Here is a 72089-nt window from a genome sequence, read left to right on the forward strand (position 1 = left end):
GTGTTCTGTGAAATCATCTCTCGGAGTTACAGCTTTCCCCTCAAGAAGCCTTTCGCTAAGTCAGTTCTTGTGGAATTGGCAAAGTGATATTTCGAAGCCCATAGAGGGCTATGGTGAAAAAGGAAATATCCTCAGATGAAATCTGGAAAGAAGCTTTCTGAGAAACTGCTTAGTGTTCTGTTAATTCATCTCACAGAGTTACATTTGTATATCGTGGATCTCTTTGCTAGCCTTATTTCTGTGGAATCTGAGAAGAGATATTTCGGATCCTTTGCAAGACTATAGGGACAATGGAAATATCCTCCGATACCAAAGAGAAGGAAGCTTTCTGAGAAACTTCTTTGTGTTCTGTGAAATCATCTCACAGAGTTACAGCTTTCCCCTCAAGAAGTCTTTCGCTAAGACAGTTCTTGTGGAATAGGCAAAGTGATATTTGGAAGGCCTTAGAGGGCTATGGTGAAAAAGGAAATATCCTCAGAAGAAATCTGGAAAGAAGCTTACGGAGAAACTGCTTCGTGTTCTGTTAATTCATCTCACAGTGTTACATCTGTATTTCGTGGATCTCTTTGCTAGCCTATTTCTGTGGAATCTGAGAACAGATATTTCTTATCCCTTTGAAGACTATAGGGCCAAAGGAAATATCCTCCGATAACAAAGAGAAAGAAACTTTCTGAGAAACTTCTTTGTGTTCTGTGAAATCATCTCACAGAGTTACAGCTTTCGCCTCAAGAAGCCTTTCGCTAACACAGTTCTTGTGGAATTGGCAAAGTGATATTTGGAAGCCCATAGAGGGCTATGGTTTAAAAGGAAATATCCTCAGATGAAATCTGGAAGGAAGTTTTCTGAGAAACTGCTTAGTGTTCTGTTAATTCATCTCACAGAGTTACATCTGTATTTCGTGGATCTCTTTGCTAGCCTTATTTCTGTGGAATCTGAGAAGAGATATTTCGGATCCCTTTGAAGACTATAGGGCCAAAGGAAATATAATCCGATAACAAAGAGAAAGAAGCATTCTGAGAAACCTCTTAGTGTTCTGTGAAATCATGTCACAGAGTTACAGCTTTCCCCTCAAGAAGCCTTTCGTTAAGACAGTTCTTGTGGAATGGGCAAAGTAATATTTGGAAACCCATAGAGGGATATTGTGAAAATGGAAATATCCTCAGATGAAATCTGGAAAGAGGCTTTTTGAGAAACTGCTTAGTGTTCCGTTAATTCATCTCACAGAGTTACATCTGTATTTCGTGGATCTCTTTGCTAGCCTTATTTCTGTGGAATCTGAGAAGAGATATTTCGGATCCCTTGGAAGACTATAGGGCCAAAGGATATATCCTCCGATAACAAAGAGAAAGAAGCTTTCTGAGAAACTTCTTTGTGTTCTGTGAAATCATCTCTCGGAGTTACAGCTTTCCCCTCAAGAAGCCGTTCGCTAAGACAGTTCTTGTGGAATTGGAAAAGTGATATTTGGAAGCCCATAGAGGACTATGGTGAAAAAGGAAATATCCTCAGATGAAATCTGGAAAGAAGCTTTCTGTGAAACTGCTTAGTGTTCTGTTAATTCATCTCACAGCGTTATATCTGTATTTTGTGGATCTCTTTGCTAGCTTTATTTCTGTGGAATCTGAGAACAGATATTTCGGATCCCTTTGAAGACTATAGGGCCAAAGGAAATATCCTCCGATAACAAAGAGAAAGAAGCTTTCTGAGAAACTTCTTTGTGTTCTGTGAAATCATCTCACAGAGTTACAGCTTTCCCTTCAAGAAGCCTTTCGCTAAGACAGTTCTTGTGGAATTGGCAAAGTGATATTTGGAAGCCGATAGAGGGCTATGGTGAAAAAGGAAATATCCTCAGATGAAATCTGGAAAGCAGTTTTCTGAGAAACTCCTTGGTGTTCTGTTAATTCATCTCACAGAGTTACATCTGTATTTCGTGGATCTCGTTGCTAGCCTTATTTCTGTGGATTCTGAGAACAGATATTTCGGATGCCTTTGAAGACTATAGGGCCAAAGGAAATATAATCCGATAACAAAGAGAAAGAAGCTTTCTGAGAAACTTCTTTGTGTTCTGTGAAATCATCTCTCGGAGTTACAGCTTTCCCTTCAAGAAGCCTTTCGCTAAGACAGTTCTTGTGGAATTGGCAAAGTGATATTTGGAAGCCCATAGAGGGATATTGTGAAAATGGAAATATCCTCAGATGAAATCTGGAAAGAAGATTACGGAGAAACTGCTTAGTGTTCTGTTAATTCATCTCACAGAGTTACATCTGTATTTCGTGGATCTCTTTGCTAGCCTTATTTCTGTGGAATCTGAGAACAGATGTTTCGGATACCTTGGAAGACTATAGGGCCAAAGGAAATATCCTCCGATATCAAAGAGAAAGAAGCTTTCTGAGAAACTTCTTTGTGTTCTGTGAAATCATCTCACAATGTTACAGCTTTCGCCTCAAGAAGCCTTTCGCTAAGACAGTTCTTGTGGAATTGGCAAAGTGATATTTGGAAGCCCATAGAGGGCTATGGTGAAAAAGGAAATATCCTCAGATGAAATCTGGAAAGAAGTTTTCTGAGAAACTGCTAAGTGTTCTGTTAATTCATCTCACAGAGTTATATCTGTATTTCGTGGATCTCTTTGCTAGCCTTATTTCTGTGGATTCTGAGAACAGATATTTCGGATCCCTTGGAAGACAATAGGGCCCAAGGAAATATAATCCGATAACAAAGAGAAAGAAGCTTTCTGAGAATCTTCTTTGTGTTCTGTGAAATCATCTCACAGATTTACAGCTTTCCCCTCAAGAAGCCTTTCGCTAAGACAGTTGTTGTGGAATTTGCAAAGTGATATTTGGAAGCCCGAAGAGGTCTATGGTGACAAAGGAAATATCCTCAAATGAAATCTGGAAAAAAGCTTTCTGAGATACTGCTTAGTGTTCTGTTAATTCATCTCACGGAGTTATATCTGTATTTCGTGGATCTCTTTGCTAGCCTTATTTCTGTGGAATCTGAGAACAGATATTTCGGATCCCTTAGAAGACTATAGGGCCAAAGGAAATATCCTCCGATAACAAAGAGAAAGAAGCTTTCTGAGAAACTTCTTTGAGTTCTGTGAAATCATCTCACAGAGTTACATTTTTCGTCTGAAGAATCCTTTCGCTAAGACAGTTCTTGTGGAATTGGCAAAGTGATATTTGGAAGCCCAGAGAGGGCTATGCTGAAAAAGGATATCCTCAGATGAAATCTGGAAAGAAGCATTAGGAGAAACTGCTCTGTGATATGTGACTTCCCCTCACAGAGTTACATCTGTATTTCGTGGGTCACTTTGCTAGCCTTATTTCTGTGGAATCTGAGAACAGATATTTCGGATCCCTTTGAAGACTATAGGGCCAAAGGAAATATCCTCCGATAACAAAGAGAAAGAAGCTTTCTGAGAAACTTCTTTGTGTTCTGTGAAATCATCTCACAGAGTTACAGTTTTCGCCTCAAGAAGCCTTTCGCTAAGACAGTTCTTGTGAAATTGGCAAAGTAATATTTGGAAGCCCATAAAGGGATATTGTGAAAATGGAAATATCCTCAGATGAAATCTGGGAAGAGGCTTTCTGAGAAACTGCTTAGTGTTCCGTTAGTTCATCTCACAGAGTTACATCTGTATTTCGTGGATCTCTTTGCTAGCCTTATTTCTGGGGAATCTGAGAAGAGATATTTCGGATCCCTTGGAAGACTATAGGGCCAAAGGAAATATCCTCCGATATCAAAGAGCAAGAAGCTTTTTGAGAAACTTCTTTGTGTTCTGTGAAATCATCTCACAGAGTTACAGCTTTCCACTCAAGAAGCCTTTCACTAACACAGTTGTTGTGGAATTGGGAAAGTGATATTTGGAAGCCCATAGAGGGCTATGGTGAAAATGGAAATATCCTCAGATGAAATCTGGAAAGAAGCTTTCTGAGAAACTGCTTCGTGTTCTGTTAATTCATCTCAGAGCGTTACATCTGTATTTTCTGGAACTCTTTGCTAGCCTTATTTCTGTGGAATCTGAGAACAGATATTTCGGATCCCTTTGAAGACTATAGGGCCAAAGGAAATATCCTCCGATAACAAAGAGAAAGAAGCTTTCTGAGAAACTTCTTTGTGTTCTGTGAAATCATCTCTCGGAGTTACAGCTTTCCCCTCAAGAAGCCTTTCGCTAACACAGTTCTTGTGGAATTGGCAAAGTGATATTTCGAAGCCCATAGAGGGCTATGGTGAAAAAGGAAATATCCTCAGATGAAATCTGGAAAGAAGCTTTCTGAGAAACTGCTTAGTGTTCTGTTAATTCATCTCACAGAGTTACATTTGTATATCGTGGATCTCTTTGCTAGCCTTATTTCTGTGGAATCTGAGAAGAGATATTTCGGATCCTTTGCAAGACTATAGGGACAATGGAAATATCCTCCGATACCAAAGAGAAGGAAGCTTTCTGAGAAACTTCTTTGTGTTCTGTGAAATCATCTCACAGAGTTACAGCTTTCCCCTCAAGAAGTCTTTCGCTAAGACAGTTCTTGTGGAATAGGCAAAGTGATATTTGGAAGGCCATAGAGGGCTATGGTGAAAAAGGAAATATCCTCAGAAGAAATCTGGAAAGAAGCTTACGGAGAAACTGCTTCGTGTTCTGTTAATTCATCTCACAGAGTTACATCTGTATTTCGTGGATCTCTTTGCTAGCCTATTTCTGTGGAATCTGAGAACAGATATTTCTTATCCCTTTGAAGACTATAGGGCCAAAGGAAATATCCTCCGATAACAAAGAGAAAGAAACTTTCTGAGAAACTTCTTTGTGTTCTGTGAAATCATCTCACAGAGTTACAGCTTTCGCCTCAAGAAGCCTTTCGCTAACACAGTTCTTGGGGAATTGGCAAAGTGATATTTGGAAGCCCATAGAGGGCTATGGTTTAAAAGGAAATATCCTCAGATGAAATCTGGAAGGAAGTTTTCTGAGAAACTGCTTAGTGTTCTGTTAATTCATCTCACAGAGTTACATCTGTATTTCGTGGATCTCTTTGCTAGCCTTATTTCTGTGGAATCTGAGAAGAGATATTTCGGATCCCTTTGAAGACTATAGGGCCAAAGGAAATATAATCCGATAACAAAGAGAAAGAAGCATTCTGAGAAACCTCTTAGTGTTCTGTGAAATCATGTCACAGAGTTACAGCTTTCCCCTCAAGAAGCCTTTCGTTAAGACAGTTCTTGTGGAATGGGCAAAGTAATATTTGGAAACCCATAGAGGGATATTGTGAAAATGGAAATATCCTCAGATGAAATCTGGAAAGAGGCTTTTTGAGAAACTGCTTAGTGTTCCGTTAATTCATCTCACAGAGTTACATCTGTATTTCGTGGATCTCTTTGCTAGCCTTATTTCTGTGGAATCTGAGAAGAGATATTTCGGATCCCTTGGAAGACTATAGGGCCAAAGGATATATCCTCCGATAACAAAGAGAAAGAAGCTTTCTGAGAAACTTCTTTGTGTTCTGTGAAATCATCTCTCGGAGTTACAGCTTTCCCCTCAAGAAGCCGTTCGCTAAGACAGTTCTTGTGGAATTGGAAAAGTGATATTTGGAAGCCCATAGAGGACTATGGTGAAAAAGGAAATATCCTCAGATGAAATCTGGAAAGAAGCTTTCTGTGAAACTGCTTAGTGTTCTGTTAATTCATCTCACAGCGTTATATCTGTATTTTGTGGATCTCTTTGCTAGCTTTATTTCTGTGGAATCTGAGAACAGATATTTCGGATCCCTTTGAAGACTATAGGGCCAAAGGAAATATCCTCCGATAACAAAGAGAAAGAAGCTTTCTGAGAAACTTCTTTGTGTTCTGTGAAATCATCTCACAGAGTTACAGCTTTCCCTTCAAGAAGCCTTTCGCTAAGACAGTTCTTGTGGAATTGGCAAAGTGATATTTGGAAGCCGATAGAGGGCTATGGTGAAAAAGGAAATATCCTCAGATGAAATCTGGAAAGCAGTTTTCTGAGAAACTCCTTGGTGTTCTGTTAATTCATCTCACAGAGTTACATCTGTATTTCGTGGATCTCGTTGCTAGCCTTATTTCTGTGGATTCTGAGAACAGATATTTCGGATGCCTTTGAAGACTATAGGGCCAAAGGAAATATAATCCGATAACAAAGAGAAAGAAGCTTTCTGAGAAACTTCTTTGTGTTCTGTGAAATCATCTCTCGGAGTTACAGCTTTCCCTTCAAGAAGCCTTTCGCTAAGACAGTTCTTGTGGAATTGGCAAAGTGATATTTGGAAGCCCATAGAGGGATATTGTGAAAATGGAAATATCCTCAGATGAAATCTGGAAAGAAGATTACGGAGAAACTGCTTAGTGTTCTGTTAATTCATCTCACAGAGTTACATCTGTATTTCGTGGATCTCTTTGCTAGCCTTATTTCTGTGGAATCTGAGAACAGATGTTTCGGATCCCTTGGAAGACTATAGGGCCAAAGGAAATATCCTCCGATATCAAAGAGAAAGAAGCTTTCTGAGAAACTTCTTTGTGTTCTGTGAAATCATCTCACAATGTTACAGCTTTCGCCTCAAGAAGCCTTTCGCTAAGACAGTTCTTGTGGAATTGGCAAAGTGATATTTGGAAGCCCATAGAGGGCTATGGTGAAAAAGGAAATATCCTCAGATGAAATCTGGAAAGAAGTTTTCTGAGAAACTGCTAAGTGTTCTGTTAATTCATCTCACAGAGTTATATCTGTATTTCGTGGATCTCTTTGCTAGCCTTATTTCTGTGGATTCTGAGAACAGATATTTCGGATCCCTTGGAAGACAATAGGGCCCAAGGAAATATAATCCGATAACAAAGAGAAAGAAGCTTTCTGAGAAACTCCTTTGTGTTCTGTGAAATCATCTCACAGAGTTACAGCTTTCCCCTCAAGAAGCCTTTCGCTAAGACAGTTCTTGTGGAAGTGGTAAAGTGATATTTGGAACCCCTAGAGGGATATTGTGAAAATGGAAATATCCTCAGATGAAATCTGGAAAGAAGCTTTCTGAGAAACTGCTTAGTGTTCTGTTAATTCATCTCACAGAGTTACATCTGTATTTCTTGGATCTTTTTGCTAGCCTTATTTCTGTGGAATCTGAGAAGAGATATTTCGGATCCCTTGGAAGACTATAGGGCCAAAGGAAATATCCTCCGATAACAAAGAGAAAGAAGCTTTCTGAGAAACTTCTTTGTGTTCTGTGAAATCATCTCACAAAGTTACAGCTTTCCCCTCAAGAAGCCTTTCGCTAAGACAGTTCTTGTGGAATTGGCAAAGTGATATTTGGAATCCCCTAGAGGGATATTGTTAAAATGGAAATATCCTCAGATGAAATCTGGAAAGAAGGTTTCTGAGAAACTGCTTAGTGTTCTGTTAATTCATCTCACAGAGTTACATCTGTATTTCGTGGATCTCTTTGCTAGCCTTATTTCTGTGGAATCTGAGAACAGATGTTTCGGATCCCTTGGAAGACTATAGGGCCAAAGGAAATATCCTCCAATAACAAAGAGAAAGAAGCTTTCTGAGAAACTTCTTTGTGTTCTGTGAAATCATCTCCAGAGTTACAGCTTTCCCCACAAGAAGCCTTTCACTAAGACAGTTTTTGTGGAATTGGGAAAGTGATATTTGGAAGCACTTACAGGGCTATGGTGAAAAAGGAAATATCCTCAGATGAATTCTGGAAAGAAGCTTCCTGAGAAACTGCTTAGTGTTCTGTTAATTCATCTCACAGAGTTACATCTGTTTCGTGGATCTCTTTGCTAGCCTTATTTCTGTGGAATCTGAGAACAGATATTTCGGATCCCTTGGAAGAGTATAGGGCCAAAGGAAATATCCTCCGATAACAAAGAGAAAGAAGCTTTCTGAGAAACTTCCTTGTGTTCTGTGAAATCATCTCACAGAGTTACACCATTCGCCTCAAGAAGCCTTTCGCTAAGACAGTTCTTGTGGAATTGGCAAAGTGATATTTGGAAACCCATAGAGGGCTATGGTGAAAAAGGAAATATCCTGAGATGAAATCTGGACAGAAGTTTTCTGAGAAACTGCTTAGTGTTCTGTTAATTCATCTCAGAGAGTTACATCTGTATTTCGTGGATCTCGTTGCTAGCCTTATTTCTGTGGAATCTGAGAGCAGATATTTCGGATCCCTTGGAAGACTATAGGGCCAAAGGAAATATCCTCCGATAAAAAAGAGAAAGAAGCTTTCTGAGAAACTTCTTTGTGTTCTGTGAAATCATCTCACAGAGTTACAGCTTTCCCCTCAAGAAGCCTTTCGCTAAGACAGTTCTTGTGGAATTGGCAAAGTGATATTTTGAAGCCCATAGAGGGATATTGTGAAAATGGAAATATCCTCAGATGAAATCTGGAAAGAAGCTTTCTGAGAAACTGCTTAGTGTTCTGTTAATTCATCTCACAGAGTTACATTTGTATTTCGTGGATCTCTTTGCTAGCCTTATTTCTGTGGAATCTGAGAAGAGATATTTCGGATCCCTTGGAAGACTATAGGGCCAATGGAAATATCCTCCGATACCAAAGAGAAAGAAGCTTTCTGAGAAACTTCTTTGTGTTCTGTGAAATCATCTCACAGAGTTACAGCTTTCCCCTCAAGAAGCCTTTCGCTAAGATACTTCTTGTGTAATTGGCAAAGTGATATTTGGAAGCCCATAGAGGGATATTGTGAAAATGGAAATATCCTCAGATGAAATCTGGAAAGAAGATTACGGAGAAACTGCTTAGTGTTCTGTTAATTCATCTCACAGAGTTACATCTGTATTTCGTGGATCTCTTTGCTAGCCTTATTTCTGTGGAATCTGAGAACAGATATTTCGGATCCCTTTGAAGACTATAGGGCCAAAGGAAATATCCTCCGATAACAAAGAGAAAGAAGCTTTCTGAGAAACTTCTTTGTGTTCTGTGAAATCATCTCACAATGTTACAGCTCTCGCCTCAAGAAGCCTTTCGCTAAGACAGTTCTTGTGGAATTGGCAAAGTGATATTTGGAAGCCCCTAGAGGGCTATGGTGAAAAAGGAAATATCCTCAGATGAAATCTGGAAAGAAGTTTTCTGAGAAATTGCTAAGTGTTCTGTTAATTCATCTCACAGAGTTATATCTGTATTTCGTGGATCTCTTTGCTAGCCTTATTTCTGTGGATTCTGAGAACAGATATTTCGGATCCCTTGGAAGACTATAGGGCCCAAGGAAATATAATCCGATAACAAAGAGAAAGAAGCTTTCTGAGAAACTTCTTTGTGTTCTGTGAAATCATCTCACAGAGTTACAGCTTTCCCCTCAAGAAGCCTTTTGCTAAGACAGTTCTTGTGGAAGTGGTAAAGTGATATTTGGAAGCCCATAGAGGGATATTGTGAAAATGGAAATATCCTCAGATGAAATCTGGAAAGAAGCTTTCTGAGAAACTGCTTAGTGTTCTGTTAATTCATCTCACAGAGTTACATCTGCATTTCGTGGATATTTTGCTAGCCTTATTTCTGTGGAATCTGAGAAGAGATATTTCGGATCCCTGGGAAGACTATAGGGCCAAAGGAAATATCCTCCGATACCAAAGAGAAAGAAGCTTTCTGAGAAACTTCTTTGTGTTCTGTGAAATCATCTCACAAAGTTACAGCTTTCCCCTCAAGAAGCCTTTCGCTAAGACAGTTCTTGTGGAATTGGCAAAGTGATATTTGGAATCCCCTAGAGGGATATTGTTAAAATGGAAATATCCTCAGATGAAATCTGGAAAGAAGGTTTCTGAGAAACTGCTTAGTGTTCTGTTAATTCATCTCACAGAGTTACATCTGTATTTCGTGGATCTCTTTGCTAGCCTTATTTCTGTGGAATCTGAGAACAGATGTTTCGGATCCCTTGGAAGACTATAGGGCCAAAGGAAATATCCTCCAATAACAAACAGAAAGAAGCTTTCTCAGAAACTTCTTTGTGTTCTGTGAAATCATCTCCAGAGTTACAGCTTTCCCCACAAGAAGCCTTTCACTAAGACAGTTCTTGTGGAATTGGGAAATTGATATTTGGAAGCACTTACAGGGCTATGGTGAAAAAGGAAATATCCTCAGATGAAATCTGGAAAGAAGCTTCCTGAGAAACTGCTTAGTGTTCTGTTAATTCATCTCACAGAGTTACATCTGTTTCGTGGATCTCTTTGCAAGCCTTATTTCTGTGGAATCTGAGAACAGATATTTCGGATCCCTTGGAAGACTATAGGGCCAAAGGAAATATCCTCCGATAACAAAGAGAAAGAAGCTTTCTGGGAAACTTCCTTGTGTTCTGTGAAATCATCTCACAGAGTTACACCATTCGCCTCAAGAAGCCTTTCGCTAAGACAGTTCTTGTGGTATTGGCAAAGTGATATTTGGAAACCCATAGAGGGCTATGGTGAAAAAGGAAATATCCTGAGATGAAATCTGGACAGAAGTTTTCTGAGAAACTGCTTAGTGTTCTGTTAATTCATCTCAGAGAGTTACATCTGTATTTCGTGGATCTCGATGCTAGCCTTATTTCTGTGGAATCTGAGAGCAGATATTTCAGATCCCTTGGAAGACTATAGGGCCAAAGGAAATATCCTCCGATAACAAAGAGAAAGAAGCTTTCTGAGAAACTTCTTTGTGTTCTGTGAAATCATCTCACAGAGTTACAGCTTTCCCCTCAAGAAGCCTTTCGCTAAGACAGTTCTTGTGGAATTGGCAAAGTGATATTTGGAAGCCCATAGAGGGATATTGTGAAAATGGAAATATCCTCAGATGAAATCTGGAAAGAAGCTTTCTGAGAAACTGCTTAGTGTTCTGTTAATTCATCTCACAGAGTTACATTTGTATTTCGTGGATCTCTTTGCTAGCCTTATTTCTGTGGAATCTGAGAAGAGATATTTCGGATCCCTTGGAAGACTATAGGGCCAATGGAAATATCCTCCGATACCAAAGAGAAAGAAGCTTTCTGAGAAACTTCTTTGTGTTCTGTGAAATCATCTCACAGAGTTACAGCTTTCCCCTCAAGAAGCCTTTCGCTAAGATAGTTCTTGTGTAATTGGCAAAGTGATATTTGGAAGCCCATAGAGGGATATTGTGAAAATGGAAATATCCTCAGATGAAATCTGGAAAGAAGATTACGGAGAAACTGCTTAGTGTTCTGTTAATTCATCTCACAGAGTTACATCTGTATTTCGTGGATCTCTTTGCTAGCCTTATTTCTGTGGAATCTGAGAACAGATATTTCGGATCCCTTTGAAGACTATAGGGCCAAAGGAAATATCCTCCGATAACAAAGAGAAAGAAGCTTTCTGAGAATCTTCTTTGTGTTCTGTGAAATCATCTCACAATGTTACAGCTTTCACCTCAAGAAGCCTTTCTCTAAGACAGTTCTTGTGGAATTCGTAAAGTGATATTTGGAAGCCCATAGAGGGATATTGTGAAAATGGAAATATCCTCAGATGAAATCTGGAAAGAAGCTTTCTGAGAAACTGCTTAGTGTTCTGTTAATTCATCACACAGAGTTACATTTGTATTTCGTGGATATCTTTGCTAGCCTTATTTCTGTGGAATCTGAGAAGAGATATTTCGGATCCCTTTGAAGACTATAGGGCCAATGGAAATATCCTCCGATACCAAAGAGAAAGAAGGTTTCTGAGAAACTTCTTTGTGTTCTGTGAAATCATCTCACAGAGTTACAGCTTTCCCCTCAAGAAGCCTTTCGCTAAGACAGTTCTTGTGGAATAGGCAAAGTGATATTTGGAAGGCCATAGAGTGCTGTGGTGAAAAAGGAAATATCCTCAGATGAAATCTGGAAAGAAGCTTACAGAGAAACTGCTTAGTGTTCTGTTAATTCATCTCACAGAGTTACGTCTGCATTTCATGGATCTCTTTGCTAGCCTTATTTTTGTGGAATCTGAGAACAGATATTTCGGATCCCTTTGAAGACTATAGGGCTAAAGGAAATATCCTCCGATAACAAAGAGAAAGAAGATTTCTGAGAAACTTCTTTGTGTTCTGTGAAATCATCTCACAGAGTTACAGCTTTCGCCTCAAGAAGCCTTTCGCTAAGACAGTTCTTGTGGAATTGGCAAAGTGATATTTGGAAGCCCTTAGAGGGCTATGGTGAAATAGGAAATATCCTCAGATGAAATCTGCAAAGAAGTTTTCTGAGAAACTGCTTAGTGTTCTGTTAATTCATCTCACAGAGTTACATCTGTATTTCGTTGATCTCTTTGCTTGCCTTTTTTCTGTGGAATCTGAGAACAGATATTTCGGATCCCTTGGAAGACTATAGGGCCAAAGGAAATATCCTCCGATAACAAAGAGAAAGAAGCTTTCTGAGAAACTTCTTTGTGTTCTGCGAAATCATCTCACAGAGTTACACCTTTCGCCTGAAGAAGCCCTTCGCTAAGACAGTTCTTGTGGAATTGGCAAAGTGATATTTGGAAGCCCATAGAGGGCAATGGTGAAAAAGGAAGTATCCTCAGATGAAATCTGGAAAGAAGCTTTCTGTGAAAGTGCTTAGTGTTCTGTTAATTCAACTCACAGAGTTGCATCTGTATTTCGTGGATCTCTTTGCTACCCTTATTTCTGTGGAATATGAGAACAGATATTTCGGATCCCTTGGAAGACTATAGGGCCAAAGGAAATATCCTCCGATAACAAAGAGAAAGAAGCTTTCTGAGAAACTTCTTTGTGTTCTGTGAAATCATCTCACACAGTTACAGCTTTCGCCTCAAGAAGCCTTTCGCTAAGACAGTTCTTGTGGAATTGGCAAAGTGATATGTGGAAGGCCATAGAGGGCTATGGTGAAAAAGGAAATATCCTCAGATGAAATCTGGAAAGAAGCTTACGGAGAAACTGCTTAGTGTTCTGTTAATTCATCTCACAGAGTTACATCTGTATTTTGTGGATCTCTTTGCTAGCCTTATTTCTGTGGAATCTGAGAACAGATATTTCGGATCCCTTGGAAGACTATAGGGCCAAAGGAAATATCCTCCGATAACAAAGAGAAAGAAGCTTTCTGAGAAACTTCTTTGTGTTCTGTGAAATCATCTCACAGAGTTACAGCTTTCGCCTCAAGAAGTCTTTCGCTAAGACAGTTCTTGTGGAATTGGCAAAGTGATATTTGGAAGCCCATAGAGGGCTACGGTGAAAATGGAAATATCCTCAGATGAAATCTGGAAAGAAGATTTCTGAGAAACTGCTTAGTGTTCTGTTAATTCATCTCACAGAGTTATCTGTATTTCGTGGATCTCTTTGCTAGCCTTATTTCTGTGGAATCTGAGAACAGATATTTCGGATCCCTTGGAGGACTATAGGGCCTAAGGAAATATCCTCCGAAAACAAAGAGAAAGAAGCTTTCTGAGAAACTTCTTTGTGTTCTGTGAAATCATCTCAGAGAGTTACAGCTTTCCCCTCAAGAAGCCTTTCGCTAAGACAGTTCTTGTGGAATTGGCACAGTAATATTTGGAAGCCCATAGAGGGATATTGTGAAAATGGAAATATCCTCAGATGAAATCTGGAAAGAAGATTACGGAGAAACTGCTTAGTGTTCCGTTAATTCATCTCACAGAGTTACATCTGTATTTCGTGGATCTCTTTGCTAGCCTTATTTCTGTGGAATCTGAGAACAGATATTTCGGATCCCTTTGAAGACTATAGGGCCAAAGGAAATATCCTCCGATAACAAAGAGAAAGAAGCTTTCTGAGAAACTTCTTTGTGTTCTGTGAAATCATCTCACAATGTTACAGCTTTCGCCTCAAGAAGCCTTTCGCTAAGACAGTTCTTGTGGAATTGGCAAAGTGATATTTGGAAGCCCATAGAGGGCTATGGTGAAAAAGGAAATATCCTCAGATGAAATCTGGAAAGAAGTTTTCTGAGAAACTGCTAAGTGTTCTGTTAATTCATCTCACAGAGTTATATCTGTATTTCGTGGATCTCTTTGCTAGCCTTATTTCTGTGGATTCTGAGAACAGATATTTCGGATCCCTTGGAAGACTATAGGGCCCAAGGAAATATAATCCGATAACAAAGAGAAAGAAGCTTTCTGAGAAACTTCTTTGTGTTCTGTGAAATCATCTCACAGAGTTACAGCTTTCCCCTCACGAAGCCTTTCGCTAAGACAGTTCTTGTGGAAGTGGTAAAGTGATATTTGGAAGCCCCTAGAGGGATATTGTGAAAATGGAAATATCCTCAGATGAAATCTGGAAAGAAGCTTTCTGAGAAACTGCTTAGTGTTCTGTTAATTCATCTCACAGAGTTACATCTGCATTTCGTGGATATTTTGCTAGCGTTATTTCTGTGGAATCTGAGAAGAGATATTTCGGATCCCTTGGAAGACTATAGGGCCAAAGGAAATATCCTCCGATAACAAAGAGAAAGAAGATTTCTGAGAAACTTCTTTGTGTTCTGTGAAATCATCTCACAAAGTTACAGCTTTCCCCTCAAGAAGCCTTCCGCTAAGACAGTTCTTGTGGAATTGGCAAAGTGATATTTGGAAGCCCATAGAGGGATATTGTTAAAATGGAAATATCCTCAGATGAAATCTGGAAAGAAGGTTTCTGAGAAACTGCTTAGTGTTCTGTTAATTCATCTCACAGAGTTACATCTGTATTTCGTGGATCTCTTTGCTAGCCTTATTTCTGTGGAATCTGAGAACAGATGTTTCGGATCCCTTGGAAGACTATAGGGCCAAAGGAAATATCCTCCAATAACAAAGAGAAAGAAGCTTTCTGAGAAACCTCTTTGTGTTCTGTGAAATCATCTCCAGAGTTACAGCTTTCCCCACAAGAAGCCTTTCACTAAGACAGTTCTTGTGGAATTGGGAAAGTGATATTTGGAAGCACTTACAGGGCTATGGTGAAAAAGGAAATATCCTCAGATGAAATCTGGAAAGAAGCTTCCTGAGAAACTGCTTAGTGTTCTGTTAACTCATCTCACAGAGTTACATCTGTTTCGCGGATCTCTTTGCTAGCCTTATTTCTGTGGAATCTGAGAACAGATATTTCGGATCCCTTGGAAGACTATAGGGCCAAAGGAAATATCCTCCGATAACAAAGAGAAAGAAGCTTTCTGAGAAACTTCTTTGTGTTCTGTGAAATCATCTCACAGAGTTACACCATTCGCCTCAAGAAGCCTTTCGCTAAGACAGTTCTTGTGGAATTGGCAAAGTGATATTTGGAAGCCCTTAGAGGGCTATGGTGAAAATGGAAATATCCTCAGATGAAATCTGGACAGAAGTTTTCTGAGAAACTGCTTAGTGTTCTGTTAATTCATCTCAGAGAGTTACATCTATATTTCGTGGATCTCGTTGCTAGCCTTATTTCTGTGGAATCTCAGAGCAGATATTTCGGATCCCTTGGAAGACTACAGGGCCAAAGGAAATATCCTCCGATAACAAAGAGAAAGAAGCTTTCTGAGAAACTTCTTTGTGTTCTGTGAAATCATCTCACAGAGTTACAGCTTTCCCCTCTAGAAGCCTTTCGCTAAGACAGTTCTTGTGGAATTGGCAAAGTGATATTTGGAAGCCCATAGAGGGATATTGTGAAAATGGAAATATCCTCAGATGAAATCTGGAAAGAAGCTTTCTGAGAAACTGCTTAGTGTTCTGTTAATTCATCTCACAGAGTTACATTTGTATTTCGTGGATCTCTTTGCTAGCCTTATTTCTGTGGAATCTGAGAAGAGATATTTCGGATCCCTTGGAAGACTATAGGGCCAAAGGAAATATCCTCCAATAACAAAGAGAAAGAAGCTTTCTGAGAAACTTCTTTGTGTTCTGTGAAATCATCTCACAGAGTTACAGCTTTCGCCTCAAGAAGCCTTTCGCTAAGACAGTTCTTGTGGAATTGGCAAAGTGATATTTGGAAGCCCATAGAGGGCTACGGTGAAAATGGAAATATCCTCAGATGAAATCTGGAAAGAAGATTTCTGAGAAACTGCTTAGTGTTCTGTTAATTCATCTCACAGAGTTACATCTGTATTTCGTGGATCTCTTTGCTACCCTTATTTCTGTGGAATCTGAGAACAGATATTTCGGATCCCTTTGAAGACTATAGGGCCAAAGGAAATATAATCCGGTAACAAAGAGAAAGAAGCTTTCTGAGAAACTTCTTTGTGTTCTGTGAAATCATCTCACCGAGTTACAGCTTTCCCCTCAAGAAGCCTTTCGCTAAGACAGTTCTTGTGGAATTGGTAAAGTGATATTTGGAAGCCCAAAGAGGGATATTGTGAAAATGGAAAAATCCTTAGATGAAATCTGGAAAGAAGCTTTCTGAGAAACTGCTTAGTGTTCTGTTAATTCATCTCACAGAGTTACATCTGTATTTCGTGGATCTCTTTGCTAGCCTTATTTCTGTGGAATCTGAGAAGAGATATTTCGGATCCCTTTGAAGACTATAGGGCCAATGGAAATATCCTCCGATACCAAAGAGAAAGAAGCTTTCTGAGAATCTTCTTTGTGTTCTGTGAAATCATCTCACAGAGTTACAGCTTTCCCCTCAAGAAGCCTTTCGCTAAGACAGTTCTTGTGGAATAGGCAAAGTGATATTTGGAAGGCCATAGAGGGCTATGTTGAAAAAGGAAATATCCTCAGATGAAATCTGGAAAGAAGCTTACGGAGAAACTGCTTAGTGTTCTGTTAATTCATCTCACAGAGTTACATCTGTATTTCGTGGATCTCTTTGCTAGCCTTATTTCTGTGGAATCTGAGAACAGATATTTCGGATCCCTTGGAAGACTATAGGGCCAAAGGAAATATCCTCCGATAACAAAGAGAAAGAAGCTTTCTGAGAAACTTCTTTGTGTTCTGTGAAATCATCTCACAGAGTTACAGCTTTCGCCTCAAGAAGCCTTTCGCTAAGACAGTTCTTGCGGAATTGGCAAAGTGATACTTGGAAGCCCATAGAGGGCTATGGTGAAAATGGAAATATCCTCAGATGAAATCTGGAAAGAAGTTTTCTGAGAAACTGCTTAGTGTTCTGTTAATTCATCTCACAGAGTTACATCTGTATTTCGTGGATCTCTTTGCTAACCTTCTTTCTGTGGAATCTGAGAACAGATATTTCGGATCCCTTGGAAGACTATAGGGCCAAAGGAAATATAATCCGATAACAAAGAGAAAGAGGGTTTCTGAGAAACTTCTTTGTGTTCTGTGAAATCATCTCACAGAGTTACAGCTTTCCCCTCAAGAAGCCTTTCGCTAAGACAGTTCTTGTGGAATTGGCAAAGTGATATTTGGAAGCCCATAGAGGGATATTGTGAAAATGGAAATATCCTCAGATGAAATCTGGAAAGAAGCTTTCTAAGAAACTGCTTAGTGTTCCGTTAATTCATCTCACGGAGTTACATCTGTATTTCGTGGATCTCTTTGCTAGCCTTATTTCTGTGGAATCTGAGAAGAGATATTTCGGATCCCTTGGAAGACTATAGGGCCAAAGGAAATATCCTCCGACAACAAAGAGAAAGAAGCTTTCTGAGAAACTTCTTTGTGTTCTGTGAAATCATCTCACAGAGTTACAGCTTTCCACTCAAGAAGCCTTTCACTAACACAGTTCTTGTGGAATTGGGAAAGTGATATTTGGAAGCCCTAAGAGGGCTATGGTGAAAATGGAAATATCCTCAGATGAAATCTGGAAAGAAGCTTTCGGAGAAACTGCTTCGTGTTCTGTTAATTCATCTCACAGCGTTATATCTGTATTTTGTGGATCTCTTTGCTAGCCTTATTTCTGTGGAATCTGAGAACAGATACTTCGGATCCCTTTGAAGACTATAGGGCCAAAGGAAATATAATCCGATAACAAACAGAAAGAAGCTTTCTGAGAAACTTCTTTGTGTTCTGTGAAATCATCTCACAGAGTTACAGCTTTCCCTTCAAGAAGCCTTTCGCTAAGACAGTTCTTGTGGAATTGGTAATGTGATATTTGGAAGCCCATAGAGGGATATTGTGAAAATGGAAATATCCTCTGATGAAACGTGGAAAGAAGCTTTCTGAGAAACTGCTCTGTGATATGTGACTTCCACTCACAGAGTTACATCTTTATTTCGTGGATCTCTTTGCTAGCCTTATTTCTGTGGAATCTGAGAACAGATATATCGGATCCCTTTGAAGACAATAGGGCCATAGGAAATAACTTCCGATAACAAAGAGAAAGAAGCTTTCTGAGAAACTTCTTTACGTTCTGTGAAATCATCTCACAGAGTTACAGCTTTCCCCTCAAGAAGCCTTTCGGTAAGACAGTTCTTGTGGAAATGGCAAAGTGATATTTGGGAGCCCATAGATGGCTATGGTGAAAAAGGAAATATCCTCAGATGAAATCTGGAAAGAAGCTTTCTGAGAAACTGCTTAGTGTTCTGTTAATTCATCTCACAGAGTTACATCTGTATTTCGTGGATCTCTTTGCTAGCCTTATTTCTGTGGAATCTGAGAACAGATATTTCGGATCCCTTGGAAGACTATAGGGCCAAAGGAAATATCCTCCGATAACAAAGAGAAAGACGCTTTCTGAGAAACTTCTTTGTGTTCTGTGAAATCATCTCACAGAGTTACAGCTTTCGCCTCAAGAAGCCTTTCGCTAAGACAGTTCTTGTGGAATTGGCAAAGTGATATTTGGAAGCCCATAGAGGGCTACGGTGAAAATGGAAATATCCTCAGATGAAATCTGGAAAGAAGATTTCTGAGAAACTGCTTAGTGTTCTGTTAATTCATCTCACAGAGTTATCTGTATTTCGTGGATGTCTTTGCTAGCCTTATTTCTGTGGAATCTGAGAACAGATATTTCGGATCCCTTGGAGGACTATAGGGCCAAAGGAAATATCCTCCGAAAACAAAGAGAAAGAAGCTTTCTGAGAAACTTCTTTGTGTTCTGTGAAGTCATCTCAGAGAGTTACAGCTTCCCCTCAAGAAGCCTTTCGCTAAGACAGTTCTTGTGGAATTGGCACAGTAATATTTGGAAGCCCATAGAGGGATATTGTGAAAATGGAAATATCCTCAGATGAAATCTGGAAAGAAGCTTTCTGAGAAACTGCTTAGTGTTCCGTTAATTCATCTCACAGAGTTACATCTGTATTTCGTGGATCTCTTTGCTAGCCTTATTTCTGTGGAATCTGAGAAGAGATATTTTGGATCCCTTGGAAGACTATAGGGCCAAAGGAAATATCCTCCGATACCAAAGAGAAAGAAGCTTTCTGAGAAACTTCTTTGTGTTCTGTGAAATCATCTCACAGAGTTACAGCTTTCGCCTCAAGAAGCCTTTCGCTAAGACAGTTCTTGTGGAAATGGCAAAGAGATACTTGGAAGCCCATAGAGGGCTATGGTGAAAATGGAAATATCCTCAGATGAAATCTGGAAAGAAGTTTTCTGAGAAACTGCTTAGTGTTCTGTTAATTCATCTCACAGAGTTACATCTGCATTTCGTGGACATCTTTGCTAGCCTTATTTCTGTGGAATCTGAGAACAGATATTTCGGATCCCTTTGAAGACTATAGGGCCAAAGGAAATATAATCCGATAACAAAGAGAAAGAAGCTTTCTGAGAAACTTCTTTGTGTTCTGTGAAATCATCTCACAGAGTTACAGCTTTCCCCTCAAGAAGCCTTTCGCTAAGACAGTTCTTGTGGAATTGGCAAAGTAATATTTGGAAGCCCATAGAGGGATATTGTGAAAATGGAAATATCCTCAGATGAAATCTGGAAAGAAGTTTTCTGAGAAACTGCTTAGTGTTCTGTTAATTCATCTCACAGAGTTACATCTGTATTTCGTGGATCTCTTTGCTACCCTTATTTCTGTGGAATCTGAGAACAGATATTTCGGATCCCTTTGAAGACTATAGGGCCAAAGGAAATATAATCCGGTAACAAAGAGAAAGAAGCTTTCTGAGATACTTCTTTGTGTTCTGTGAAATCATCTCACCGAGTTACAGCTTTCCCCTCAAGAAGCCTTTCGCTAAGACAGTTCTTGTGGAATTGGTAAAGTGATATTTGGAAGCCCAAAGAGGGATATTGTGAAAATGGAAAAATCCTTAGATGAAATCCGGAAAGAAGCTTTCTGAGAAACTGCTTAGTGTTCTGTTAATTCATCTCACAGAGTTACATCTGTATTTCGTGGATCTCTTTGCTAGCCTTATTTCTGTGGAATCTGAGAAGAGATATTTCGGATCCCTTGGAAGACTATAGGGCCAATGGAAATATCCTCCGATACCAAAGAGAAAGAAGCTTTCTGAGAATCTTCTTTGTGTTCTGTGAAATCATCTCACAGAGTTACAGCTTTCCCCTCAAGAAGCCTTTCGCTAAGACAGTTCTTGTGGAATTGGGAAAGTGATACTTGGAAGCCCATAGAGGGCTATGGTGAAAATGGAAATATCCTCAGATGAAATCTGGAAAGAAGTTTTCTGAGAAACTGCTTAGTGTTCTGTTAATTCATCTCACAGAGTTACATCTGTATTTCGTGGATCTCTTTGCTAGCCTTATTTCTGTGGAATCTGAGAACAGATATTTCGGATCCCTTTGAAGACTATAGGGCCAAAGGAAATATAATCCGATAACAAAGAGAAAGAAGCTTTCTGAGAAACTTCTTTGTGTTCTGTGAAATCATCTTACAGAGTTACAGCTTTCCCCTCAAGAAGCCTTTCGCTAAGACAGTTCTTGTGGAATTGGCAAAGTAATATTTGGAAGCCCATAGAGGGATATTGTGAAAATGGAAATATCCTCACATGAAATCTGGAAAGAAGCTTTCTAAGAAACTGCTTAGTGTTCCGTTAATTCATCTCACGGAGTTACATCTGTATTTTGTGGATCTCTTTGATAGCCTTATTTCTGTGGAATCTGAGAAGAGATATTTCGGATCCCTTGGAAGACTATAGGGCCAAAGGAAATATCCTCCGATAACAAAGAGAAAGAAGCTTTCTGAGAAACATCTTTGTGTTCTGTGAAATCATCTCACAGAGTTACAGCTTTCCACTCAAGAAGCCTTTCACTAACACAGTTCTTGTGGAATTGGGAAAGTGATATTTGGAAGCCCTTAGAGGGCTATGGTGAAAATGGAAGTATCCTCAGATGAAATCTGGAAAGAAGCTTTCGGAGAAACTGCTTCGTGTTCTGTTAATTCATCTCACAGCGTTATATCTGTATTTTGTGGATCTCTTTGCTAGCCTTATTTCTGTGGAATCTGAGAAGAGATACTTCGGATCCCTTTGAAGACTATAGGGCCAAAGGAAATATAATCCGATAACAAACAGAAAGAAGCTTTCTGAGAAACTTCTTTGTGTTCTGTGAAATCATCTCCAGAGTTACAGCTTTCCCCAGAAGAAGCCTTTCACTAAGACAGTTCTTGTGGAATTGGGAACGTGATATTTGGAAGAACTTAGAGGGCTACGGTGAAAATGGAAATATCCTCGGAAGAAATCTGGAAAGAAGTTTTCTGAGAAACTGCTTCGTGTTCTGTTAATTCATCTCACAGAGTTACATCTGTATTTCGTGGATCTCTTTGCTAGCCTTATTTCTGTGGAATCTGAGAACAGATATTTCGGATCCCTTTGAAGACTATAGGGCCAAAGGAAATATCCTCCGATAACAAAGAGAAAGAAGCTTTCTGAGAAACTTCTTTGTGTTCTGTGAAATCATCTCACAGAGTTACAGCTTTCCCCTCAAGAAGCCTTTCGCTAATACAGTTCTTGTGGAATTGTCAAAGTAATATTTGGAATCCCATAGAGGGATATTGTGAAAATGGAAATATCCTCAGATGAAATTTGGAAAGAAGCTTTCTGAGAAACTGCTTAGTGTTCTGTTAATTCATCTCACAGAGTTACATTTATATTTCGTGGATCTCTTTGTTAGCCCTATTTCTGTGGAATCTGAGAAGAGATATTTCGGATCCCTTGGAAGACTATAGGGCCAATGGAAATATCCTCCGATACCAAAGAGAAAGCAGCTTTCTGAGAAACTTCTTTGTGTTCCGTGAAATCATCTCACAGAGTTACAGCTTTCCCCTCAAGAAGCCTTTCGCTAAGACAGTTCTTGTGGAATAGGCAAAGTGATATTTGGAAGGCCATAGAGGTCTATGGTGAAAAAGGAAATATCCTCAGATGAAATCTGGAAAGAAGCTTACGAAGAAACTGCTTAGTGATCTGTTAATTCATCTCACAGAGTTACATCTGTATTTCGTGGATCTCTTTGCTAGCCTATTTCTGTGGAATCTGAGAACAGATATTTCGGATCCCTTTAAAGACTATAGGGCCAAAGGAAATATCCTCCGATAAAAAAGAGAAAGAAGCTTTCTGAGAAACTTCTTTGTGTTCTGTGAAATCATTTCACAGAGTAACAGCTTTCGCCTCAAGAAGTCTTTCGTTAAGACAGTTCTTGTGGAATTGGCAAAGTGATATTTGGAAGCCCATAGAGGGCTAAGGTGAAAAAGGAAATATCCTCAGATGAAATCTGGAAAGGAAAGAAGTTGTCTGAGAAACTGCTAAGTGTTCTGGTAATTGATCTCACAGAGTTACATCTGTATTTCGTGGATCTCTTTGCTAGCCTTATTTCTGTGGAATCTGAGAACAGATATTTCGGTTCCCTTTGAAGACTATAGGGCCAAAGGAAATATCCTCCAATAACAAAGAGAAAGAAGCTTTCTGAGAAACTTCTTGGTGTTCTGTGAAATCATCTCACAGAGTTACAGCTTTCCCCTCAAGAAGCCTTTCACTAAGAGAGTTCTCGTGGAATTGGCTAAGTAATATTTGGAAGCCCATAGAAGGATATTGTGAAAATGGAAATCCCCTCAGATGAAATCTGGAAAGAAGCTTTCTGAGAAACTGCTTAGTGTTCCGTTAATTCATCTCACAGAGTTACATCTGTATTTCGTGGATCTCTTTGCTAGCCTTTTTTCTGTAGAATCTGAGAAGAGATATTTCGGATCCCTTGGAAGATTATAGGGCCAAAGGAAATATCCTCCGATAACAAAGAGAAAGAAGCTTTCTGAGAAACTTCTTTGTGTTCTGTGAAATCATCTCACAGAGTTACAGCTTTCCACTCAAGAAGCCTTTTACTAACACAGTTCTGGTGGAATTGGGAAAGTGATATTTGGAAGCCCATAGAGGGCTATGGTGAAAATGGAAATATCCTCAGATGAAATCTGGAAGGAAGCTTTCTGAGAAACTGCTTCGTGTTCTGTTAATTCATCTCCCAGCGTTTTATCTGTATTTTGTGGATCGCTTTGCTAGGCTTATTTCTGTGGAATCTGAGAACAGATATTTCGGATCCCTTTGAAGACTATAGGGCCAAATGAAATTTCCTCCGATAACAAAGAGAAAGAAGCTTTCTGAGAAACTTCTTTGAGTTCTGTGAAATCATCTCACACAGTTACAGCTTTCACCTGAAGAAGCCTTTCGCTAAGACAGTCCTTGTGGAATTGGCAAAGTGATATTTTTAAGCCCAGAAAGGGCTTTGCTGAAAAAGGATATCCTCAGATGAAATCTGGAAAGAAGCATTATGAGAAACTGCTCTGTGATATGTGACTTCCACTCACAGAGTTACATCTGTATTTCGTAGATCTGTTTGCTAGACTTATTTCTGTTGAATCTGAGAACAGATATTTCGGATCCCTTGGAAGACTATAGGGCCAAAGGAAATATAATCCAATAACAAAGAGAAAGAAGCTTTCTGAGAAACTTCTTTGTGTTCTGTGAAATCATCTCACAGAGTTACAGCTTTCCCACCAAGAAGCCTTTCGCTAAGACAGTTCTTCTGGAATTGGTAAAGTGATATTTGGAGGCCCGTAGAGGGATATTGTGAAAATGGAAATATCCTCAGATGAAATCGGGAAAGAAGCTTTCTGAGAAACTGCTTAGTGTTCTGTTAATACAACTCACATAGTTACATCTGTATTTCGTGGATCTCTTTGCTAGCCTTATTTCTGTGGAATCTGAGAACAGATATTTCGGATCCCTTGGAAGACGATAGGGCCAAGGAAATATCCTCCGACAACAAAGAGAAAGAAGCTTTCTGAGAAACTTCTTTGAGTTCTGTGAAATCATCTCACAGAGTTACAGCTTTCGCCTGAAGAAGCCTTTCGCTAAGACAGTCCTTGTGGAATTGGAAAAGTGATATTTGGAAGCCCATTGAGGACTATGGTGAAAAAGGAAATATCCTCAGATGAAATCTGGAAAGAAGCTTTCTGTGAAACTGCTTAGTGTTCTGTTAATTCAACTCACAGAGTTGCATCTGTATTTCGTGGATCTCTTTGCTAGCCTTATTTCTGTGGAATCTGAGAACAGATATTTCGGATCCCTTTGAAGACTATATGGCCAAAGGAAATATCCTCCGATAACAAAGAGAAAGATGCTTTCTGAGAAACTTCTTTCTGTTCTTTGAAATCATCTCACAAAGTTACAGCTTTCGCCTCAAGAAGCCTTTCGCTAAGACAGTTCTTGTGGAATTGGCAAAGAGATATTTGGAAGCCCATAGAGGGCTATGGTGAAAAAGGAAATATCCTCAGATGAAATCTGGAAAGAAGTTTTCTGAGAAACTGCTTAGTGTTCTGTTAATTCATCTCACAGAGTTACATCTGTATTTCGTGGATGTCGTTGCTAGCCTTATTTCTGTGAAATCTGAGAACAGATATTTCGGATCCCTTTGAAGACTATAGGGCCAAAGGAAATATAATCCGATAACAAAGAGAAAGAAGCTTTCTGAGAAACTTCTTTGTGTTCTGTGAAATCATCTCACAGAGTTACAGCTTTCCCCTCAAGAAGCCTTTCGCTAAGACAGCTCTTGTGGAATTGGCAAAGTGATATTTGGAAGCCCATAGAGGGATATTGTGAAAATGGAAATATCCTCAGATGAAATCTGGAAAGAAGCTTTCTGAGAAACTGCTTAGTGTTCTGTTAATTCATCTCACGGAGTTACATTTTTATTTCGTGGATCTCTTTGCTAGCCTTATTTCTGTGGAATCTGAGAAGAGATATATGGGATCCCTTGGAAGACTATAGGGAAAATGGAAATATCCTCCGATAACAAAGAGAAAGAAGCTTTCTGAGAAACTTCTTTGTGTTCTGTGAAATCATCTCACAGAGTTACAGCTTTCGCCTCAAGAAGCCTTTCGCTAAGACAGTTCTTGTGGAATAGGCAAAGTGATATTTGGAAGGCCATAGAGGTCTATGGTGAAAAAGGAAATATCCTCAGAAGAAATCTGGAAAGAAGCTTTCTGAGAAACTGCTTCGTGTTCTGTTAATTCATCTCACAGCGTTATATCTGTATTTTGTGGATCTCTTTGCTAGCCTTATTTCTGTGGAATCTGAGAACAGATATTTCGTATACCTTTGAAGACTATAGGGCCAAAGGAAATATCCTCCGATAACAAAGAGAAAGAAGCTTTCTGAGAAACTTCTTTGAGTTCTGTGAAATCATCTCACAGAGTTACAGCTTTCGCCTGAAGAAGCCTTTCGCTAAGACAGTCCTTGTGGAATTGGCAAAGTGATAATTGGAAGCCCAGAGAGGGCTATGCTGAAAAAGGATATCCTCAGATGAAATCTGGAAAGAAGCATTATGAGAAACTGCTCTGTGATATGTGACTTCCACTCACAGAGTTACATCTGTATTTCGTGGATCTCTTTGCTAGCCTTATTTCTGTGGAATCTGAGTACAGATATTTCGGATCCCTTGGAAGACTATATGGCCAAAGGAAATATCCTCCGATAACAAAGAGAAAGAAGCTTTCTGAGAAACTTCTCTGTGTTCTGTGAAATCATCTCACAGAGTTACAGCTTTCCCCTCAAGAAGCCTTTCGCTAAGACAGTTCTTGTGGAATAGGCAAAGTGATATTTGGAAGGCCTAGAGGTCTACGGTGAAAAAGGAAATATCCTCTGATGAAATCTGGAAAGAAGCTTACGGAGAAACTGCTTAGTTATCTGTTAATTCATCTCACAGTGTTACATCTGTATTTCGTGGATCTCTTTGCTAGCCTATTTCTGTGGAATCTGAGAACAGATATTTCGGATCCCTTTGAAGACTATAGGGCCAAAGGAAATATCCTCCGACAACAAAGAGAAAGAAGCTTTCTGAGAAACTTCTTTGTGTTCTGTGAAATCATCTCACAGAGTTACAGCTTTCGCCTCAAGAAGCCTTTCGCTAAGACAGTTCTTGTGGAATTGGCAAAGTGATATTTGGAAGTCCATAGAGGGCTATGGTGAAAAAGGAAATATCCTCAGATGAAATCTGGAAAGGAAAGAAGTTTTCTGAGAAACTGCTAAGTGTTCTGTTAATTGATCTCACAGAGTTACATCTGTGTTTCGTGGATCTCTTTGCTAGCCTTATTTCTGTGGAATCTGAGAACAGATATTTCGGATCCCTTGGAAGACTATAGGGCCAAAGGAAATATCCTCCGATAACAAAGAGAAAGAAGCTTTCTGAGAAACTTCTTTGTGTTCTGTGAAATCATCTCACAGAGTTACAGCTTTCCCCTCAAGAAGCCTTTCCCTAAGACAGTTCTTGTGGAATTGGAAAAGTGATATTTGGAAGCCCATAGAGGGATATTGAGAAAATGGAAATATCCTCAGATGAAATCTGGAAAGCAGCTTTCTGAGAAACTGCTTAGTGTTCTGTTAATTCATCTCACAGAGTTACATCTGTATTTCGTGGATCTCTTTGCTAGCCTTATTTCTGTGGAATCTGAGAACAGATATTTCGGATCCCTTTGAAGACTATAGCGCCAAAGGAAATATCCTCCGATAACAAAGAGAAAGAAGCTTTCTGAGAAACTTCTTTGTGTTCTGTGAAATCATCTCCAGAGTTACAGCTTTCCCCACAAGAAGCCTTTCACTAAGACAGTTCTTGTGGAATTGGGAAAGTCATATTTGCAAGCACTTAGAGGGCTTTGGTGAAAATGGAAATATCCTCAGATGAAATCGCGAAAGAAGTTTTCTGAGAAACTGCTTAGTGTTCTGTTAATTCATCTCACAGAGTTACATCTGTATTTCGTGTATCTCTTTTCTAGCCTTATTTCTGTGGAATCTGAGAACAGATATTTCCAATCCCTTTGAAGACGATAGGGCCAAAGGAAATATCCTCCGATAACAAAGAGAAAGAAGCTTTCTGAGAAACTTCTTTGTGTTCTGTGAAATCATCTCACAGAGTTACAGCTTTCCCCTCCAGAAGCCTTTCGCTAAGACAGTTCTTGTGGAATTGGCAAAGTGATATGTGGAAGCCCATAGAGGGCTACGGTGAAAATGGATATATCCTCAAATGAAATCTGGAAAGAAAGTTTCTGAGAAACTGCTTAGTGTTCTGTTAATTCATCTCACAGAGTTACATCTGTATTTCGTGGATCTCTTTGCTAGCCTTATTTCTGTGGAATCTGAGAACAGATTTTTCGGATCCCTTGGAAGACTATAGGGCCAAAGGAAATATCCTCCGAGAACAAAGAGAAAGAAGCTTTCTGAGAAACTTCTTTGAGTTCTGTGAAATCATCTCACAGAGTTACAGCTTTCGCCTGAAGAAGCCTTTCGCTAAGACAGTTCTTGTGGAATTGGCAAAGTGATATTTGGAAGCCCAGAGAGGGCTATGCTGAAAAAGGATATCCTCAGATGAAATCTGGAAAGAAGCATTATGAGAAACTGCTCTGTGATATGTGACTTCCACTCACAGAGTTACATCTGTATTTCGTGGATCTCTTTGCTAGCCTTATTTCTGTGGAATCTGAGAACAGATATTTCGGATCCCTTTGAAGGCTATAGGGCCAAAGGAAATATAATCCGATAACAAAGAGAAAGAAGCTTTCTGAGAAACTTCTTTGTGTTCTTTGAAATCATCTCACAGAGTTACAGCTTTCCCCTCAAGAAGCCTTTCGCTAAGACAGTTCCTGTGGAATAGGCAAAGTGATATTTGGAAGCCCATAGAGGGCTATAGTGAAAAAGGAAATATCCTCAGATGAAATCTGGAAAGAAGCTTTCTGAGAAACTGCTTAGTGTTCTGTTAATTCAACTCAGAGAGTTGCATCTGTATTTCGTGTATCTCTTTGCTAGCCTTATTTCTGTGGAATCTGAGAACAGATATTTCGGATCCCTTTGAAGACTATAGGGCCAAAGGAAATATCCTCCGATAACAAAGACAAAGAAGCTTTCTGAGAAACTACTTTGTGTTCTGTGAAATCATCTCACAGAGTTACAGCTTTCCCCTCAAGAAGCCTTTCGCTAAGACAGTTCTTGTGGAATTGGCAAAGTGATATTTGGAAGCCCATAGAGGGATATTGTGAAAATGAAAATATCCTCAGATGAAATCTGGAAAGAAGCTTTCTGAGAAACTGCTTTGTGTTCTGTTAATTCATCTCACAGGGTTACATCTGTATTTCGTGGATCTTTTTGCTAGCCTTATTTCTGTGGAATCTGAGAAGAGATATTTCGGATCCCTTGGAAGACTATAGGGCCAAAGGAAATATCCTCCGAGAACAAAGAGAAAGAAGCTTTCTGAGAAACTTCTTTGTGTTCTGTGAAATCATCTCACTGAGTTACAGCTTTCCACTCAAGAAGCCTTTCACTAACACAGTTCTTGTGGAATTGGGAAAGTGATATTTGGAAGCCCATAGAGGGCTACGGTGAAAATCGAAATATCCTCAGATGAAATCTGGAAAGAAGCTTTCTGAGAAACTGCTTCGTGTTCTGTTAATTCATCTCACAGCGTTATATCTGTATTTCGTGGATCTCTTTGCTAGCCTTATTTCTGTGGAATCTGAGAACAGATATTTCGGATCCCTTTGAAGACTATAGGGCCAAAGGAAATATCCTCCGATAACAAAGAGAAAGAAGCTTTCTGAGAAACTTCTTTGAGTTCTGTGAAATCATCTCACAGAGTTACAGCTTTCGCCTGAAGAAGCCTTTCGCTAAGACAGTCCTTGTGGAATTGGCAAAGTGATAATCGGAAGCCCAGAGAGGGCTATGCTGAAAAAGGATATCCTCAGATGAAATCTGGAAAGAAGCATTATGAGAAACTGCTCTGTGATATGTGACTTCCACTCACAGAGTTACATCTGTATTTCGTGGATCTCTTTGCTAGCCTTATTTCTGTGGAATCTGAGAACAGATATTTCGGATCCCTTTGAAGACTATAGCGCCAAAGGAAATATCCTCCGATAACAAAGAGAAAGAAGCTTTCTGAGAAACTTCTTTGTGTTTTGTGAAATCATCTCACAGAGTTACAGCTTTCGCCTCAAGAAGCCTTTCGTTAAGACAGTTCTTGTGGAATTGGCAAAGTGATATTTGGAAGCCCATAGAGGGCTATGGTGAAAAAGGAAATATCCTCAGATGAAATCTGGAAAGGAAAGAAGTTTTCTGAGAAACTGCTAAGTGTTCTGTTAATTGATCTCACAGAGTTACATCTGTGTTTCGTGGATCTCTTTGCTAGCCTTATTTCTGTGGAATCTGAGAACAGATATTTCGGATCCCTTGGAAGACTATAGGGCCAAAGGAAATATCCTCCGATAACAAAGAGAAAGAAGCTTTCTGAGAAACTTCTTTGTGTTCTGTGAAATCATCTCACAGAGTTACAGCTTTCCCCTCAAGAAGCCATTCGCTAAGATAGTTCTTGTGGAATTGGCAAAGTGATATGTGGAAGCCCATAGAGGGCTATGGTGAAAATGGATATATCCTCAGATGAAATATGGAAAGAAGCTTTCTGAGAAACTGCTTAGTGTTCTGTTAATTCATCTCACAGAGTTACATCTGTATTTCGTGGATCTCTTTGCTAGACTTATTTCTGTGGAATATGAGAACAGATATTTCGGATCCCTTGGAAGACTATAGGGCCAAAGGAAATATCCTCCGATACCAAAGAGAAAGAAGCTTTCTGAGAAACTTCTTTGTGTTCTGTGAAATCATCTCACAGAGTTAGAGCTTTCCCCTCAAGAAGCCTTTCGCTAAGACAGTTATTGTGGAATAGGCAAAGTGATATTTGGAAGGCCATAGAGGGCTATGGTGAAAAAGGAAATATCCTCAGATGAAATCTGGAAAGAAGCTTTCTGAGAAACTGCTTAGTGTTCTGTTAATTCAACTCAGAGAGTTGCATCTGTATTTCGTGGATCTCTTTGCTAGCCTTATTTCTGTGGAATCTGAGAACAGATTTTTCGGATCCCTTGGAAGACTATAGGGCCAAAGGAAATATCCTCCGAGAACAAAGAGAAAGAAGCTTTCTGAGAAACTTCTTTGAGTTCTGTGAAATCATCTCACAGAGTTACAGCTTTCGCCTGAAGAAGCCTTTCGCTAAGACAGTTCTTGTGGAATTGGCAAAGTGATATTTGGAAGCCCAGAGAGGGCTATGCTGAAAAAGGATATCCTCAGATGAAATCTGGAATGAAGCATTATGAGAAACTGCTCTGTGATATGTGACTTCCACTCACAGAGTTACATCTGTATTTCGTGGATCTCTTTGCTAGCCTTATTTCTGTGGAATCTGAGAACAGATATTTCGGATCCCTTTGAAGGCTATAGGGCCAAAGGAAATATAATCCGATAACAAAGAGAAAGAAGCTTTCTGAGAAACTTCTTTGTGTTCTTTGAAATCATCTCACAGAGTTACAGCTTTCCCCTCAAGAAGCCTTTCGCTAAGACAGTTCTTGTGGAATAGGCAAAGTGATATTTGGAAGCCCATAGAGGGCTATAGTGAAAAAGGAAATATCCTCAGATGAAATCTGGAAAGAAGCTTTCTGAGAAACTGCTTAGTGTTCTGTTAATTCAACTCAGAGAGTTGCATCTGTATTTCGTGTATCTCTTTGCTAGCCTTATTTCTGTGGAATCTGAGAACAGATATTTCGGATCCCTTGGAAGACTATAGGGCCAAAGGAAATATCCTCCGATAACAAAGAGAAAGAAGCTTTCTGAGAAACTTCTTTGTGTTCTGTGAAATCATCTCACAGAGTTACAGCTTTCCCCTCAAGAAGACTTTCGCTAAGACAGTTCTTGTGGAATTGGCAAAGTGATATTTGCAAGCCCATAGAGGGCTATGGTGAAAAAGGAAATATCCTCAGATGAAATCTGGAAAGAAGTTTTCTGAGAAACTACTTAGTGTTCTGTTAATTCATCTCACAGAGTTACATCTGTATTTCGTGGATCTCTTTGCTAGCCTTATTTCTGTGGATTCTGAGAACAGATATTTCGGATCCCTTTGAAGACTATAGGGCCCAAGGAAATATAATCCGATAACAAAGAGAAAGAAGCTTTCTGAGAACCTTCTTTGTGTTCTGTGAAATCATCTCACAGAGTTACAGGTTTCCCCTCAAGAAGACTTTCGCTAAGACAGTTCTTGTGGAATTGGTAAAGTGATATTTGGAAGCCCATAGAGGGATATTGTGAAAATGGAAATATCCTCAGATGAAATCTGGAAAGAAGCTTTCTGAGAAACTGCTTAGTGTTCTGTTAATTCATCTCACAGAGTTACATCTGTATTTCGTGGATCTTTTTGCTAGCCTTATGTCTGTGGAATCTGAGAAGAGATATTTCGGATTCCTTGGAAGACTATAGGGCCAAAGGAAATATCCTCCGAGAACAAAGAGAAAGAAGCTTTCTGAGAAACTTCTTTGAGTTCTGTGAAATGATCTCACAGAGTTACAGCTTTCGCCTGAAGAAGCCTTTCGCTAAGACAGTCCTTGTGGAATTGGCAAAGTGATATTTGGAAGGCCATAGAGGGCTACGGTGAAAATGGAAGTATCCTCAGATGAAATCTGGAAAGAAGCTTTCTGAGAAACTGCTTCGTGTTCTGTTAATTCATCTCACAGCGTTATATATGTATTTTCTGGATCTCTTTGCTAGCCTTATTTCTGTGGAATCTGAGAACAGATATTTCGGATCCCTTTGAAGACTATAGGGCCAAAGGAAATATCCTCCGATAACAAAGAGAAAGAAGCTTTCTGAGAAACTTCTTTGAGTTCTGTGAAATCATCTCACAGAGTTACAGCTTTCGCCTGAAAAAGCCTTTCGCTAAGACAGTCCTTGTGGAATTGGCAAAGTGATAATCGGAAGCCCAGAGAGGGCTACGCTGAAAAAGGATATCCTCAGATGAAATCTGGAAAGAAGCATTATGAGAAACTGCTCTGTGATATGTGACTTCAACTCACAGAGTTACATCTGTATTTCGTGGATCTCTTTGCTAGCCTTATTTCTGTGGAATCTGAGAACAGATATTTCGGATCCCTTTGAAGACTATAGCGCCAAAGGAAATATCCTCCGATAACAAAGAGAAAGAAACTTTCTGAGAAACTTCTTTGTGTTTTGTGAAATCATCTCACAGAGTTACAGCTTTCGCCTCAAGAAGCCTTTCGTTAAGACAGTTCTTGTGGAATTGGCAAAGTGATATTTGGAAGCCCATAGAGGGCTATGGTGAAAAAGGAAATATCCTCAGATGAAATCTGGAAAGGAAAGAAGTTTTCTGAGAAACTGCTAAGTGTTCTGTTAATTGATCTCACAGAGTTACATCTGTGTTTCGTGGATCTCTTTGCTAGCCTTATTTCTGTGGAATCTGAGAACAGATATTTCGGATCCCTTGGAAGACTATAGGGCCAAAGGAAATATCCTCCGATAACAAAGAGAAAGAAGCTTTCTGAGAAACTTCTTTGTGTTCTGTGAAATCATCTCACAGAGTTACAGCTTTCCCCTCAAGAAGCCATTCGCTAAGATAGTTCTTGTGGAATTGGCAAAGTGATATGTGGAAGCCCATAGAGGGCTATGGTGAAAATGGATATATCCTCAGATGAAATATGGAAAGAAGCTTTCTGAGAAACTGCTTAGTGTTCTGTTAATTCATCTCACAGAGTTACATCTGTATTTCGTGGATCTCTTTGCTAGACTTATTTCTGTGGAATCTGAGAACAGATATTTCGGATCCCTTGGAAGACTATAGGGCCAAAGGAAATATCCTCCGATACCAAAGAGAAAGAAGCTTTCTGAGAAACTTCTTTGTGTTCTGTGAAATCATCTCACCAAGTTACAGCTTTCGCCTCAAGAAGCCTTTCGCTAAGACAGTTCTTGTGGAATTGGCAAAGTGATACATGGAAGCCCATAGAGGGCTCTGGTGAGAAAGGAAATATCCTCAGATGAAATCTGGAAAGAAGTTTTGTGAGAAACTGCTTAGTGTTCTGTTAATTCATGTCACAGAGTTACATCTGTATTTCGTGGATCTCGTTGCTAGCCTTATTTCTGTGGAATCTGAGAACAGATATTTCGGATCCCTTTGAAGACTATAGGGCCATAGGAAATATAATCCGATAACAAAGAGAAAGAAGCTTTCTGAGAAACTTCTTTGTGTTCTGTGAAATCATCTCACAGAGTTAGAGCTTTCCCCTCAAGAAGCCTTTCGCTAAGACAGTTCTTGTGGAATTGGCAAAGTGATATTTGGAAGCCCATAGAGGGATATTGTGAAAATGGAAATGTCCTCAGATGAAATCTGGAAAGAAGCTTTCTGAGAAACTGCTTAGTGTTCTGTTAATTCATCTCACAGAGTTACATTTGTATTTCGTGGATGTCTTTGCTACCCATATTTCTGTGGAATCTGAGAAGAGATATTTCGGATCCCTTGGAAGACTATAGGGCCGAAGGAAATATCCTCCGATACCAAAGTGAAAGAAGATTTCTGAGAAACTTCTTTGTGTTCTGTGAAATCATCTCATAGAGTTAGAGCCTTCCCCTCAAGAAGCCTTTCGCTAAGACAGTTCTTGTGGAATAGACAAAGTGATATTTGGAGGGCCATAGAGGGCTATGGTGAAAAAGGAAATATCCTCAGATGAAATCTGCAAAGAAGCTTTCTGAGAAACTGCTTAGTGTTCTGTTAATTCAACTCAGAGAGTTGCATCTGTATTTCGTGGATCTCTTTGGTAGCCTTATTTCTGTGGAATCTGAGAACAGATTTTTCGGATCCCTTGGAAGACTATAGGGCCAAAGGAAATATCCTCCGATAACAAAGAGAAAGAAGCTTTCTGAGAAACTTCTTTGTGTTCTGTGAAATCATCTCACAGAGATACAGCTTTCGCCTCAAGAAGCCTTTCGCTAAGACAGTCCTTGTGGAATTGGCAAAGTGATATTTGGAAGCCCAGAGAGGGCTATGCTGAAAAAGGATATCTTCAGATGAAATCTGGAAAGAAGCATTATGAGAAACTGCTCTGTGATATGTGACTTCCACTCACAGAGTTACATCTGTATTTCGTGGATCTCTTTGCTAGCCTTATTTCTGTGGAATCTGAGAACAGATATTACGGATCCCTTTGAAGACTATAGGTCCAAAGGAAATATCCACGATAACAAAGAGAAAGAAGCTTTCTGAGAAACTTCTTTGTGTTCTGTGAAATCATCTCACAGATTCACAGCTTTCCCCTCAAGAAGCCTTTCGCTAAGACAGTTCTTTTGGAATTGGCAAAGTGATATTTGGAAGCCCATAGAGGGATATTGTGAAAATGGAAATATCCTCAGATGAAATCTGGAAAGAAGCTTTCTGAGAAACTGCTTAGTGTTCTGTTAATTCATCTCACAGAGTTACATTTCTATTTCGTGGATCTCTTTGCTAGCCTTATTTCTGTGGAATCTGAAAAGAGATATTTCGGATCCCTTGGAAGACTATACGGCCAATGGAAATATCCTCCGATAACAAAGAGAAAGAAGCTTTCTGAGAAGCTTCTTTGTGTTCTGTGAAATCATCTCACAGAGTTACAGCTTTCCCCTCAAGAAGCCTTTCGCTAAGACAGTTCTTGTGGAATAGGCAAAGTGATATTTGTAAGGCCATAGAGGGCTATGGTGAAAAAGGAAATATCCTCAGTTGAAATCTGGGAAGAAGCTTTCTGAGAAACTGCTTAGTGTTCTGTTAATTCAACTCAGAGAGTTGCATCTGTATTTCGTGGATCTCTTTGCTAGCCTTATTTCTGTGGAATCTGAGAACAGATTTTTCGGATCCCTTGGAAGACTATAGGGCCAAAGGAAATATCCTCCGATAACAAAGAGAAAGAAGCTTTCTGAGAAACTTCTTTGAGTTCTGTGAAATCATCTCACAGAGTTACAGCTTTCGCCTCAAGAAGCCTTTCGCCAAGACAGTCCTTGTGGAATTGGCCAAGTGATATTTGGAAGCCCAGAGAGGGCTATGCTGAAAAAGGATATCCTCAGATGAAATCTGGAAAGAAGCATTATGAGAAACTGCTCTGTGATATGTGACTTCCACTCACAGAGTTACATCTGTATTTCGTGGATCTCTTTGCTAGCCTTATTTCTGTGGAATCTGAGAACAGATATTTCGGATCCCTTTGAAGGCTATAGGGCCAAAGGAAATATCATCCGATAACAAAGAGAAAGAAGGTTTCTGAGAAACTTCTTTGTGTTCTTTGAAATCATCTCACAGAGTTACAGCTTTCCCCTCAAGAAGCCTTTCGCTAAGACAGTTCTTGTGGAATAGGCAAAGTGATATGTGGAAGCCCATAGAGGGCTATGGTGAAAAAGGAAATATCCTCAGATGAAATATGGAAAGAAGCTTTCTGAGAAACTGCTTAGTGTTCTGTTAATTCAACTCAGAGAGTTGCATCTGAATTTCGTGGATCTCTTTGCTAGCCTTATTTCTGTGGAATCTGAGAACAGATATTTCGGATCCCTTGGAAGACTATAGGGCCAAAGGAAATATAATCCGATAACAAAGAGAAAGAAGCTTTCTGAGAAACTTCTTTGTGTTCTGTGAAATCATCTCACAGAGTTACAGCTTTACACTCAAGAAGCCTTTCACTAACACAGTTCTTCTGGAATTGGGAAAGTGATATTGGAAGCCCATAGAGGGCTATGGTGAAAATGGAAATATCCTCAGATGAAATCTGGAAAGAAGCTTTCTGAGAAACTGCTTCGTGTTCTGTTAATTCATCTCACAGCGTTATATCTGTATTTTGTGGATCTCTTTGCTAGCCTTATTTCTGTGGAATCTGAGAACAGATATTTCGGATCCCTTGGAAGACTATAGGGCCAAAGGAAATATCCTCCGATAACAAAGAGAAAGAAGCTTTCTGAGAAACTTCTTTGAGTTCTGTGAAATCATCTCACAGAGTTACAGCTTTCGCCTGAAGAAGCCTTTCGCTAAGACAGTCCTTGTGGAATTGGCAAAGTGATATTTGGAAGGCCATAGAGGGCTACGGTGAAAATGGAAGTATCCTCAGATGAAATCTGGAAAGAAGCTTTCTGAGAAACTGCTTCGTGTTCTGTTAATTCATCTCAGAGCGTTATATCTGTATTTTGTGGATCTCTTTGCTAGCCTTATTTCTGTGGAATCTGAGAAGAGATATTTCGGATCCCTTTGAAGACTATAGGGCCAAAGGAAATATCCTCCGATAACAAAGAGAAAGAAGCTTTCTGAGAAACTTCTTTGAGTTCTGTGAAATCATCTCACAGAGTTACAGCTTTCGCCTGAAGAAGCCTTTCGCTAAGACAGTCCTTGTGGAATTGGCAAAGTGATAATCGGAAGCCCAGAGAGGGCTATGGTGAAAAAGGATATCCTCAGATGAAATCTGGAAAGAAGCATTATGAGAAACTGCTCTGTGATATGTGACTTCCACTCACAGAGTTACATCTGTATTTCGTGGATCTCTTTGCTAGCCTTATTTCTGTGGAATCTGAGAACAGATATTTCGGATCCCTTTGAAGACTATAGCGCCAAAGGAAATATCCTCCGATAACAAAGAGAAAGAAGCTTTCTGAGAAACTTCTTTGTGTTTTGTGAAATCATCTCACAGAGTTACAGCTTTCGCCTCAAGAAGCCTTTCGTTAAGACAGTTCTTGTGGAATTGGCAAAGTGATATTTGGAAGCCCATAGAGGGCTATGGTGAAAAAGGAAATATCCTCAGATGAAATCTGGAAAGGAAAGAAGTTTTCTGAGAAACTGCTAAGTGTTCTGTTAATTGATCTCACAGAGTTACATCTGTGTTTCGTGGATCTCTTTGCTAGCCTTATTTCTGTGGAATCTGAGAACAGATATTTCGGATCCCTTGGAAGACTATAGGGCCAAAGGAAATATCCTCCGATAACAAAGAGAAAGAAGCTTTCTGAGAAACTTCTTTGTGTTCTGTGATATCATCTCACAGAGTTACAGCTTTCCCCTCAAGAAGCCAATCGCTAAGATAGTTCTTGTGGAATTGGCAAAGTGATATGTGGAAGCCCATAGAGGGCTATGGTGAAAATGGATATATCCGCAGATGAAATATGGAAAGAAGCTTTCTGAGAAACTGCTTAGTGTTCTGTTAATTCATCTCACAGAGTTACATCTGTATTTCGTGGATCTCTTTGCTAGACTTATTTCTGTGGAATCTGAGAACAGATATTTCGGATCCCTTGGAAGACTATAGGGCCAAAGGAAATATCCTCCGATACCAAAGAGAAAGAAGCTTTCTGAGAAACTTCTTTGTGTTCTGTGAAATCATCTCACCAAGTTACAGCTTTCGCCTCAAGAAGCCTTTCGCTAAGACAGTTCTTGTGGAATTGGCAAAGTGATACATGGAAGCCCATAGAGGGCTCTGGTGAGAAAGGAAATATCCTCAGATGAAATCTGGAAAGAAGTTTTCTGAGAAACTGCTTAGTGTTCTGTTAATTCATGTCACAGAGTTACATCTGTATTTCGTGGATCTCGTTGCTAGCCTTATTTCTGTGGAATCTGAGAACAGATATTTCGGATCCCTTTGAAGACTATAGGGCCATAGGAAATATAATCCGATAACAAAGAGAAAGAAGCTTTCTGAGAAACTTCTTTGTGTTCTGTGAAATCATCTCACAGAGTTACAGCTTTCCCCTCAAGAAGCCTTTCGCTAAGACAGTTCTTGTGGAATTGGCAAAGTGATATTTGGAAGCCCATAGAGGGATATTGTGAAAATGGAAATGTCCTCAGATGAAATCTGGAAAGAAGCTTTCTGAGAAACTGCTTAGTGTTCTGTTAATTCATCTCACAGAGTTACATTTGTATTTCGTGGATGTCTTTGCTACCCTTATTTCTGTGGAATCTGAGAAGAGATATTTCGGATCCCTTGGAAGACTATAGGGCCGAAGGAAATATCCTCCGATACCAAAGTGAAAGAAGATTTCTGAGAAACTTCTTTGTGTTCTGTGAAATCATCTCATAGAGTTAGAGCCTTCCCCTCAAGAAGCCTTTCGCTAAGACAGTTCTTGTGGAATAGACAAAGTGATATTTGGAGGGCCATAGAGGGCTATGGTGAAAAAGGAAATATCCTCAGATGAAATCTGCAAAGAAGCTTTCTGAGAAACTGCTTAGTGTTCTGTTAATTCAACTCAGAGAGTTGCATCTGTATTTCGTGGATCTCTTTGGTAGCCTTATTTCTGTGGAATCTGAGAACAGATTTTTCGGATCCCTTGGAAGACTATAGGGCCAAAGGAAATATCCTCCGATAACAAAGAGAAAGAAGCTTTCTGAGAAACTTCTTTGTGTTCTGTGAAATCATCTCACAGAGATACAGCTTTCGCCTCAAGAAGCCTTTCGCTAAGACAGTCCTTGTGGAATTGGCAAAGTGATATTTGGAAGCCCAGAGAGGGCTATGCTGAAAAAGGATATCTTCAGATGAAATCTGGAAAGAAGCATTATGAGAAACTGCTCTGTGATATGTGACTTCCACTCACAGAGTTACATCTGTATTTCGTGGATCTCTTTGCTAGCCTTATTTCTGTGGAATCTGAGAACAGATATTACGGATCCCTTTGAAGACTATAGGTCCAAAGGAAATATCCACGATAACAAAGAGAAAGAAGCTTTCTGAGAAACTTCTTTGTGTTCTGTGAAATCATCTCACAGATTCACAGCTTTCCCCTCAAGAAGCCTTTCGCTAAGACAGTTCTTTTGGAATTGGCAAAGTGATATTTGGAAGCCCATAGAGGGATATTGTGAAAATGGAAATATCCTCAGATGAAATCTGGAAAGAAGCTTTCTGAGAAACTGCTTAGTGTTCTGTTAATTCATCTCACAGAGTTACATTTCTATTTCGTGGATCTCTTTGCTAGCCTTATTTCTGTGGAATCTGAAAAGAGATATTTCGGATCCCTTGGAAGACTATACGGCCAATGGAAATATCCTCCGATAACAAAGAGAAAGAAGCTTTCTGAGAAGCTTCTTTGTGTTCTGTGAAATCATCTCACAGAGTTACAGCTTTCCCCTCAAGAAGCCTTTCGCTAAGACAGTTCTTGTGGAATAGGCAAAGTGATATTTGTAAGGCCATAGAGGGCTATGGTGAAAAAGGAAATATCCTCAGTTGAAATCTGGGAAGAAGCTTTCTGAGAAACTGCTTAGTGTTCTGTTAATTCAACTCAGAGAGTTGCATCTGTATTTCGTGGATCTCTTTGCTAGCCTTATTTCTGTGGAATCTGAGAACAGATTTTTCGGATCCCTTGGAAGACTATAGGGCCAAAGGAAATATCCTCCGATAACAAAGAGAAAGAAGCTTTCTGAGAAACTTCTTTGAGTTCTGTGAAATCATCTCACAGAGTTACAGCTTTCGCCTCAAGAAGCCTTTCGCCAAGACAGTCCTTGTGGAATTGGCCAAGTGATATTTGGAAGCCCAGAGAGGGCTATGCTGAAAAAGGATATCCTCAGATGAAATCTGGAAAGAAGCATTATGAGAAACTGCTCTGTGATATGTGACTTCCACTCACAGAGTTACATCTGTATTTCGTGGATCTCTTTGCTAGCCTTATTTCTGTGGAATCTGAGAACAGATATTTCGGATCCCTTTGAAGGCTATAGGGCCAAAGGAAATATCATCCGATAACAAAGAGAAAGAAGGTTTCTGAGAAACTTCTTTGTGTTCTTTGAAATCATCTCACAGAGTTACAGCTTTACCCTCAAGAAGCCTTTCGCTAAGACAGTTCTTGTGGAATAGGCAAAGTGATATGTGGAAGCCCATAGAGGGCTATGGTGAAAAAGGAAATATCCTCAGATGAAATATGGAAAGAAGCTTTCTGAGAAACTGCTTAGTGTTCTGTTAATTCAACTCAGAGAGTTGCATCTGAATTTCGTGGATCTCTTTGCTAGCCTTATTTCTGTGGAATCTGAGAACAGATATTTCGGATCCCTTGGAAGACTATAGGGCCAAAGGAAATATAATCCGATAACAAAGAGAAAGAAGCTTTCTGAGAAACTTCTTTGTGTTCTTTGAAATCATCTCACAGAGTTACAGCTTTCCCCTCAAGAAGCCTTTCGCTAAGACAGTTCTTGTGGAATAGGCAAAGTGATATTTGGAAGCCCATAGAGGGCTATAGTGAAAAAGGAAATATCCTCAGATGAAATCTGGAAAGAAGCTTTCTGAGAAACTGCTTAGTGTTCTGTTAATTCAACTCAGAGAGTTGCATCTGTATTTCGTGTATCTCTTTGCTAGCCTTATTTCTGTGGAATCTGAGAACAGATATTTCGGATCCCTTGGAAGACTATAGGGCCAAAGGAAATATCCTCCGATAACAAAGAGAAAGAAGCTTTCTGAGAAACTTCTTTGTGTTCTGTGAAATCATCTCACAGAGTTACAGCTTTCCCCTCAAGAAGACTTTCGCTAAGACAGTTCTTGTGGAATTGGCAAAGTGATATTTGCAAGCCCATAGAGGGCTATGGTGAAAAAGGAAATATCCTCAGATGAAATCTGGAAAGAAGTTTTCTGAGAAACTACTTAGTGTTCTGTTAATTCATCTCACAGAGTTACATCTGTATTTCGTGGATCTCTTTGCTAGCCTTATTTCTGTGGATTCTGAGAACAGATATTTCGGATCCCTTTGAAGACTATAGGGCCCAAGGAAATATAATCCGATAACAAAGAGAAAGAAGCTTTCTGAGAACCTTCTTTGTGTTCTGTGAAATCATCTCACAGAGTTACAGGTTTCCCCTCAAGAAGACTTTCGCTAAGACAGTTCTTGTGGAATTGGTAAAGTGATATTTGGAAGCCCATAGAGGGATATTGTGAAAATGGAAATATCCTCAGATGAAATCTGGAAAGAAGCTTTCTGAGAAACTGCTTAGTGTTCTGTTAATTCATCTCACAGAGTTACATCTGTATTTCGTGGATCTTTTTGCTAGCCTTATGTCTGTGGAATCTGAGAAGAGATATTTCGGATTCCTTGGAAGACTATAGGGCCAAAGGAAATATCCTCCGAGAACAAAGAGAAAGAAGCTTTCTGAGAAACTTCTTTGAGTTCTGTGAAATGATCTCACAGAGTTACAGCTTTCGCCTGAAGAAGCCTTTCGCTAAGACAGTCCTTGTGGAATTGGCAAAGTGATATTTGGAAGGCCATAGAGGGCTACGGTGAAAATGGAAGTATCCTCAGATGAAATCTGGAAAGAAGCTTTCTGAGAAACTGCTTCGTGTTCTGTTAATTCATCTCACAGCGTTATATATGTATTTTGTGGATCTCTTTGCTAGCCTTATTTCTGTGGAATCTGAGAACAGATATTTCGGATCCCTTTGAAGACTATAGGGCCAAAGGAAATATCCTCCGATAACAAAGAGAAAGAAGCTTTCTGAGAAACTTCTTTGAGTTCTGTGAAATCATCTCACAGAGTTACAGCTTTCGCCTGAAAAAGCCTTTCGCTAAGACAGTCCTTGTGGAATTGGCAAAGTGATAATCGGAAGCCCAGAGAGGGCTACGCTGAAAAAGGATATCCTCAGATGAAATCTGGAAAGAAGCATTATGAGAAACTGCTCTGTGATATGTGACTTCAACTCACAGAGTTACATCTGTATTTCGTGGATCTCTTTGCTAGCCTTATTTCTGTGGAATCTGAGAACAGATATTTCGGATCCCTTTGAAGACTATAGCGCCAAAGGAAATATCCTCCGATAACAAAGAGAAAGAAACTTTCTGAGAAACTTCTTTGTGTTTTGTGAAATCATCTCACAGAGTTACAGCTTTCGCCTCAAGAAGCCTTTCGTTAAGACAGTTCTTGTGGAATTGGCAAAGTGATATTTGGAAGCCCATAGAGGGCTATGGTGAAAAAGGAAATATCCTCAGATGAAATCTGGAAAGGAAAGAAGTTTTCTGAGAAACTGCTAAGTGTTCTGTTAATTGATCTCACAGAGTTACATCTGTGTTTCGTGGATCTCTTTGCTAGCCTTATTTCTGTGGAATCTGAGAACAGATATTTCGGATCCCTTGGAAGACTATAGGGCCAAAGGAAATATCCTCCGATAACAAAGAGAAAGAAGCTTTCTGAGAAACTTCTTTGTGTTCTGTGAAATCATCTCACAGAGTTACAGCTTTCCCCTCAAGAAGCCATTCGCTAAGATAGTTCTTGTGGAATTGGCAAAGTGATATGTGGAAGCCCATAGAGGGCTATGGTGAAAATGGATATATCCTCAGATGAAATATGGAAAGAAGCTTTCTGAGAAACTGCTTAGTGTTCTGTTAATTCATCTCACAGAGTTACATCTGTATTTCGTGGATCTCTTTGCTAGACTTATTTCTGTGGAATCTGAGAACAGATATTTCGGATCCCTTGGAAGACTATAGGGCCAAAGGAAATATCCTCCGATACCAAAGAGAAAGAAGCTTTCTGAGAAACTTCTTTGTGTTCTGTGAAATCATCTCACCAAGTTACAGCTTTCGCCTCAAGAAGCCTTTCGCTAAGACAGTTCTTGTGGAATTGGCAAAGTGATACATGGAAGCCCATAGAAGGCTCTGGTGAGAAAGGAAATATCCTCAGATGAAATCTGGAAAGAAGTTTTGTGAGAAACTGCTTAGTGTTCTGTTAATTCATGTCACAGAGTTACATCTGTATTTCGTGGATCTCGTTGCTAGCCTTATTTCTGTGGAATCTGAGAACAGATATTTCGGATCCCTTTGAAGACTATAGGGCCATAGGAAATATAATCCGATAACAAAGAGAAAGAAGCTTTCTGAGAAACTTCTTTGTGTTCTGTGAAATCATCTCACAGAGTTAGAGCTTTCCCCTCAAGAAGCCTTTCGCTAAGACAGTTCTTGTGGAATTGGCAAAGTGATATTTGGAATCCCATAGAGGGATATTGTGAAAATGGAAATGTCCTCAGATGAAATCTGGAAAGAAGCTTTCTGAGAAACTGCTTAGTGTTCTGTTAATTCATCTCACAGAGTTACATTTGTATTTCGTGGATGTCTTTGCTACCCTTATTTCTGTGGAATCTGAGAAGAGATATTTCGGATCCCTTGGAAGACTATAGGGCCGAAGGAAATATCCTCCGATACCAAAGTGAAAGAAGATTTCTGAGAAACTTCTTTGTGTTCTGTGAAATCATCTCATAGAGTTAGAGCCTTCCCCTCAAGAAGCCTTTCGCTAAGACAGTTCTTGTGGAATAGACAAAGTGATATTTGGAGGGCCATAGAGGGCTATGGTGAAAAAGGAAATATCCTCAGATGAAATCTGCAAAGAAGCTTTCTGAGAAACTGCTTAGTGTTCTGTTAATTCAACTCAGAGAGTTGCATCTGTATTTCGTGGATCTCTTTGGTAGCCTTATTTCTGTGGAATCTGAGAACAGATTTTTCGGATCCCTTGGAAGACTATAGGGCCAAAGGAAATATCCTCCGATAACAAAGAGAAAGAAGCTTTCTGAGAAACTTCTTTGTGTTCTGTGAAATCATCTCACAGAGATACAGCTTTCGCCTCAAGAAGCCTTTCGCTAAGACAGTCCTTGTGGAATTGGCAAAGTGATATTTGGAAGCCCAGAGAGGGCTATGCTGAAAAAGGATATCTTCAGATGAAATCTGGAAAGAAGCATTATGAGAAACTGCTCTGTGATATGTGACTTCCACTCACAGAGTTACATCTGTATTTCGTGGATCTCTTTGCTAGCCTTATTTCTGTGGAATCTGAGAACAGATATTACGGATCCCTTTGAAGACTATAGGTCCAAAGGAAATATCCACGATAACAAAGAGAAAGAAGCTTTCTGAGAAACTTCTTTGTGTTCTGTGAAATCATCTCACAGATTCACAGCTTTCCCCTCAAGAAGCCTTTCGCTAAGACAGTTCTTTTGGAATTGGCAAAGTGATATTTGGAAGCCCATAGAGGGATATTGTGAAAATGGAAATATCCTCAGATGAAATCTGGAAAGAAGCTTTCTGAGAAACTGCTTAGTGTTCTGTTAATTCATCTCACAGAGTTACATTTCTATTTCGTGGATCTCTTTGCTAGCCTTATTTCTGTGGAATCTGAAAAGAGATATTTCGGATCCCTTGGAAGACTATACGGCCAATGGAAATATCCTCCGATAACAAAGAGAAAGAAGCTTTCTGAGAAGCTTCTTTGTGTTCTGTGAAATCATCTCACAGAGTTACAGCTTTCCCCTCAAGAAGCCTTTCGCTAAGACAGTTCTTGAGGAATAGGCAAAGTGATATTTGTAAGGCCATAGAGGGCTATGGTGAAAAAGGAAATATCCTCAGTTGAAATCTGGGAAGAAGCTTTCTGAGAAACTGCTTAGTGTTCTGTTAATTCAACTCAGAGAGTTGCATCTGTATTTCGTGGATCTCTTTGCTAGCCTTATTTCTGTGGAATCTGAGAACAGATTTTTCGGATCCCTTGGAAGACTATAGGGCCAAAGGAAATATCCTCCGATAACAAAGAGAAAGAAGCTTTCTGAGAAACTTCTTTGAGTTCTGTGAAATCATCTCACAGAGTTACAGCTTTCGCCTCAAGAAGCCTTTCGCCAAGACAGTCCTTGTGGAATTGGCCAAGTGATATTTGGAAGCCCAGAGAGGGCTATGCTGAAAAAGGATATCCTCAGATGAAATCTGGAAAGAAGCATTATGAGAAACTGCTCTGTGATATGTGACTTCCACTCACAGAGTTACATCTGTATTTCGTGGATCTCTTTGCTAGCCTTATTTCTGTGGAATCTGAGAACAGATATTTCGGATCCCTTTGAAGGCTATAGGGCCAAAGGAAATATCATCCGATAACAAAGAGAAAGAAGGTTTCTGAGAAACTTCTTTGTGTTCTTTGAAATCATCTCACAGAGTTACAGCTTTCCCCTCAAGAAGCCTTTCGCTAAGACAGTTCTTGTGGAATAGGCAAAGTGATATGTGGAAGCCCATAGAGGGCTATGGTGAAAAAGGAAATATCCTCAGATGAAATATGGAAAGAAGCTTTCTGAGAAACTGCTTAGTGTTCTGTTAATTCAACTCAGAGAGTTGCATCTGAATTTCGTGGATCTCTTTGCTAGCCTTATTTCTGTGGAATCTGAGAACAGATATTTCGGATCCCTTGGAAGACTATAGGGCCAAAGGAAATATAATCCGATAACAAAGAGAAAGAAGCTTTCTGAGAAACTTCTTTGTGTTCTGTGAAATCATCTCACAGAGTTACAGCTTTACACTCAAGAAGCCTTTCACTAACACAGTTCTTCTGGAATTGGGAAAGTGATATTGGAAGCCCATAGAGGGCTATGGTGAAAATGGAAATATCCTCAGATGAAATCTGGAAAGAAGCTTTCTGAGAAACTGCTTCGTGTTCTGTTAATTCATCTCACAGCGTTATATCTGTATTTTGTGGATCTCTTTGCTAGCCTTATTTCTGTGGAATCTGAGAACAGATATTTCGGATCCCTTGGAAGACTATAGGGCCAAAGGAAATATCCTCCGATAACAAAGAGAAAGAAGCTTTCTGAGAAACTTCTTTGAGTTCTGTGAAATCATCTCACAGAGTTACAGCTTTCGCCTGAAGAAGCCTTTCGCTAAGACAGTCCTTGTGGAATTGGCAAAGTGATATTTGGAAGGCCATAGAGGGCTACGGTGAAAATGGAAGTATCCTCAGATGAAATCTGGAAAGAAGCTTTCTGAGAAACTGCTTCGTGTTCTGTTAATTCATCTCAGAGCGTTATATCTGTATTTTGTGGATCTCTTTGCTAGCCTTATTTCTGTGGAATCTGAGAATAGATATTTCGGATCCCTTTGAAGACTATAGGGCCAAAGGAAATATCCTCCGAGAACAAAGAGAAAGAAGCTTTCTGAGAAACTTCTTTGAGTTCTGTGACATCATCTCACAGAGTTACAGCTTTCGCCTGAAGAAGCCTTTCGCTAAGACAGTCCTTGTGGAATTGGCAAAGTGATAATCGGAAGCCCAGAGAGGGCTATGGTGAAAAAGGATATCCTCAGATGAAATCTGGAAAGAAGCATTATGAGAAACTGCTCTGTGATATGTGACTTCCACTCACAGAGTTACATCTGTATTTCGTGGATCTCTTTGCTAGCCTTATTTCTGTGGAATCTGAGAACAGATATTTCGGATCCCTTTGAAGACTATAGCGCCAAAGGAAATATCCTCCGATAACAAAGAGAAAGAAGCTTTCTGAGAAACTTCTTTGTGTTTTGTGAAATCATCTCACAGAGTTACAGCTTTCGCCTCAAGAAGCCTTTCGTTAAGACAGTTCTTGTGGAATTGGCAAAGTGATATTTGGAAGCCCATAGAGGGCTATGGTGAAAAAGGAAATATCCTCAGATGAAATCTGGAAAGGAAAGAAGTTTTCTGAGAAACTGCTAAGTGTTCTGTTAATTGATCTCACAGAGTTACATCTGTGTTTCGTGGATCTCTTTGCTAGCCTTATTTCTGTGGAATCTGAGAACAGATATTTCGGATCCCTTGGAAGACTATAGGGCCAAAGGAAATATCCTCCGATAACAAAGAGAAAGAAGCTTTCTGAGAAACTTCTTTGTGTTCTGTGATATCATCTCACAGAGTTACAGCTTTCCCCTCAAGAAGCCAATCGCTAAGATAGTTCTTGTGGAATTGGCAAAGTGATATGTGGAAGCCCATAGAGGGCTATGGTGAAAATGGATATATCCGCAGATGAAATATGGAAAGAAGCTTTCTGAGAAACTGCTTAGTGTTCTGTTAATTCATCTCACAGAGTTACATCTGTATTTCGTGGATCTCTTTGCTAGACTTATTTCTGTGGAATCTGAGAACAGATATTTCGGATCCCTTGGAAGACTATAGGGCCAAAGGAAATATCCTCCGATACCAAAGAGAAAGAAGCTTTCTGAGAAACTTCTTTGTGTTCTGTGAAATCATCTCACCAAGTTACAGCTTTCGCCTCAAGAAGCCTTTCGCTAAGACAGTTCTTGTGGAATTGGCAAAGTGATACATGGAAGCCCATAGAGGGCTCTGGTGAGAAAGGAAATATCCTCAGATGAAATCTGGAAAGAAGTTTTCTGAGAAACTGCTTAGTGTTCTGTTAATTCATGTCACAGAGTTACATCTGTATTTCGTGGATCTCGTTGCTAGCCTTATTTCTGTGGAATCTGAGAACAGATATTTCGGATCCCTTTGAAGACTATAGGGCCATAGGAAATATAATCCGATAACAAAGAGAAAGAAGCTTTCTGAGAAACTTCTTTGTGTTCTGTGAAATCATCTCACAGAGTTACAGCTTTCCCCTCAAGAAGCCTTTCGCTACGACAGTTCTTGTGGAATTGGCAAAGTGATATTTGGAAGCCCATAGAGGGATATTGTGAAAATGGAAATATCCTCAGATGAAATCTGGAAAGAAGCTTTCTGAGAAACTGCTTAGTGTTCTGTTAATTCAACTCAGAGAGTTGCATCTGTATTTCGTGGATCTCTTTGCTAGCCTTATTTCTGTGGAATCTGAGAACAGATATTTCGGATCCCTTGGAAGACTATAGGGCCAAAGGAAATATAATCCGATAACAAAGAGAAAGAAGCTTTCTGAGAAACTTCTTTGTGTTCTGTGAAATCATCTCACAGAGTTACAGCTTTCCCCTCAAGAAATCTTTCGCTAAGACAGTTCTTGTGGAATTGGGAAAGTTATATTTGGAAGCCCATAGAGGGATATTGTGAAAATGGAAATATCCTCAGAAGAAATCTGGAAAGAAGATTTCTGAGAAACTGCTTAGTGTTCTGTTAATTCATCTCACAGAGTTACATCTGTATTTCGTGGATCTTTTTGCTAGCCTTATTTCTGTGGAATCTGAGAAGAGATATTTCGGATCCCTTGAAAGACTATAGGGCCAAAGGAAATATCCTCCGATAACAAAGAGAAAGAAGCTTTCTGAGAAACTTCTTTGTGTTCTGTGAAATCATCTCACAGAGTTACAGCTTTATACTCAAGAAGCCTTTCACTTACACAGTTCTTGTGGAATTGGCAAAGTGATATTTGGAAGTCCATAGAGGGCTATGGTGAAAAAGGAAATATCCTCAGATGAAATCTGGAAAGGAAAGAAGTTTTCTGAGAAACTGCTAAGTGTTCTGTTAATTGATCTCACAGAGTTACATCTGTGTTTCGTGGATCTCTTTGCTAGCCTTATTTCTGTGGAATCTGAGAACAGATATTTCGGATCCCTTGGAAGACTATAGGGCCAAAGGAAATATCCTCCGATAACAAAGAGAAAGAAGCTTTCTGAGAAACTTCTTTGTGTTCTGTGAAATCATCTCACAGAGTTACAGCTTTCCCCTCAAGAAGCCTTTCCCTAAGACAGTTCTTGTGGAATTGGAAAAGTGATATTTGGAAGCCCATAGAGGGATATTGAGAAAATGGAAATATCCTCAGATGAAATCTGGAAAGCAGCTTTCTGAGAAACTGCTTAGTGTTCTGTTAATTCATCTCACAGAGTTACATCTGTATTTCGTGGATCTCTTTGCTAGCCTTATTTCTGTGGAATCTGAGAACAGATATTTCGGATCCCTTTGAAGACTATAGCGCCAAAGGAAATATCCTCCGATAACAAAGAGAAAGAAGCTTTCTGAGAAACTTCTTTGTGTTCTGTGAAATCATCTCCAGAGTTACAGCTTTCCCCACAAGAAGCCTTTCACTAAGACAGTTCTTGTGGAATTGGGAAAGTCATATTTGCAAGCACTTAGAGGGCTTTGGTGAAAATGGAAATATCCTCAGATGAAATCGCGAAAGAAGTTTTCTGAGAAACTGCTTAGTGTTCTGTTAATTCATCTCACAGAGTTACATCTGTATTTCGTGTATCTCTTTTCTAGCCTTATTTCTGTGGAATCTGAGAACAGATATTTCCGATCCCTTTGAAGACGATAGGGCCAAAGGAAATATCCTCCGATAACAAAGAGAAAGAAGCTTTCTGAGAAACTTCTTTGTGTTCTGTGAAATCATCTCACAGAGTTACAGCTTTCCCCTCCAGAAGCCTTTCGCTAAGACAGTTCTTGTGGAATTGGCAAAGTGATATGTGGAAGCCCATAGAGGGCTACGGTGAAAATGGATATATCCTCAAATGAAATCTGGAAAGAAAGTTTCTGAGAAACTGCTTAGTGTTCTGTTAATTCATCTCACAGAGTTACATCTGTATTTCGTGGATCTCTTTGCTAGCCTTATTTCTGTGGAATCTGAGAACAGATTTTTCGGATCCCTTGGAAGACTATAGGGCCAAAGGAAATATCCTCCGAGAACAAAGAGAAAGAAGCTTTCTGAGAAACTTCTTTGAGTTCTGTGAAATCATCTCACAGAGTTACAGCTTTCGCCTGAAGAAGCCTTTCGCTAAGACAGTTCTTGTGGAATTGGCAAAGTGATATTTGGAAGCCCAGAGAGGGCTATGCTGAAAAAGGATATCCTCAGATGAAATCTGGAAAGAAGCATTATGAGAAACTGCTCTGTGATATGTGACTTCCACTCACAGAGTTACATCTGTATTTCGTGGATCTCTTTGCTAGCCTTATTTCTGTGGAATCTGAGAACAGATATTTCGGATCCCTTTGAAGGCTATAGGGCCAAAGGAAATATAATCCGATAACAAAGAGAAAGAAGCTTTCTGAGAAACTTCTTTGTGTTCTTTGAAATCATCTCACAGAGTTACAGCTTTCCCCTCAAGAAGCCTTTCGCTAAGACAGTTCCTGTGGAATAGGCAAAGTGATATTTGGAAGCCCATAGAGGGCTATAGTGAAAAAGGAAATATCCTCAGATGAAATCTGGAAAGAAGCTTTCTGAGAAACTGCTTAGTGTTCTGTTAATTCAACTCAGAGTGTTGCATCTGTATTTCGTGTATCTCTTTGCTAGCCTTATTTCTGTGGAATCTGAGAACAGATATTTCGGATCCCTTTGAAGACTATAGGGCCAAAGGAAATATCCTCCGATAACAAAGACAAAGAAGCTTTCTGAGAAACTACTTTGTGTTCTGTGAAATCATCTCACAGAGTTACAGCTTTCCCCTCAAGAAGCCTTTCGCTAAGACAGTTCTTGTGGAATTGGCAAAGTGATATTTGGAAGCCCATAGAGGGATATTGTGAAAATGGAAATATCCTCAGATGAAATCTGGAAAGAAGCTTTCTGAGAAACTGCTTTGTGTTCTGTTAATTCATCTCACAGGGTTACATCTGTATTTCGTGGATCTTTTTGCTAGCCTTATTTCTGTGGAATCTGAGAAGAGATATTTCGGATCCCTTGGAAGACTATAGGGCCAAAGGAAATATCCTCCGAGAACAAAGAGAAAGAAGCTTTCTGAGAAACTTCTTTGTGTTCTGTGAAATCATCTCACTGAGTTACAGCTTTCCACTCAAGAAGCCTTTCACTAACACAGTTCTTGTGGAATTGGGAAAGTGATATTTGGAAGCCCATAGAGGGCTACGGTGAAAATCGAAATATCCTCAGATGAAATCTGGAAAGAAGCTTTCTGAGAAACTGCTTCGTGTTCTGTTAATTCATCTCACAGCGTTATATCTGTATTTCGTGGATCTCTTTGCTAGCCTTATTTCTGTGGAATCTGAGAACAGATATTTCGGATCCCTTTGAAGACTATAGGGCCAAAGGAAATATCCTCCGATAACAAAGAGAAAGAAGCTTTCTGAGAAACTTCTTTGAGTTCTGTGAAATCATCTCACAGAGTTACAGCTTTCGCCTGAAGAAGCCTTTCGCTAAGACAGTCCTTGTGGAATTGGCAAAGTGATAATCGGAAGCCCAGAGAGGGCTATGCTGAAAAAGGATATCCTCAGATGAAATCTGGAAAGAAGCATTATGAGAAACTGCTCTGTGATATGTGACTTCCACTCACAGAGTTACATCTGTATTTCGTGGATCTCTTTGCTAGCCTTATTTCTGTGGAATCTGAGAACAGATATTTCGGATCCCTTTGAAGACTATAGCGCCAAAGGAAATATCCTCCGATAACAAAGAGAAAGAAGCTTTCTGAGAAACTTCTTTGTGTTTTGTGAAATCATCTCACAGAGTTACAGCTTTCGCCTCAAGAAGCCTTTCGTTAAGACAGTTCTTGTGGAATTGGCAAAGTGATATTTGGAAGCCCATAGAGGGCTATGGTGAAAAAGGAAATATCCTCAGATGAAATCTGGAAAGGAAAGAAGTTTTCTGAGAAACTGCTAAGTGTTCTGTTAATTGATCTCACAGAGTTACATCTGTGTTTCGTGGATCTCTTTGCTAGCCTTATTTCTGTGGAATCTGAGAACAGATATTTCGGATCCCTTGGAAGACTATAGGGCCAAAGGAAATATCCTCCGATAACAAAGAGAAAGAAGCTTTCTGAGAAACTTCTTTGTGTTCTGTGAAATCATCTCACAGAGTTACAGCTTTCCCCTCAAGAAGCCATTCGCTAAGATAGTTCTTGTGGAATTGGCAAAGTGATATGTGGAAGCCCATAGAGGGCTATGGTGAAAATGGATATATCCTCAGATGAAATATGGAAAGAAGCTTTCTGAGAAACTGCTTAGTGTTCTGTTAATTCATCTCACAGAGTTACATCTGTATTTCGTGGATCTCTTTGCTAGACTTATTTCTGTGGAATATGAGAACAGATATTTCGGATCCCTTGGAAGACTATAGGGCCAAAGGAAATATCCTCCGATACCAAAGAGAAAGAAGCTTTCTGAGAAACTTCTTTGTGTTCTGTGAAATCATCTCACAGAGTTAGAGCTTTCCCCTCAAGAAGCCTTTCGCTAAGACAGTTATTGTGGAATAGGCAAAGTGATATTTGGAAGGCCATAGAGGGCTATGGTGAAAAAGGAAATATCCTCAGATGAAATCTGGAAAGAAGCTTTCTGAGAAACTGCTTAGTGTTCTGTTAATTCAACTCAGAGAGTTGCATCTGTATTTCGTGGATCTCTTTGCTAGCCTTATTTCTGTGGAATCTGAGAACAGATTTTTCGGATCCCTTGGAAGACTATAGGGCCAAAGGAAATATCCTCCGAGAACAAAGAGAAAGAAGCTTTCTGAGAAACTTCTTTGAGTTCTGTGAAATCATCTCACAGAGTTACAGCTTTCGCCTGAAGAAGCCTTTCGCTAAGACAGTTCTTGTGGAATTGGCAAAGTGATATTTGGAAGCCCAGAGAGGGCTATGCTGAAAAAGGATATCCTCAGATGAAATCTGGAATGAAGCATTATGAGAAACTGCTCTGTGATATGTGACTTCCACTCACAGAGTTACATCTGTATTTCGTGGATCTCTTTGCTAGCCTTATTTCTGTGGAATCTGAGAACAGATATTTCGGATCCCTTTGAAGGCTATAGGGCCAAAGGAAATATAATCCGATAACAAAGAGAAAGAAGCTTTCTGAGAAACTTCTTTGTGTTCTTTGAAATCATCTCACAGAGTTACAGCTTTCCCCTCAAGAAGCCTTTCGCTAAGACAGTTCTTGTGGAATAGGCAAAGTGATATTTGGAAGCCCATAGAGGGCTATAGTGAAAAAGGAAATATCCTCAGATGAAATCTGGAAAGAAGCTTTCTGAGAAACTGCTTAGTGTTCTGTTAATTCAACTCAGAGAGTTGCATCTGTATTTCGTGTATCTCTTTGCTAGCCTTATTTCTGTGGAATCTGAGAACAGATATTTCGGATCCCTTGGAAGACTATAGGGCCAAAGGAAATATCCTCCGATAACAAAGAGAAAGAAGCTTTCTGAGAAACTTCTTTGTGTTCTGTGAAATCATCTCACAGAGTTACAGCTTTCCCCTCAAGAAGACTTTCGCTAAGACAGTTCTTGTGGAATTGGCAAAGTGATATTTGCAAGCCCATAGAGGGCTATGGTGAAAAAGGAAATATCCTCAGATGAAATCTGGAAAGAAGTTTTCTGAGAAACTACTTAGTGTTCTGTTAATTCATCTCACAGAGTTACATCTGTATTTCGTGGATCTCTTTGCTAGCCTTATTTCTGTGGATTCTGAGAACAGATATTTCGGATCCCTTTGAAGACTATAGGGCCCAAGGAAATATAATCCGATAACAAAGAGAAAGAAGCTTTCTGAGAACCTTCTTTGTGTTCTGTGAAATCATCTCACAGAGTTACAGGTTTCCCCTCAAGAAGACTTTCGCTAAGACAGTTCTTGTGGAATTGGTAAAGTGATATTTGGAAGCCCATAGAGGGATATTGTGAAAATGGAAATATCCTCAGATGAAATCTGGAAAGAAGCTTTCTGAGAAACTGCTTAGTGTTCTGTTAATTCATCTCACAGAGTTACATCTGTATTTCGTGGATCTTTTTGCTAGCCTTATGTCTGTGGAATCTGAGAAGAGATATTTCGGATTCCTTGGAAGACTATAGGGCCAAAGGAAATATCCTCCGAGAACAAAGAGAAAGAAGCTTTCTGAGAAACTTCTTTGAGTTCTGTGAAATGATCTCACAGAGTTACAGCTTTCGCCTGAAGAAGCCTTTCGCTAAGACAGTCCTTGTGGAATTGGCAAAGTGATATTTGGAAGGCCATAGAGGGCTACGGTGAAAATGGAAGTATCCTCAGATGAAATCTGGAAAGAAGCTTTCTGAGAAACTGCTTCGTGTTCTGTTAATTCATCTCACAGCGTTATATATGTATTTTCTGGATCTCTTTGCTAGCCTTATTTCTGTGGAATCTGAGAACAGATATTTCGGATCCCTTTGAAGACTATAGGGCCAAAGGAAATATCCTCCGATAACAAAGAGAAAGAAGCTTTCTGAGAAACTTCTTTGAGTTCTGTGAAATCATCTCACAGAGTTACAGCTTTCGCCTGAAAAAGCCTTTCGCTAAGACAGTCCTTGTGGAATTGGCAAAGTGATAATCGGAAGCCCAGAGAGGGCTACGCTGAAAAAGGATATCCTCAGATGAAATCTGGAAAGAAGCATTATGAGAAACTGCTCTGTGATATGTGACTTCAACTCACAGAGTTACATCTGTATTTCGTGGATCTCTTTGCTAGCCTTATTTCTGTGGAATCTGAGAACAGATATTTCGGATCCCTTTGAAGACTATAGCGCCAAAGGAAATATCCTCCGATAACAAAGAGAAAGAAACTTTCTGAGAAACTTCTTTGTGTTTTGTGAAATCATCTCACAGAGTTACAGCTTTCGCCTCAAGAAGCCTTTCGTTAAGACAGTTCTTGTGGAATTGGCAAAGTGATATTTGGAAGCCCATAGAGGGCTATGGTGAAAAAGGAAATATCCTCAGATGAAATCTGGAAAGGAAAGAAGTTTTCTGAGAAACTGCTAAGTGTTCTGTTAATTGATCTCACAGAGTTACATCTGTGTTTCGTGGATCTCTTTGCTAGCCTTATTTCTGTGGAATCTGAGAACAGATATTTCGGATCCCTTGGAAGACTATAGGGCCAAAGGAAATATCCTCCGATAACAAAGAGAAAGAAGCTTTCTGAGAAACTTCTTTGTGTTCTGTGAAATCATCTCACAGAGTTACAGCTTTCCCCTCAAGAAGCCATTCGCTAAGATAGTTCTTGTGGAATTGGCAAAGTGATATGTGGAAGCCCATAGAGGGCTATGGTGAAAATGGATATATCCTCAGATGAAATATGGAAAGAAGCTTTCTGAGAAACTGCTTAGTGTTCTGTTAATTCATCTCACAGAGTTACATCTGTATTTCGTGGATCTCTTTGCTAGACTTATTTCTGTGGAATCTGAGAACAGATATTTCGGATCCCTTGGAAGACTATAGGGCCAAAGGAAATATCCTCCGATACCAAAGAGAAAGAAGCTTTCTGAGAAACTTCTTTGTGTTCTGTGAAATCATCTCACCAAGTTACAGCTTTCGCCTCAAGAAGCCTTTCGCTAAGACAGTTCTTGTGGAATTGGCAAAGTGATACATGGAAGCCCATAGAGGGCTCTGGTGAGAAAGGAAATATCCTCAGATGAAATCTGGAAAGAAGTTTTGTGAGAAACTGCTTAGTGTTCTGTTAATTCATGTCACAGAGTTACATCTGTATTTCGTGGATCTCGTTGCTAGCCTTATTTCTGTGGAATCTGAGAACAGATATTTCGGATCCCTTTGAAGACTATAGGGCCATAGGAAATATAATCCGATAACAAAGAGAAAGAAGCTTTCTGAGAAACTTCTTTGTGTTCTGTGAAATCATCTCACAGAGTTAGAGCTTTCCCCTCAAGAAGCCTTTCGCTAAGACAGTTCTTGTGGAATTGGCAAAGTGATATTTGGAAGCCCATAGAGGGATATTGTGAAAATGGAAATGTCCTCAGATGAAATCTGGAAAGAAGCTTTCTGAGAAACTGCTTAGTGTTCTGTTAATTCATCTCACAGAGTTACATTTGTATTTCGTGGATGTCTTTGCTACCCTTATTTCTGTGGAATCTGAGAAGAGATATTTCGGATCCCTTGGAAGACTATAGGGCCGAAGGAAATATCCTCCGATACCAAAGTGAAAGAAGATTTCTGAGAAACTTCTTTGTGTTCTGTGAAATCATCTCATAGAGTTAGAGCCTTCCCCTCAAGAAGCCTTTCGCTAAGACAGTTCTTGTGGAATAGACAAAGTGATATTTGGAGGGCCATAGAGGGCTATGGTGAAAAAGGAAATATCCTCAGATGAAATCTGCAAAGAAGCTTTCTGAGAAACTGCTTAGTGTTCTGTTAATTCAACTCAGAGAGTTGCATCTGTATTTCGTGGATCTCTTTGGTAGCCTTATTTCTGTGGAATCTGAGAACAGATTTTTCGGATCCCTTGGAAGACTATAGGGCCAAAGGAAATATCCTCCGATAACAAAGAGAAAGAAGCTTTCTGAGAAACTTCTTTGTGTTCTGTGAAATCATCTCACAGAGATACAGCTTTCGCCTCAAGAAGCCTTTCGCTAAGACAGTCCTTGTGGAATTGGCAAAGTGATATTTGGAAGCCCAGAGAGGGCTATGCTGAAAAAGGATATCTTCAGATGAAATCTGGAAAGAAGCATTATGTGAAACTGCTCTGTGATATGTGACTTCCACTCACAGAGTTACATCTGTATTTCGTGGATCTCTTTGCTAGCCTTATTTCTGTGGAATCTGAGAACAGATATTACGGATCCCTTTGAAGACTATAGGTCCAAAGGAAATATCCACGATAACAAAGAGAAAGAAGCTTTCTGAGAAACTTCTTTGTGTTCTGTGAAATCATCTCACAGATTCACAGCTTTCCCCTCAAGAAGCCTTTCGCTAAGACAGTTCTTTTGGAATTGGCAAAGTGATATTTGGAAGCCCATAGAGGGATATTGTGAAAATGGAAATATCCTCAGATGAAATCTGGAAAGAAGCTTTCTGAGAAACTGCTTAGTGTTCTGTTAATTCATCTCACAGAGTTACATTTCTATTTCGTGGATCTCTTTGCTAGCCTTATTTCTGTGGAATCTGAAAAGAGATATTTCGGATCCCTTGGAAGACTATACGGCCAATGGAAATATCCTCCGATAACAAAGAGAAAGAAGCTTTCTGAGAAGCTTCTTTGTGTTCTGTGAAATCATCTCACAGAGTTACAGCTTTCCCCTCAAGAAGCCTTTCGCTAAGACAGTTCTTGTGGAATAGGCAAAGTGATATTTGTAAGGCCATAGAGGGCTATGGTGAAAAAGGAAATATCCTCAGTTGAAATCTGGGAAGAAGCTTTCTGAGAAACTGCTTAGTGTTCTGTTAATTCAACTCAGAGAGTTGCATCTGTATTTCGTGGATCTCTTTGCTAGCCTTATTTCTGTGGAATCTGAGAACAGATTTTTCGGATCCCTTGGAAGACTATAGGGCCAAAGGAAATATCCTCCGATAACAAAGAGAAAGAAGCTTTCTGAGAAACTTCTTTAAGTTCTGTGAAATCATCTCACAGAGTTACAGCTTTCGCCTCAAGAAGCCTTTCGCCAAGACAGTCCTTGTGGAATTGGCCAAGTGATATTGGGAAGCCCAGAGAGGGCTATGCTGAAAAAGGATATCCTCAGATGAAATCTGGAAAGAAGCATTATGAGAAACTGCTCTGTGATATGTGACTTCCACTCACAGAGTTACATCTGTATTTCGTGGATCTCTTTGCTAGCCTTATTTCTGTGGAATCTGAGAACAGATATTTCGGATCCCTTTGAAGGCTATAGGGCCAAAGGAAATATCATCCGATAACAAAGAGAAAGAAGGTTTCTGAGAAACTTCTTTGTGTTCTTTGAAATCATCTCACAGAGTTACAGCTTTCCCCTCAAGAAGCCTTTCGCTAAGACAGTTCTTGTGGAATAGGCAAAGTGATATGTGGAAGCCCATAGAGGGCTATGGTGAAAAAGGAAATATCCTCAGATGAAATATGGAAAGAAGCTTTCTGAGAAACTGCTTAGTGTTCTGTTAATTCAACTCAGAGAGTTGCATCTGAATTTCGTGGATCTCTTTGCTAGCCTTATTTCTGTGGAATCTGAGAACAGATATTTCGGATCCCTTGGAAGACTATAGGGCCAAAGGAAATATAATCCGATAACAAAGAGAAAGAAGCTTTCTGAGAAACTTCTTTGTGTTCTGTGAAATCATCTCACAGAGTTACAGCTTTACACTCAAGAAGCCTTTCACTAACACAGTTCTTCTGGAATTGGGAAAGTGATATTGGAAGCCCATAGAGGGCTATGGTGAAAATGGAAATATCCTCAGATGAAATCTGGAAAGAAGCTTTCTGAGAAACTGCTTCGTGTTCTGTTAATTCATCTCACAGCGTTATATCTGTATTTTGTGGATCTCTTTGCTAGCCTTATTTCTGTGGAATCTGAGAACAGATATTTCGGATCCCTTGGAAGACTATAGGGCCAAAGGAAATATCCTCCGATAACAAAGAGAAAGAAGCTTTCTGAGAAACTTCTTTGAGTTCTGTGAAATCATCTCACAGAGTTACAGCTTTCGCCTGAAGAAGCCTTTCGCTAAGACAGTCCTTGTGGAATTGGCAAAGTGATATTTGGAAGGCCATAGAGGGCTACGGTGAAAATGGAAGTATCCTCAGATGAAATCTGGAAAGAAGCTTTCTGAGAAACTGCTTCGTGTTCTGTTAATTCATCTCAGAGCGTTATATCTGTATTTTGTGGATCTCTTTGCTAGCCTTATTTCTGTGGAATCTGAGAATAGATATTTCGGATCCCTTTGAAGACTATAGGGCCAAAGGAAATATCCTCCGATAACAAAGAGAAAGAAGCTTTCTGAGAAACTTCTTTGAGTTCTGTGAAATCATCTCACAGAGTTACAGCTTTCGCCTGAAGAAGCCTTTCGCTAAGACAGTCCTTGTGGAATTGGCAAAGTGATAATCGGAAGCCCAGAGAGGGCTATGGTGAAAAAGGATATCCTCAGATGAAATCTGGAAAGAAGCATTATGAGAAACTGCTCTGTGATATGTGACTTCCACTCACAGAGTTACATCTGTATTTCGTGGATCTCTTTGCTAGCCTTATTTCTGTGGAATCTGAGAACAGATATTTCGGATCCCTTTGAAGACTATAGCGCCAAAGGAAATATCCTCCGATAACAAAGAGAAAGAAGCTTTCTGAGAAACTTCTTTGTGTTTTGTGAAATCATCTCACAGAGTTACAGCTTTCGCCTCAAGAAGCCTTTCGTTAAGACAGTTCTTGTGGAATTGGCAAAGTGATATTTGGAAGCCCATAGAGGGCTATGGTGAAAAAGGAAATATCCTCAGATGAAATCTGGAAAGGAAAGAAGTTTTCTGAGAAACTGCTAAGTGTTCTGTTAATTGATCTCACAGAGTTACATCTGTGTTTCGTGGATCTCTTTGCTAGCCTTATTTCTGTGGAATCTGAGAACAGATATTTCGGATCCCTTGGAAGACTATAGGGCCAAAGGAAATATCCTCCGATAACAAAGAGAAAGAAGCTTTCTGAGAAACTTCTTTGTGTTCTGTGATATCATCTCACAGAGTTACAGCTTTCCCCTCAAGAAGCCAATCGCTAAGATAGTTCTTGTGGAATTGGCAAAGTGATATGTGGAAGCCCATAGAGGGCTATGGTGAAAATGGATATATCCGCAGATGAAATATGGAAAGAAGCTTTCTGAGAAACTGCTTAGTGTTCTGTTAATTCATCTCACAGAGTTACATCTGTATTTCGTGGATCTCTTTGCTAGACTTATTTCTGTGGAATCTGAGAACAGATATTTCGGATCCCTTGGAAGACTATAGGGCCAAAGGAAATATCCTCCGATACCAAAGAGAAAGAAGCTTTCTGAGAAACTTCTTTGTGTTCTGTGAAATCATCTCACCAAGTTACAGCTTTCGCCTCAAGAAGCCTTTCGCTAAGACAGTTCTTGTGGAATTGGCAAAGTGATACATGGAAGCCCATAGAGGGCTCTGGTGAGAAAGGAAATATCCTCAGATGAAATCTGGAAAGAAGTTTTCTGAGAAACTGCTTAGTGTTCTGTTAATTCATGTCACAGAGTTACATCTGTATTTCGTGGATCTCGTTGCTAGCCTTATTTCTGTGGAATCTGAGAACAGATATTTCGGATCCCTTTGAAGACTATAGGGCCATAGGAAATATAATCCGATAACAAAGAGAAAGAAGCTTTCTGAGAAACTTCTTTGTGTTCTGTGAAATCATCTCACAGAGTTACAGCTTTCCCCTCAAGAAGCCTTTCGCTAAGACAGTTCTTGTGGAATTGGCAAAGTGATATTTGGAAGCCCATAGAGGGATATTGTGAAAATGGAAATATCCTCAGATGAAATCTGGAAAGAAGCTTTCTGAGAAACTGCTTAGTGTTCTGTTAATTCAACTCAGAGAGTTGCATCTGTATTTCGTGGATCTCTTTGCTAGCCTTATTTCTGTGGAATCTGAGAACAGATATTTCGGATCCCTTGGAAGACTATAGGGCCAAAGGAAATATAATCCGATAACAAAGAGAAAGAAGCTTTCTGAGAAACTTCTTTGTGTTCTGTGAAATCATCTCACAGAGTTACAGCTTTCCCCTCAAGAAATCTTTCGCTAAGACAGTTCTTGTGGAATTGGGAAAGTTATATTTGGAAGCCCATAGAGGGATATTGTGAAAATGGAAATATCCTCAGAAGAAATCTGGAAAGAAGATTTCTGAGAAACTGCTTAGTGTTCTGTTAATTCATCTCACAGAGTTACATCTGTATTTCGTGGATCTTTTTGCTAGCCTTATTTCTGTGGAATCTGAGAAGAGATATTTCGGATCCCTTGAAAGACTATAGGGCCAAAGGAAATATCCTCCGATAACAAAGAGAAAGAAGCTTTCTGAGAAACTTCTTTGTGTTCTGTGAAATCATCTCACAGAGTTACAGCTTTATACTCAAGAAGCCTTTCACTTACACAGTTCTTGTGGAATTGGGAAAGTGATATTTGAAAGCCCATAGAGGGCTATGGTGAAAATGGAAATATCCTCAGATGAAATCTGGAAAGAAGCTTTCTGAGAAACTGCTTTGTGTTCTGTTAATTCATCTCACAGCGTTATATCTGTATTTTGTGGATCTCTATGCTAGCTTTATTTCTGTGGAATCTGAGAACAGATATTTCGGATCCCTTTGAAGACTATAGGGCCAAAGGAAATATCCTCCGATAACAAAGAGAAAGAAGCTTTCTGAGAAACTTCTTTGAGTTCTGTGAAATCATCTCACAGAGTTACAGCTTTCGCCTGAAGAAGCCTTTCGCTAAGACAGTCCTTGTGGAATTGGAAAAGTGATAATCGGAAGCCCAGAGAGGGCTATGCTGAAAAAGGATATCCTCAGATGAAATCTGGAAAGAAGCATTATGAGAAACTGCTCTGTGATATGTGACTTCCACTCACAGAGTTACATCTGTATTTCGTGGATCTCTTTGCTAGCCTTATATCTGTGGAATCTGAGTACAGATATTTCGGATCCCTTGGAAGACTATAGGGCCAAAGGAAATATCCTCCAATAACAAAGAGAAAGAAGCTTTCTGAGAATCTTCTTTGTGTTCTGTGAAATCATCTCACAGAGTTACAGCTTTCCCCTCAGGAAGCCTTTCGCTAAGACAGTTCTTGTGGAATAGGCAAAGTGATATTTGGAAGGCCATAGAGGTCTACGGTGAAAAAGGAAATATTCTCAGATGAAATCTGGATAGAAGCTTACGGAGAAACTGCTTAGTGATCTGTTAATTCATCTCACAGAGTTACATCTGTATTTCGTGGATCTCTTTGCTAGCCTATTTCTGTGGAATCTGAGAATAGATATCTCGGATCCCTTTTAAGACTATAGGGCCAAAGGAAATATCCTCCGATAACAAAGAGAAAGAAGCTTTCTGAGAAACTTCTTTGTGTTCTGTGAAATCATCTCACAGAGTTACAGCTTTCGCCTCAAGAAGCCTTTCGCTAAGACAGTTCTTGTGGAATTGGCAAAGTGATATTTGGAAGCCCATAGAGGGCTATGGTGAAAAAGGAAATATCCTCAGATGAAATCTGGAAAGGAAAGAAGTTTTCTGAGAAACTGCTAAGTGTTCTGTTAATTGATCTCACAGAGTTACATCTGTGTTTCGTGGATCTCTTTGCTAGCCTTATTTCTGTGGAATCTGAGAACAGATATTTCGGATCCCTTGGAAGACTATAGGGCCAAAGGAAATATCCTCCGATAACAAGGAGAAAGAAGCTTTCTGAGAAACTTCTTTGTGTTCTGTGAAATCACCTCACAGAGTTACAGCTTTCCCCTCAAGAAGCCTTTCCCTAAGACAGTTCTTGTGGAATTGGTAAAGTGATATTTGGAAGCCCATAGAGGGATATTGCGAAAATGGAAATATCCTCAGATGAAATCTGGAAAGCAGCTTTCTGAGAAACTGCTTAGTGTTCTGTTAATTCATCTCACAGAGTTACATCTGTATTTCGTGGATCTCTTTGCTAGCCTTATTTCTGTGGAATCTGAGAACAGATATTTCGGATCCCTTTGAAGGCTATAGGGCCAAAGGAAATATACTCCGATAACAAAGAGAAAGAAGCTTTCTGAGAAACTTCTTTGTGTTCTGTGAAATCATCTCCAGAGTTACAGCTTTCCCCACAAGAAGCCTTTCACTAAGACAGTTCTTGAGGAATTGGGAAAGTAATATTTGCAAGCACTTAGAGGGCTATGGTGAAAATGGAAATATCCTCAGATGAAATCTGGAAAGAAGTTTTCTGAGAATCTGCTTAGTGTTCTGTTAATTCATCTCACAGAGTTACATCTGTATTTCGTGTATCTCTTTTCTAGCCTTATTTCTGTGGAATCTGAGAACAGATATTTCCGATCCCTTTGAAGACGATAGGGCCAAAGGAAATATACTCCGATAACAAAGAGAAAGAAGCTTTCTGAGAAACTTCTTTGTGTTCTGTGAAATCATCTCACAGAGTTACAGCTTTCCCCTCAAGAAGCCTTTCGCTAAGACAGTTCTTGTGGAATTGGCAAAGTGATATGTGGAAGCCCATAGAGGGCTATGGTCAAAATGGATATATCCTCAGATGAAATCTGGAAAGAAGCTTTCTGAGAAACTGCTTAGTGGTCTGTTAATTCATCTCACAGAGTTACATCTGTATTTCGTGGATCTCTTTGCTAGCCTTATTTCTGTGAAATCTGAGAACAGATATTTCGGATCCCTTGGAAGACTATAGGGCCAAAGGAAATATCCTCCGATACCAAAGAGAAAGAAGCTTTCTGAGAAACTTCTTTGTGTTCTGTGAAATCATCTCACCAAGTTACAGCTTTCGCCTCAAGAAGCCTTTCGCTAAGACAGTTCTTGTGGAATTGGCAAAGTGATATATGGAAGCCCATAGAGGGCTATGGTGAGAAAGGAAATATCCTCAGATGAAATCTGGAAAGAAGTTTTCTGAGAAACTGCTTAGTGTTCTGTTACTTCATCTCACAGAGTTACATCTGTATTTCGTGGATCTCGTTGCTAGCCTTATTTCTGTGGAATCTGAGAACAGATATTTCGGATCCCTTGGAAGACTACAGGGCCATAGGAAATATAATCCGATAACAAAGAGAAAGAAGCTTTCTGAGAAGCTTCTTTGTGTTCTGTGAAATCATCTCACAGAGTTACAGCTTTCCCCTCAAGAAGCCTTTCGCTAAGACAGTTCTTGTGGAATTGGCAAAGTGATATTTGGAAGCCCATAGAGGGCTATGGTGAAAAAGGAAATATCCTCAGATGAAATCTGGAAAGAAGCTTTCTGAGAAACTGCTTAGTGTTCTGTTAATTCATCTCACAGAGTTACATCTGTATTTCGTGGATCTCTTGGCTAGCCTTATTTCTGTGGAATCTGAGAACAGATATTTCGGATCCCTTTGAAGACTATAGCGCCAAAGGAAATATCCTCCGATAACAAAGAGAAAGAAGCTTTCTGAGAAACTTCTTTGAGTTCTGTGAAATCATCTCACAGAGTTACAGCTTTCGCCTGAAGAAGCCTTTCGCTAAGACAGTCCTTGTGGAATTGGCGAAGTGATATTTGGAAGCCCAGAGAGGGCTATGCTGAAAAAGGATATCCTCAGATGAAATCTGGAAAGAAGCATTATGAGAAACTGCTCTGTGATATGTGACTTCCACTCACAGAGTTAAATCTGTATTTCGTGGATCTCTTTGCTAGCCTTATTTCTGTGGAATCTGAGAACAGATATTTCGGATCCCTTGGAAGGCTATAGGGCCAGAGGAAATATCCTCCGATAACAAAGAGAAAGAAGCTTTCTGAGAAACTTCTTTGTGTTCTGTGAAATCATCTCACAGAGTTACAGCTTTCCCCTCAAGAAGCCTTTCCCTAAGACAGTTCTTGTGGAATTGGTAAAGTGATATTTGGAAGCCCATAGAGGGATATTGAGAAAATGGAAATATCCTCAGATGAAATCTGGAAAGCAGCTTTCTGAGAAACTGCTTAGTGTTCTGTTAATTCATCTCACAGAGTTACATCTGTATTTCGTGGATCTCTTTGCTAGCCTTATTTCTGTGGAATCTGAGAACAGATATTTCGGATCCCTTTGAAGACTATAGCGCCAAAGGAAATATCCTCCGATAACAAAGAGAAAGAAGCTTTCTGAGAAACTTCTTTGTGTTCCGTGAAATCATCTCCAGAGTTACAGCTTTCCCCACAAGAAGCCTTTCACTAAGACAGTTCTTGTGGAATTGGGAAAGTGATATTTGCAAGCACTTAGAGGGCTATGGTGAAAATGGAAATATCCTCAGATGAAATCTGGAAAGAAGTTTTCTGAGAATCTGCTTAGTGTTCTGTTAATTCGTCTCACAGAGTTACATCTGTATTTCGTGTATCTCTTTTCTAGCCTTATTTCTGTGGAATCTGAGAACAGATATTTCCGATCCCTTTGAAGACGATAGGGCCAAAGGAAATATACTTCGATAACAAAGAGAAAGAAGCTTTCTGAGAAACTTCTTTGTGTTCTGTGAAATCATCTCACAGAGTTACAGCTTTCCCCTCAAGAAGCCTTTCGCTAAGACAGTTCTTGTGGAATTGGCAAAGTGATATGTGGAAGCCCATAGAGGGCTATGGTGAAAATGGATATATCCTCAGATGAAATATGGAAAGAAGCTTTCTGAGAAACTGCTTAGTGTTCTGTTAATTCATCTCACAGAGTTACATCTGTATTTCGTGGATCTCTTTGCTAGCCTTATTTCTGTGGAACCTGAGAACAGATATTTCGGATCCCTTGGAAGACTATAGGGCCCAAGGAAATATCCTCCGATACCAAAGAGAAAGAAGCTTTTTGAGAAACTTCTCTGTGTTCTGTGAAATCATCTCACCAAATTACAGCTTTCTCTTCAAGCAGCCTTTCGCTAAGACAGTTCTTGTGGAATTGGCAAAGTGATATTTGGAAGCCCAGAGAGGGCTATGCTGAAAAAGGATATCCTCAGATGAAATCTGGAAAGAAGCATTATGAGAAACTGCTCTGTGATATGTGACTTCCACTCACAGAGTTAAATCTGTATTTCGTGGATCTCTTTGCTAGCCTTATTTCTGTGGAATCTGAGAACAGATATTTCGGATCCCTTTGAAGGCTATAGGGCCAGAGGAAATATAATCCGATAACAAAGAGAAAGAAGCTTTCTGAGAAACTTCCTTGTGTTCTGTGAAGTCATCTCCAGAGTTACAGCTTTCCCCACAAGAAGCCTTTCACTAAGACAGTTCATGTGGAATTGGGAAAGTGATATTTGGAAGCACTTAGAGGGCTATGGTGAAAAAGGAAATATCCTCAGATGAAATCTGGAAAGAAGCTTTGTGAGAAACTGCTTAGTGTTCTGTTAATTCATCTCACAGAGTTACATCTGTATTTCTTGGATCTCTTTCCTAGCCTTATTTCTGTGGAATCTGAGAACACATATTTCGGATCCCTTGGAAGACTATAGGGCCAAAGGAAATATCCTCCGATAAAAAAGAGAAAGAAGCTTTCTGAGAAACTTCCTTGTGTTCTGTGAAATCATCTCACAGAGTTACACCATTCGCCTCAAGAAGCCTTTCGCTAAGACAGTTCTTGTGGAATTGGCAAAGTGATATTTGGAAACCCATAGAGGGCTATGGTGAAAAAGGAAATATCCTGAGATGAAATCTGGACAGAAGTTTTCTGAGAAACTGCTTAGTGTTCTGTTAATTCATCTCACAGAGTTACATCTGTATTTCGTGGATCTCGTTGCTAGCCTTATTTCTGTGGAATCTGAGAACAGATATTTCGGATCCCTTGGAAGACTATAGGGCCAAAGGAAATATCCTCCGATAACAAAGAGAAAGAAGCTTTCTGAGAAACTTCTTTGTGTTCTGTGAAATCATCTCACAGAGTTACAGCTTTCCCCTCAAGAAGCCTTTCGCTAAGACAGTTCTTGTGGAATTGGCAAAGTGATATTTGGAAGCCCATAGAGGGATATTTTGATAATGGAAATATCCTCAGATGAAATCTGGAAAGAAGATTTCTGAGAAACTGCTTAGTGTTCTGTTAATTCATCTCACAGTGTTACATTTGTATTTCGTGGATCTCTTTGCTAGCCTTATTTCTGTGGAATCTGAGAAGAGATATTTCGGATCCCTTGGAAGACTACAGGGCCAATGGAAATATCCTCCGATACCAAAGAGAAAGAAGCTTTCTGAGAAACTTCTTTGTGTTCTGTGAAATCATCTCACAGAGTTACAGCTTTCCCCTCAAGAAGCCTTTCGCTAAGAGAGTTCTTGTGGAATTGGCAAAGTGATATTTGGAAGCCCATAGAGGGCTATGGTGAAAAAGGAAATATCCTCAGATGAAATCTGGAAAGAAGTTTTCTGAGAAACTGCTTAGTGTTCTGTTAATTCATCTCACAGAGTTACATCTGTATTTCGTGGATCTCGTTGCTAGCCTTATTTCTGTGGAATCTGAGAACAGATATTTCGGATCCCTTTGAAGGCTATAGGGCCAAAGGAAATATAATCCGATAACAAAGAGAAAGAAGCTTTCTGAGAAACTTCTTTGTGTTCTGTGAAATCATCTAACAGAGTTACAGCTTTCGCCTGAAGAAGCCTTTCGCTAAGACAGTCCTTGTGGAATTGGCAAAGTGATATTTGGAAGCCCAGAGAGGGCTATGCTGAAAAAGGATATCTTCAGATGAAATCTGGAAAGAAGCATTATGAGAAACTGCTCTGTGATATGTGACTTCCACTCACAGAGTTACATCTGTATTTCGTGGATCTCTTTGGTAGCCTTATTTCTGTGGAATCTGAGAACAGATATTTCGGATCCCTTGGAAGACTATAGGGCCAAAGGAAATATCCTCCGATAACAAAGAGAAAGAAGCTTTCTGAGAAACTCCTTTGTGTTCTGTGAAATCATCTCACAGAGTTACAGCTTTCCCCTCAAGAAGCCTTTCGCTAAGACAGTTCGTGTGGAATTGGCAAAGTGATATTTGGAAGCCCATAGAGGGATATTGTGAAAATGGAAATATCCTCAGATGAAATCTGGAAAGAAGATTACGGAGAAACTGCTTAGTGTTCTATTAATTCATCTCACAGAGTAACATCTGTATTTCGTGGATCTCTTTGCTAGCCTTATTTCTGTGGAATCTGAGAACAGATATTTCGGATCCCTTGGAAGACTATAGGGCCAAAGGAAATATCCTCCGATAACAAAGAGAAAGAAGCTTTCTGAGAAACTTCTTTGTGTTCTGTGAAATCATCTCACAGAGTTACAGCTTTCCCCTCAGGAAGCCTTTCGCTAAGACAGTTCTTGTGGAATAGGCAAAGTGATATTTGGAAGGCCATAGAGGTCTACGGTGAAAAAGGAAATATCCTCAGATGAAATCTGGATAGAAGCTTACGGAGAAACTGCTTAGTGATCTGTTAATTTATCTCACAGAGTTACATCTGTATTTCGTGGATCTCTTTGCTAGCCTATTTCTGTGGAATCTGAGAACAGATATTTCGGATCCCTTTGAAGACTATAGGGCCAAAGGAAATATCCTCCGATAACAAAGAGAAAGAAGCTTTCTGAGAAACTTCTTTGTGTTCTGTGAAATCATCTCACAGAGTTACAGCTTTCGCCTCAAGAAGCCTTTCGCTAAGACAGTTCTTGTGGAATTGGCAAAGTGATATTTGGAAGCCCATAGAGGGCTACGGTGAAAAAGGAAATATCCTCAGATGAAATCTGGAAAGGAAAGAAGTTTTCTGAGAAACTGCTAAGTGTTCTGTTAATTGATCTCACAGAGTTACATCTGTGTTTCGTGGATCTCTTTGCTAGCCTTATTTCTGTGGAATCTGAGAACAGATTTTTCGGATCCCTTGGAAGACTATAGGGCCAAAGGAAATATCCTCCGATAACAAAGAGAAAGAAGCTTTCTGAGAAACTTCTTTGTGTTCTGTGAAATCATCACACAGAGTTACAGCTTTCCCCTCAAGAAGCCTTTCCCTAAGACCGTTCTTGTGGAATTGGTAAAGTGATATTTGGAAGCCCATAGAGGGATATTGCGAAAATGGAAATATCCTCAGATGAAATCTGGAAAGCAGCTTTCTGAGAAACTGCTTAGTGTTCTGTTAATTCATCTCACAGAGATACATCTGTATTTCGTGGATCTCTTTGCTAGCCTTATTTCTGTGGAATCTGAGAACAGATATTTCGGATCCCTTTGAAGACTATAGCGCCAAAGGAAATATCCTCCGATAACAAAGAGAAAGAAGCTTTCTGAGAAACTTCTTTGTGTTCTGTGAAATCATCTCCAGAGTTACAGCTTTCCTCACAAGAAGCCTTTCACTAAGACAGTTTTGAGGAATTGGGAAAGTAAAATTTGGAAGCACTTAGAGGGCTATGGTGAAAATGGAAATATCCTCAGATGAAATCTGGAAAGAAGTTTTCTGAGAATCTGCTTAGTGTTCTGTTAATTCATCTCAGAGTTACATCTGTATTTCGTGTATCTCTTTTCTTGCCTTATTTCTGTGGAATCTGAGAACAGATATATCCGATCCCTTTGAAGACGATAGGGCCAAAGGAAATATCCTCCGATAACAAAGAGAAAGAAGCTTTCTAAGAAACTTCTTTGTGTTCTGTGAAATCATCTCACAGAGTTACAGCTTTCCCCTCAAGAAGCCTTTCGCTAAGACAGTTCTTGTGGAATTGGCAAAGTGATATGTGGAAGCCCATAGAGGGCTATGGTCAAAATGGGTATATCCTCAGATGAAATATGGAAAGAAGCTTTCTGAGAAACTGCTCTGTGATATGTGACTTCCACTCACAGAGTTATATCTGTATTTCGTGGATCTCTTTGCTAGCCTTATTTCTGTGGAATCTGAGAACAGATATTTCGGATCCCTTGGAAGGCTATAGGGCCAGAGGAAATATCCTCCGATAACAAAGAGAAAGAAGCTTTCTGAGAAACTTCTTTGTGTTCTGTGAAATCATCTCACAGAGTTACAGCTTTCCCCTCAAGAAGCCTTTCCCTAAGACAGTTCTTGTGGAATTGGTAAAGTGATATTTGGAAGCCCATAGAGGGATATTGAGAAAATGGAAATATCCTCAGATGAAATCTGCAAAGCAGCTTTCTGAGAAACTGCTTAGTGTTCTGTTAATTCATCTCACAGAGTTACATCTGTTTTTCGTGGATCTCTTTGCTAGCCTTATTTCTGTGGAATCTGAGAACAGATATTTCGGATCCCTTTGAAGACTATAGCGCCAAAGGAAATATCCTCCGATAACAAAAAGAAAGAAGCTTTCTGAGAAACTTCTTTGTGTTCTGTGAAATCATCTCCAGAGTTACACCTTTCCCCACAAGAAGCCTTTCACTAAGACAGTTCTTGTGGAATTGGGAAAGTGATATTTGCAAGCACTTAGAGGGCTATGGTGAAAACGGAAATATCCTCAGATGAAATCTGGAAAGAAGTTTTCTGAGAATCTGCTTAGTGTTCTGTTAATTCATCTCACAGAGTTACATCTGTATTTCGTGTATCTCTTTTCTAGCCTTATTTCTGTGGAATCTGAGAACAGATATTTCCGATCCCTTTGAAGACGATAGGGCCAAAGGAAATATACTGCGATAACAAAGAGAAAGAAGCTTTCTGAGAAACTTCTTTGTGTTCTGTGAAATCATCTCACAGAGTTACAGCTTTCCCCTCAAGAAGCCTTTCGCTAAGACAGTTCTTGTGGAATTGGCAAAGTGATATGTGGAAGCCCATAGAGGGCTATGGTGAAAATGGATATATCCTCAGATGAAATATGGAAAGAAGCTTTCTGAGAAACTGCTTAGTGTTCTGTTAATTCATCTCACAGAGTTACATCTGTATTTCGTAGATCTCTTTGCTAGCCTTATTTCTGTGGAATCTGAGAACAGATATTTCGGATCCCTTGGAAGACTATAGGGCCATAGGAAATATAATCCGATAACAAAGAGAAAGAAGCTTTCTGAGAAACTTCCTTGGGTTCTGTGAAATCATCTCACAGAGTTACAGCTTTCTCCTCAAGAAGCCTTTCGCTAAGACAGTTTTTGTGGAATTGGCAAAGTGATATTTGGAATCCCATAGAGGGATATTGTGAAAATGGAAATATCCTCAGATGAAATCTGGAAAGAAGCTTTCTGAGAAACTGCTTAGTGTTCTGTTAATTCATCTCACAGAGTTACATTTGTATTTCGTGGAAGTCTTTGCTACCCTTATTTCTGTGGAATCTGAGAAGAGATATTTCGGATCCCTTGGAAGACTATAGGGCCAAAGGAAATATCCTCCGATAACAAAGAGAAAGAAGCTTTCTGAGAAACTTCTTTGAGTTCTGTGAAATCATCTCACAGAGTTACAGCTTTCGACTGAGAAGCCTTTCGCTAAGACAGTCCTTGTGGAATTGGCAAAGTGATATTTGGAAGCCCAGAGAGGGCTATGCTGAAAAAGGATATCCTCAGATGAAATCTGGAAAGAAGCATTATGAGAAACTGCTCTGTGATATGTGACTTCCACTCACAGAGTTAAATCTGTATTTCGTGGATCTCTTTGCTAGCCTTATTTCTGTGGAATCTGAGAACAGATATTTCGGATCCCTTTGAAGGCTATAGGGCCAGAGAAAATATAATCCGATAACAAAGAGAAAGAAGCTTTCTGAGAAACTTCTTTGTGTTCTGTGAAATCATCTCACAGAGTTACAGCTTTGCCCTCAAGAAGCCTTTCCCTAAGACAGTTCTTGTGGAATTGGTAAAGTGATATTTGGAAGCCCATAGAGGGATATTGAGAAAATGGAAATATCCTCAGATGAAATCTGGAAAGCAGCTTTCTGAGAAACTGCTTAGTGTTCTGTTAATTCATCTCACAGAGTTACATCTGTATTTCGTGGATCTCTTTGCTAGCCTTATTTCTGTGGAATCTGAGAACAGATATTTCGGATCCCTTTGAAGACTATAGCGCCAAAGGAAATATCCTCCGATAACAAAGAGAAAGAAGCTTTGTGAGAAACTTCTTTGTGTTCTGTGAAATCATCTCCAGAGTTACAGCTTTCCACACAAGATGCCTTTCACTAAGACAGTTCTTGTGGAATTGGGAAAGTGATATTTGCAAGCACTTAGAGGGCTATGGTGAAAATGGAAATATCCTCAGATGAAATCTGGAAAGAAGTTTTCTGAGAATCTGCTTAGTGTTCTGTTAATTCGTCTCACAGAGTTACATCTGTATTTCGTGTATCTCTTTTCTAGCCTTATTACTGTGGAATCTGAGAACAGATATTTCCGATCCCTTTGAAGACGATAGGGCCAAAGGAAATATACTCCGATAACAAAGAGAAAGAAGCTTTCTGAGAAACTTCTTTGTATTCTGTGAAATCATCTCACAGAGTTACAGCTTTCCCCTCAAGAAGCCTTTCGCTAAGACAGTTCTTGTGGAATTGGCAAAGTGATATTTGGAAGCCCATAGAGGGATATTGTGAAAATGGAAATATCCTCAGATTAAATCTGGAAAGAAGCTTTCTGAGAAACTGCTTAGTGTTCTGTTAATTCATCTCACAGAGTTACATTTGTATTTCGTGGATGTCTTTTCTACCCTTATTTCTGTGGAATCTGAGAAGAGATATTTCGGATCCCTTGGAAGACTATAGGGCCAAAGGAAATATCCTCCGATAACAAAGAGAAAGAAGCTTTCTGAGAAACTTCTTTGAGTTCTATGAAATCATCTCACAGAGTTACAGCTTTCGCCTGAAGAAGCCTTTCGCTAAGACAGTCCCTGTGGAATTGGCAAAGTGATATTTGGAAGCCCAGAGAGGGCTATGCTGAAAAAGGATATCCTCAGATGAAATCTGGAAAGAAGCATTATGAGAAACTGCTCTGTGATATGTGACTTCCACTCACAGAGTTATATCTGTATTTCGTGGATCTCTTTGCTAGCCTTATTTCTGTGGAATCTGAGAACAGATATTTCGGATCCCTTTGAAGGCTATAGGGCCAGAGGAAATATAATACGATAACAAAGAGAAAGAAGCTTTCTGAGAAACTTCTTTGTGTTCTGTGAAGTCATCTCCAGAGTTACAGCTTTCCCCACAAGAAGCCTTTCACTAAGACAGTTCTTGTGGAATTGGGAAAGTGATATTTGGAAGC

This window comes from Macaca mulatta, chromosome 13 (assembly GCF_049350105.2).
Source record: "Macaca mulatta isolate MMU2019108-1 chromosome 13, T2T-MMU8v2.0, whole genome shotgun sequence".
In the NCBI taxonomy this organism is placed as follows: Eukaryota; Metazoa; Chordata; class Mammalia; order Primates; family Cercopithecidae; genus Macaca; species Macaca mulatta.